Raw genomic sequence first — 65191 nt, 5'->3', positions numbered from 1 at the left:
ATTGTTGTAATTAGCTCTTTATTTATGGGTATTAATGTGCGATTAAGAGTCTGTAAATTTGTTAGAGTCAATAGAGTTGTAATTAGGCTGTAATTGAAGAAAGAAGCAAGAGATGTCAGCTACATAAATTAAAAAATGAAGCTACTATCAGGTAGCGCTGCCTATCTCAGCCCAAAAAGAAAGCGCACGACCTGGTCGGTGGTTTAAGTGAAACCGGTTCAGTCGGTTCGGGTCAAAAAGGTTCGATTCAGCTCCATTTTGGTCGGTTCAACCTATTTTGGAGCTTTGGAGATCCAGTTCGAGTGGTCAAATACGGTTTGGGGTGGTTCGTGAATTCCAAAAGCTGTTTGAACTTTGTTTTGTTTATTATTATAATAATTTAGGCTAATTGCTTGCTTGAAATGCCAAAAGTGGTCCATATCATTTGGTGTTTAACTATTTATGCATTGTGAATGTATGTTGTAATTAAATAAATCTTATATGTGCATATAGTATGCCATGTAGATTTAAATCCCACCATAAGAAGCATGTAGCATGTATTGAAAGTATGTTATAAAGGTTATAATATATAGTGTACATGTTTAGGGTTTCAAGTTTTTAATATAAAGTGTTATATTAAATTTTGAAATGCTTAATGTATGTTATTGATGAAAAAACATGTCTAAAGTTTTATAAGTTATTATAAAATAGATTAGACACTTAAAATCCATAACAAAGATAAGATGCATGCTCACCTAAGGTTAACAAATAACAACTTGTTTTAATAGAATAGGTTGTTATCTTGTAAAAAATTGGTTACAAACTCAACTGGTCTATAATTCTTTCTAATGCTAGAGGCATTTAAGTTGATGGTTTACGGAACACCTTCTATTTGGGAATTATAACCGAATAATTGAGTGTTGTTAACTCGATTTTATGAACATGCATGAGCAATTTGAGGTTTTAAAACTAGTTTATCACTTAGACGTCGTAGGTTAAATCCAAATATAAACGTTATACTTGCATAATCACCTAGACTTAGGTTGTTTTATTAGTTGAAATAAACCTACCTAAGTAAAAATTTACCCAAAATAAATAGAACACCTCATTGAGAGATCAATAACATATATGATATATTGCTTTTATCTCTCACATCTCGAAGAGTTCATACCGTGAGATTCATGCTCGGCTTCATGTCACCCTGGAAGTGACGTCCATTTCGAAAGTGTTTGCATGTGTCAATAACAAGGTGAATATGAGAAGTAGTAAATAGTAAATGGGTGAAGGATGTGTGTTAACATGTCCTGCGGTCTTTTCCATTAGTTTGGACCGTGAGATTCCTATGTTGTGTTTGCTTGTCGTTTTTATGCGACCTATGCTCGTTTTATGGCGGCTATCCCCTCGGAGGGTTGTAACATGGGATTAAGAACAACTCAAACTCTAGAAATGGATAGGATTTCTTAAGTTGATTCCCAACCTTGACTCTCCAATTGATAGCATCATTGGGGCCAACTTTTGAGGTCTGAAAATAGAGGGTTACACTTACGAGAATTACTGAGTGTTAGTAAATTCTTGATCGAAAACAGTAACTAAATGACTATAGGAATATGAGTTATTCTGAAATTAGTATTTAGTCAAGAATGTCTTGCTTTGGTGAAAGAGTATTTGATTGCCACTCGGTAGCATCTATTCTGACTCACTAAAGTATCGTTGCAAATAAAATAATGAAATTTGGGTACATTATTACTTTGCTAAAACTTGATTGGATTTAAAAGTAATTCATTAATAGAATTTGTTTATACTTTCAGAGATGACAAGCTCAATAATACAGTTACTGGCTTCTGAGAAACTTAATGGGGACAATTAAGCTAAGTGGAAATCAAACCTGAATACAATACTTGTAATAGATGATCTAAGGTTCGTTTTAATTGAGGAATATTCTCATAACCCTAACTCAAAATGCAAATAGAACTGTCCCGGAAGCATATGACTAGTGGACAAGGACAAATGAAAAAGGCTAAGCCTATATTCTTGCTAGCATATCTGATGTTTTGGCAAAGAAACATGATTGCATGTATACCACAAAAGAGATTATGGAATCTCTGTCGGAGATGTTTGGACAATCGTCCTTCTCCCTTAGACATGATACCATCAAGTACGTTTATAAATTTCGTATGCAAGAAGGGGTCTCTATTAGAGAACATGTCATGAACATGATGGTCCATTTAAATGTGGAAGAAGTAAATGGAGCTACCATAAACGAGAAAAGTCAGGTCTGTTTTATTTTAGAGTCGCTTTTGAAGAGCTTCTTATAGTTTTGCACAAATGCGAACAAGATAGAATAAAACTTGACCATTCTTCTCAATGAGCTATAGATTGATCAGTCTCTATTGAAAACTAAGAGTCAAGAAGCAGAGGTAAATGTTGCCACTGCAGATAAAAGAGGTTCATCTTCTGAGATAAAGTCTGACTCTTCTTCTTCTACCAATAACAAAAATTGTGTTGATGAAAAAGAGTAAGGGGAAAATGAGGGCTTCTACTGACCGTAAAGGCAAGGCTAAAGTTTCAGACAAAGGAAAGTGTTTCTACTACACTGAAGATGAGCATTAGAAGAAAAACTGTTCAAACTACCTTGCAGAAAAGAAAGCAGAAAAAGCAAAATCAGGAAATTAGTTTATGAAGAATGCTTGTAGAAGAAGATATAACTCTCAGGGTTGTGTACAAAGGAGGCTATCTCAGAAAAATCAGTGGGGGTTCCTAAAGTTGTTATCAAAAGATAGATCTATTATATTAGATAATGTATATCTTGTTTATGTAATGAAAATTCTTATAACTATCTTTTGTAAGAACAATTGCATAAAAGTTTCATTTTGACATAAGTGAAGTGTTCATTAGCAAAAGAAGTATTGTTCTACTATAAAACAACTTCTATGTTAAAACTGACAGAAGCACAAGCCATTCAAATATTCAGATATTTAAAATGGCTGAAAAACAAAAGGCAAAGGCTTATTCAAATACTTATCTTTGGCACTTAAGATTTGGTCATATACGTCTTAATAGGATTAAGATAATGGTTAAAAGTGGTTATCTAAATCACTTAGAGGACAACCTTTTTACCATTATGTGAATCTTGCCTTAAAAATAAGATAACCAAAAGATCTTTTAGGTCTTAAGAGCCAAAGAACCTTTACAGCTTGCACATTCAGACTTCTATGGTCGGATGAATGTCAAGATATGAGGTGGGTATCAATATTTCATCAGCTTTATTGATGATTATTCAAAGTGCGGTTATATTTACCTAACTTGATCATGAGTATAAAAAACTTGTAAAGTTCAAGGTGTATGAAAACTTATTAGGCAAAAAAAATTAAGACATTTCAATCAGATCGAAGTGAAGCGTATATAAAATATGAGATTTCCAGGACTATTTGATAGAACATGGAATCCAGTCACAACTCTCTACACCTGGCGCCTCAGCAGAAAGGTATATGGGAAAAAAAAATTGAACCTTGTTAGACATGGTTCGGTTAAAAGATGAGCTATGCTCAAATTCCATAAATTATTTTGGGGATACTCAGTAGTGACTGTTATATAATCTTTTGAACATCATTCCATTAAAAGTGTTTCTGAAACTCTATATAAGATGTGGAGAGGTCATAAAAGCTGTTTATGACAGGTAAAGGATGTTTACATATTTTAGAATTTGGGAAAGACCTACACATGCGTTGGCATCAAACCCTAAGGAATTGGAATATCGTTCAAAATAGTATGCCTATCAATAGGATACCCAAAGCAGTATACTTCTTCAACCCAGAAGAAAATCAAGTATTTTTATCGATTAATGTTACTTTACTTGAAGAAGTATACATGAGAGATCATAAATTGTTGTATCAAGTTTCCATAGTAGTTATAGAAAACCAACAAAAGTTATTAATTAAGATGATCATGAAACAAAAGTTGTTAAGACTGGTCAAATGTATCTTTCTCAAAGAGTTAAGAGTGCTTCGACGTAGTGGGAGGGTTGCGTGATAGCCTAGCCATAACACGGGTATAGTAGAAACTCCAGTCACCAATACTTGGTGATGGCGTCAAGAATCAAAAAGTTGATGGTATAAGATGCATTCCCTATTTGTTAATTAATTCTAAGTATACTATATACTGATGTGTTTACAGGCGTCCTCTCGATTAAAGTGTATGAAGGTCACATAGTGAGTTTAGGACTGCGAGTTATATAATTTAGGACTAGTGGGAGAAAAGTCCATAGATATATGATATCTAGTAAAGACAAACTATGAGTATATGATGCCCTAGTTTATTGTATTTCTCTCTAAAAACTAAAAAACTCAACATTATTTGTACAAATGTGTGAAACCATTAGAGTTTTATTCCAAGTGGGAGTTTATTTGATTTTATGTCCTAAAACTCGCGATTTATAAACAATAAACTTATTCTGTTAATCAATATAGATGTTATTAAAGTTTGATTCATTAAAGTTGTTATTAAATGTTTGAATTGCTCATTTCGTTTTAAAAATAACCTAAATCCAATCAACTAAGATCCATGATTATTACATAAGTACTTTAACTTTTTGTGGAGACATAAGAAGGGACCAAGTTCAAGTAAATAACCAAAATGGTCGCATAAAAATAAGGTTTGGTACCTTATCCTGGGGACACTATCCGATGTGACTCACTTTGTGGATGTTACAATTATTGTAAAGTGCTACAAAGGAAGTGATCCTGGTTCGTTCATATGGGAGACATGCGAATGGGGGCGTCCTATGCAAAGAGTTTGTATAAGATCGGACCAAGAAATAAGTCACTCTTACATTGTAACGCCGTTTACTATTAAGACTTACTATTTCAAAGCGATGACCTAAGTAACTTGACCTTAATCTTGAGCTAACTATGAACTTCTGTTTATTCAGGATTATCCTTAGATTTGCATGGGTGAAGGTTGGCTTGACAGCACCGGCTTAATAAGCCTCCAATTTCAGAGGTAAGACTGGGTACATAGCAGGGGGACATAGGGTGCAAGATGGAATTTTCTCTTACTCGTTTTTAGGGGATAATAGAAAGGTTGTTCCTTTAAGTGTTGACTCTAGGTCTTGAACAAGAGGCCCCACCATCTCATTGGCCTGAGAGGGACTCGATTTAGTAATTGGATCACAAACTAATTGTTCATTAAAGGATCAGTGGGACTTAAGAAAACTTAAGGAACAACATGTAATATCAGGGGTAAAAAAACTTTTGACCCAACCGTTATTACGAACAACCTGTGAAGGATTAACTTACTGATTATGGTTATATCAAATGGACACAATTATATCTACAGTGAGAAGAGTGCAACTACTGGGTTTTAATGGAGTGATCTAGTAGTTAACGAATGTTGGTTAATTCAAGTTAAAGAGTTTAGCTGGTTAATCTCGGATCATTGTGCCCATGATCTATAGGTCCATTAGGTCTCCCTACTAGCTCACAAATAAATTAAACCTTCGAATAACGTGATGAAGGAATATGAAACATTCAAATTCAAACTGACGGAATTATTAATTATATATGATATAATTAAACGTTTAATGATCAAATTAAATGAAATTGGAGAATTGGATAATATTTAAATTTGATTTAAATATTACATGAATATGGATTCATGTTTGTGGAATTGGTATTTTAATAGTTCAATATTGGATATTAAATTATTTTAATTAATTAAATCAATTTACTTTATTTAAAAATTGAGATTAATTTTATTTAAAAATTGAGATTTTGAATTTTATGAAAATTCAAATTTAGAAAATCAATTTTTTTAATTTAGTTTTTTGGAAAATTAAATTAAAATTTAATTGTAATTGATTTTAAGTCAATTTTAAAATAAAATTTATTTTCTTTTTGAAATTGAAAAAAAGGGAAGCGGGTTTTTCCAACCCTTTCCGCTCATAATTCCACTTCCAATTTCAAGTAGGTGGTGTCAACTTCTTGTGATGTGTGATGGCATGCTGAAGGAGAATGAAAATTAACTCTTTGAGCTGAGATTTATGAGTCATGCATCTGAAATTTCAGAGCCGAAGTTTTGGAAGAAGATGTTCTTCACCTTCTAGCCGAAAACCATTAAAACATCTTCTCAAAATTTCCTAAATTCTAGCTCATTATGGATCCCACAATCCAATTTAAGGTTCAAGAGAATAGTAGGAAAGATCAAATGGTGGTCTACAAGTGATTGCTAAGAAAATGGAAGCTGAATTTCATGGATTGAAGGTCTTCAAAGGTAATTTCTCAAAACCCTATTTTCTATTACGAACATGCTTTCTTAATTGCTAAAATTAATGAATTAGAGTATTTAATGATTTTGTTTGCTTCTGCTAAATGCATGCTAACTCCAACACATAAGAAATTAATTCGTAACATGATTAGGTTGGAAATTATACCTAAGTTATCCATTAATCATTTTGATAAATACAAGTATTGTAGTCAGACTAAAATAACTAAAACTCCATATAAATATGTAATTAGGGTATCCGAGCCTCTAGATTTAATTCATTCCGACTTATATGAATTTGATGACATTTTGACTAAGAACAATAAGAAATATTTTATTACTTTTATTGATGATTGCTCTAATTTCACTTTTGTATATTTGCTGAAAAACAAAAGTGATGCCTGTGATGCTTTCAAATTATTTGTAACTGAAGTAGAAAACTAGTTTACATAAAGATTAAAAGACTTTGTAGTCATTAGGGAACTGAGTACGACTCAGACAGCTTTAATGGGTTCCTTAACTCATATGGAATGGTACAAGAAAAGATTGCACCTTATGAAGGAAATCGAATTCGAAATTTCCATGAGCAGCGGAACAAGACAATTCCAAATTACAATCATGAATTAACAAATCATTTACAGTCGAGTTCAAACAAACGGTTATACAAATAATTCCAGAAATTACAGCATGAACAATAAATGCATAAAGAGAACTCTACGCACATATGCAGAGACGTCTCCACGTTTCGATGCGCGACACTGATCGAACAACTGCAACCACGAGCGCTCAATCTACACGACCACAACACCGCACGAACACAACATGAACACTTCGCGCTCGTCCTCAACGATCTCCTTGGTCACGATCTCCTCCGCAACACGAATGAACATCGTGCTCGTCCTCAGGGACACGAACGGCCTCCAAAGTACCACGAACGACCTCTAGAAAATCTCGATGATGTCGAGTTGAGTCTGACACCACCAACAAGGTGACCTTGGTATTCTCGATGTGAGAATCCAGAGGGTAGGCTCTGTTTGGACTTGGTGTGATGCAGACGAACGGAGGAAATAACGATCGCGTACACGATTGGGCAAGTAGGAGAAGTTGGGGACCTATCATATAGGTCGATGCCCAATTGTTTAGATAAAGTTATGTGATCGTCTAGTAAAAGCTATGCGATCGTTTAGCAGAGTCTATCGCGTACAGACTCTACACGATCGTTTAACTTGGGCTTGCGATCGTCTAGTAAAGCTATGCAATCGTTTAGCTCACCCAGTTATCGTTTAATAAATCTGTATTTACTTGACGACTTCCGTGGTTTTCTTTTCGTCGGAAAGAAAACTCAAATTCCTTTCCAAACTTTTGTTAAAAAAACTTCTTTTCAAAATAGGAAACCAATTTCCTTTTAAACTCACGGTTACCATGATCCAATAACCACCCACTATTTTGGTTATTTAAAAGAAAAATTATTAATTATCTAATAATTAATATTATTATAAATATAAATGATAATCAACTTATTATACTATATTTATAACCTATAGTTTTAATATTTCATCTTATGAAACATATAAACTATAGTTCTTTTTCTATTCCATGGTACTTAATGTAAATCTCATTTACATCAATCCTCCACTAGATGTATCTTATAATCATATCGATTATATCATATATAATCAAAATACCTCTTGTCAATTTGAACATTTCAAAACAACACCAAGAACTGATCCTCAACAGAATCCAAGCTACTAAGGGGACTTCATGGACCTGTAGATCCGAAGCTCCAACGGTACGTGAATAACTGACTAAACTCTTTAGTCACGGGATCCACCATCCGTTAATTGCCAGGTACTTCACTAAAGATCGATAACTGAACTCTTCTCACTAAAGATATATTATGTGTCCATCTTAATCAATGAACAGTGCGACAACCCTTCACAGATTGTTCATAAGTACAGCTGGGCCAAGAACAGTTATGCCCCTGTAATTACATCTGTCTCCTTAAGTACCATTGATCCCTCTAATGAACATAAGTCATAGTCCTACTATGATTGAGTCTTATCTTCCCAAGAGAAGTTGTGGCCACTATGTTCAAGCCCCACAATCAGTCCTTAAGGGAGCAATCTCTCTACTTATCTCTACTTAGGGAAGGGAGTGAATTCCATCTTGTGGATTGAGTTCCTAGCTCGCAGATCAGACAAGTCCCCAAAAAATTTGGAATGTTGAGTTGGCAATCTAGCCACTCCCACCCATACTAATCAAAGGACTGCCCTTAAAGACAGAAGTTCACAGAACACTCAGGATTGAGGTCGTGTCACCTATGGTCGTTTATTTGAGATGCAAGTCTCTAGTATCAACGATGTTATATACAGAGTCTAGTCATCTCGTGGTCCAGGTCTTATACAAACTCTTTGTATAGGACACCCCCTCTCCACGTCTTCACACGAATGGTCATGATCTACCATCTGTAGTAGTTTACAATACCTGCAAACCTTTACAAAGTGGACCGTATCCGTAGTGTCATCAAGATCAGGTATCCCACCTTAATCCTTATACTACAGACCGATTTAGGTTATCACTTAAGGCATGATCCACTTGTATATCACATATACATGCTTAAGTTCACGTAAGATAACCAAGGAGCTTTGTTTATTGGATATGAGTAAATGCCAGAATTAAATAACACTTATTTTATTTATTGAACAGTGTGCATTTTTACAAAACAACGAGACTCCGAGAGAATTAGGACACCAATCCTAACAATCTCCCACTTATCCTAATGACTCGGGAGACTAATGTATAATACAATATAAAAATGTACAATATACAATAAACTAGGGCATATCCCAGTATCATCTTCCACTTGCTATAGACAAGATATCGCATGTCCCGTAGACCCAGACTCTCCAGGTGACCCTCGAACATTTTAGCCGTAAGGGCCTTTGTAAAGGGATCAGCAACGTTGTGCTCTGATACGATCTATTCGACTATCACATCACCGCGACGCACAATCTCCCTGATCAAGTGATATTTCCATTCTATGTGCTTACCTCGACAATGACTCCGAGGCTCCTTCGAATTTGCCACAGCCCCACAATAAAGAGTGATAGGCAAATCCATATTTGGAACAACTTCCAAATCTATAAGGAACTTTCTCAGCCAAACAACCTCTTTAGCTACTTCCCAAGCCGTTACGTATTCGGCTTCCCTAGTGGAGTCCGCAATGCATCCTTGCTTGATGCTTCACCAAACTACAGTTCCTCTATTCAGAGTGAACATCGTCTAGCAAAGCATAGGGAATCCATCTCATTTCCTCAACCTCTTGAGGTGTCTTAGTACATTAATCCTTAGACAGAACGATTCCATGCCTAAAAGGTAACAAACCTCTTTGGTAATCCTCCATACTGTACCTGAACAACATTTGATCAATGTACAATGCCTGAGACAGAGCTAACCATTTGTTCTTGTGATCCCGAATGATCTGGATCCCGAGAACATACTGTGTCTCACCCAAATCTTTCATTTAGAACTGAGCAGCTAACCAACTCTTAATGTTAGTCAGATATGCTACATCATTCCCAATGAGTAGGATATCATCCACATACAGTACCAGGAAAGCTACTGAGCTGTTGATGAACTTCTTGTAAGCACAAGGCTCTTCAACGTTCTGGTCAAAGCCAAATGACTTGACAACAATGTCAAATGACTTGACAACGTTCGAGATGTTTAATTCAGCCCATAAATGGACCTATTAAGCTTGCAAACTCTTTACTCTTGACTTGGAACTACAAACCCCTCTGGTTGAGTCATATAGATGGTCTTCTCAAGATTACCATTCAGAAAGGCAGTCTTGACATCCATTTATCATATCTCATAATCATAAAATGTGGCTATTGACAGGAGAATTCTGATAGGCATAAGCATGACAACAGGTGAGAAAGTTTCCTCATAGTCAACTCCCTCAACCTAGGTATAACCTTTTGCCACGAGCCTAGCCTTAAAGGTTTGCACCTTTCTATCTACACCTCTCTTTCGCTTATAGATCCACTTACACCCAATAGGTCTTACCCCATCAGATGGATCAAAAAGCCCCAGACGTTGTTGAAATACATAGACTACATTTCCTGGTTCATGTCCTTAACTTATTCATCTCTGTCAACATCCTCCATTGCTTCTTAAAAGATAATGGATCCTCGATCCCATCATTCATAATGACGTTTTGGGCTTCAGTCAAACCATGTAGCAATCCGGTGGGTTCATAACCCTCCCACTACGTCGAGGCAGTCTCAACTCTTGAGGTGGTTGACTAGATGTCCCGACCTCAACAACTCTTGTTGATCTGTCGGCCTGTTCAACAACTCTTGTTGAATCCTCAGCAGTCTCAGTCTCACTAGAGATCTCACATAAAACGAGTTTACTTCGTGGCTTATGATCCTTCATATGATCTTTTTCCGAGAAGATAGCATTAATGGATACAAACACTTTTTCTCACTTGGATCATAAAAGTATCCACCTCTCGTTTCCTTGGGATGACCCACAAAGAGGCAAACCTGCGAACGCGGTTCCAACTTCTTTGGGTTAGTCGCTAGCACATGTGCCAGACAACCTCAAATCTTTAAGTGGCGTAAACTACCTTTACGTCATCTCCATAACTCAAAAAGTGTTTCAGAAACACTTTTTGAACAAACGGTATTCAGGATATAACATGCAATCTGCACTGCATAACCCTAAAACGAGTCTAGAAGATGAGCATAACTCATCATAGACCAAACCATGTCCAACAAGGTCCTGTTTCTCCTTTCAGATACACCATTCTGCTGAGGTATACTTGGGGCCGAGAGTTGGGATGCAATCCCATGTTCTATCATATAGTTCTGGAATTGGAGGTTCATATACTCTCCCCCACGATCAAATCGTAGTGTATTCTTACCGAACAAGTTTTCAGTTTCAGCTTCATACTCTTTGAACTTGTTAAGGGCTTTAGACTTACATTGCATTAGGAAGAGATACCCAAACCTTGAATAATAATATATGAAAGAGATGAAATATTCATACCCACCTCGAGCTTTAACATTGATCAGACCACAGAGGTCTGAATGTACAAGCTCTAAGGTTTCCTTGGCTCTGTAACCTTTTCAAGTAAAAGGTCATTTGGTCATCTTGCCTTCGAGGCATGATTCACATACTGGCAAGGAGTTTTCTTCTAAACTCTTTAGAAGTCAACTTTTCACCAACTTCTCAATCCTATTGAGGTTGATGTGACCTAACCTTAGATGCCAAAGAGGGGTATTTTTCTTTGGAGAAACCTTTGATCTTTTAGCTGTTGTTGTCATACTGAACATTTCAATGTTAAAACAGACTTTTATGACTAACGACCTTAGTACATATAAGTCATTTTCCATTGAACCAGAACCAATCTCCATTCCATTCTTGAAAATAAACACTTTATTCTAAAAAAAGGAGATGGTATAGCATTGTTCAATGAGACAAGAAATAGAGATTAAGTTTCTTTTAATATAAGGAACTACAAAAACATTATCCAGTAACAGATAACGTTTCTTGTCAACAAAAAACTTCAATCTGTCTACAACAACAGCTGAAACAACCTCACCATTTTCGACTCGAAGAGTTATCTCTCCATGTGGTAACGTTTGACAGGAACTAAATCCTTGGTAAGAGGAATTGACATGATTGGTAGAACCTGAATTAAGGATCCAAACAGAATCATCATTCTCTACCAAAAATATCTCCAAGACCAATAAATCATATTTACTATCTTATCTCCTCTTTGGAAGAGTAGTAGGATGGAGGTCGTTTGCCACGAAATTCGTTTTACACGATTCTTTCCACTGATAAATCAATCATTTTTAAAAGATTTAAACGGAAATACTAACGAGTTGCTGAAAAGAAAAACACATTGACCTACGTTAGGTTTTAAGCAAATACCCGTTGTAAAACAAAACAACATCCAATAAGGTTTTAGCAAAATTAACATGAACGCCGTGTGATATCTAGTTTCGCAATGACGCTTCAAAGGTTAAAGACAAAAGCCACCAAAGGGAGGTTAGTTATCCCTCCTCTGAATTGAGAAGATCTCAACCAGGCATTAACACCAGAATAATTCTTGTTCCTATAACGACAAGTCATCATTGATTTTGCCAACAGATCATTAACTTACTTAACAATCTCCTGTATGTGTGGCCCGCCATTTTAAGCTCTAGAGGTCCGTCCCAAAAGGCCAATCTGAAGGGGGAAAATCCAATTGGGGCAAAACCTAAAGCGACCCTATCCATTTCTGGAGTTCACCTTGATATTGACTAACTGCACAAAACCCATATGAAGGGGGCTACAACGAAGGCGACACGAGGGCATACAGAATGATCTCACGGTGTGAACCAATGACAGAGACCATAGGACGTATTGGTATACATCTTTCACCCACTTACTATAAATACTCTTTCTGTCCACCTTGATATTGACTCATACAAACACCATCTGAATGGGGATTCATCCTGGGGCATCTTAAGGCCAAGCATGAATCTCATGATGTGAACATACATGGAGAAACATGAGTGGAATCATAGACATATCTGATATGTCTCCTCCTCTCACTGAGTATTTTATAACATAGCGTTTAGTTTATTTAGAAAAAACACGGCTAAGGATTTTAACTAAATGACTTTTAGGTTTTCCCAAGAGTAAAATTTTCCTTGGATAGTTGAACAACTTTTGATCATCATCTATTAAACTCTTTAACGGAGTCTTTGACCAAAACGTCGCATGCTTGTTGAAAATCTATCTAATTCACCTTTCCATGTAGGTTCCCAGGTAGATGTGTTACGTTTCCGTCAACTTAAGAACCCCAGCCTAGCCAGAACTCGCCTTAGATAAAAGGTCCCTTATAGATAAGTTTACAAAAAAATTAATCTTTTATTCCAACCATTTTAATCCTATTAAACCGATTTTAAAAGATTAATTTAGGTTACTAAACTCTTTAGAACCATTTGAACTTAGGTTTATCTTAATCCAATTTTTAAAACCCTTTTAAAAAACTTGAGTTCACCCTAAGTCTGCATGCAACTCTGAATTATTGATTTTAGTTCTAATTCCTTTATAACACTTATAAACGGAAACAACCACAACGCGAAGCTAACACATACAAGGCATTCATAACGCTTATAAACGGCCTAAGTGTCGTGCTCAATGCATTGTCCATTCATTGCTACTTCTTTTATATAACATTTATACAAAATCCGTAATGAAATAGGCAAAACATGCTTCCATTCACCCTTAGACTATAATAATTATAATAAAAGGATGATACATGATAATGCTCAATGCATGCAAAATATAACTCTTATATTTCATGATGCATGCGCATGCTTTCAAGTAATTTCTTCATGCTCGATTATAACACTTATAATACATGATGCATGAATAATTGCACAACCTAAGGTAGGTTTTTAACTACATGACAAACACTTTGATATATAAGCACCATACATCACATGTATAAGCAATCAAAGTTGATGAACCGAATAAAATTTCCTTAAAACATAAAAGAAAAGCTAACTATTACCAAGATATGGAGTCTTCCGTTCAAATAGGCGAATCGGGTCTTGAATCGCTCGGCAAAGCACCGGTTCTCCAACCATCGTGTAACAAGCACCCCACTATCGTCTACACGATAAAACAAACTCTTTGCTCTATTGCTTACCAGCGCTCTCAGAGTTAAATGATCGTTTAGCATCTACTATACAATCGTCTAGAAAAATCCAAACGGTCGTTTAGATATCACAATACGATCGTGTACCATAACTAAGTGAGATAACCTGAAGTACACGATCGCTTAGCGTGCTCCACACGACGCCCACCTTCCGCGATCGTCTAAGCGACTACGATGTCGCAAAGCACCATCGCGTATGCAATCGCTTAGCTAGTGTCTCCGTATCGCATACGCACGATCGCATAGGTAATAACTAAGCGATGAAGCTTGTTAACTACACGATCATCTAGCGTGCACCTTCTACTAAACAACGAGCATCGCATACTCCCACTACGATCGCCTACCTTCAGCGCCTACGCGATCGCGTAACTAATGCTACGCGATATGGTAAGCGATTTATCCCATCGCTTAGCATTAGCTAAACGATCGATTAGAAAATACTACACGATCGTTTCAAAAAAAAATCTAGACGATCGCTTAGTAAAATCCCTACGATCGTTTACCTGCGGCTACACGATCCGATCAATGCTTGATCTTCTTCTTCTTTGAGAATTGCATGTCATGCGCAGAAGCTTCATCATGAACGACTCGACGAACTCAAACTTTTCGAATTACATACTCGATTGCAAAGTTAATTTCGCCCAAAAACGCAAGGGCCTTTACAATTAACACTTTGTAATAGAAAAAGCTTTAACAAAAAGGTAATTTAAACCCAAAAAATTCATCAAAATCATCCACAAATGTAGAAAACGGTTAACCACAAATGCAGAAACCAACTGCGACTGTAAAAAGTGTTCGATTCAGATCAATAATTTTGAATATCAAAGAACCTGGATCTGATACCGATTGAAGGAAATCGAACTCGAAATTTCCATGAACAGTAGTACAAGAAAATTCCAAATTACAATAATGAATCAACAAATCATTTACAGTCGACTTCAAACAAACGGTTGTACAAATAATTCCAGAAATTACAACATGAACAAAAAATGCATAAAGAGAACTCTACGCACATATGCAGAAACACCTCCACACTCCGATGCGCGACTCTGATTGAACAACTGCAACCACGAGCACTCGATCTACACGACCGCAACACCACACGAACATAACACGAACACTTCGCGCTCGTCCTCAATGATCTCTTTAGTCACGATCTCCTTCGCAACATGAACGAACACCATGCTCGTTCTCAGGGACACGAACGGCCTCCAGAAAACCTCACATGTCGAGTTGAGTCTAACGCCACCAACAAGGCGACCTTGGTATTCTCGGTGTGAGAATCCAGAGAGTGGGCTCTGTTCAAACTTGGTGTGAGGCAGACAAACGAAGGAAACAACGATCGTGTACACGACTGGGCAAGTGGGAGAAGTCGGGGACCTATCGTATAGGTCGATGCCCAATCGTTTAGATAAAGCTATGTGATCGTCTAACGAAAGCTATGCGATCGTTTAGTTCTATCATTTAGCTGGGTCTGTCGCGTACAAACTCTACACGATCGTTTACCTTGGGCCTGCAATCGTCTAGCAAAGCAATGCGATCGTTTAGTAAACACTGCACGATCGTTTAGTTCGTACTTACATGATCGTTTAGCTCGCCCAGCCGTCGTTTAGTAAATCTGTACTTACTTGACGACTTTCGTGAGTTTCTTTTCGCCAGAGAGAAAACTCAAATTCCTTTTCAAACTTTTGTTAAAAGACTTTTTTTCAAAATAGGAAACCAATTTCCTTTTAAACTCACGGTTACCATGATCCAATAACCACCCACTACTTTGGTTATTTAAAAGAAAAAGTATTAATTATCTAATAATTAATATTATTATAAATGATAACAACTTATCATAATATATTTATAACCTATAGTTTTAATATTTCATCTTTTGAAACATATAAACTATAGTTCTTTTTCTATTCCATGGTACTTAATGTAAGTCTCATTTACATCAATCCTCCACTAGATGTATCTTATAATCATACCGATTATATCATATATAATCAAAATACCTCTTGTCAATTTGAACATTTCAAATCAACATCAAAAACTAATCCTCGACTGAATCCAAGCTACCAAGGGAACCTCATGGATCTGTAGGTTCGAAGCTCCAACGGTACGTGAATAACTGACTAAACTTTTTAGTCACGGGATCCACCATCTGTTAACTGCCAGACACTCCACTAAAAATTGACAGCTGAACTCTCCTCACTTCATATATATTATGTGTCCATCTTAACCAATGAGCAGTATGACAACCCTTCACATATCGCTCATAAGTACAGCTAGGCCAATAATCGTTATGCCCCTGTAGTTACATCTGTCTCCTTAAGTACCATTGATCCCTCTAATGAACATAAGTCATAGTCTTACTATGACCGAGTCTTCTCTTCTAAAGAGAAGTTGTGGCCACTATGTTCAAGCCCTGGAATCAACCCTTAAGGGAGCAATCTCTCTACTTATCCCTGCTTCGGGAAAGGAGTGAATTCCATCTTTTGGATTGAGTTCCCAGCTCCCAGATCAGATAAGTCCCCAAAAAGGTAGGCATGTTGAGTTGGCAATTTGGCCACTCTCACCCATACTAATCAAAGGATCGCCCTCAAAGATAGGAGTTCACAAAACACTCAGGATTAAGGTCGTGTCACCTATGGTCGTTTAGGTGAGATGCAAGTCTCTAATATCAATGGCGTTATATACAGAGTCTAGTCATCTCGTGGTCCAGGTCTTATACAAACTCTTTGTATAGGACACCCCCGCTCCACGTCTCCACACGAATGGTCAGGATCTAACATTTGTAGTAGTTTACAACACTTGCAAACCTCTACAAAGAAGGCCGTATCTGTAGTGTCACTAGGATAAGGTATCTCACCTTAATCCTTATACTACAGACTGATTTAGGTTATCACTTAAGGCATGATCCACTTGTATATCACATATACATGTTTAAGTTCACATAAGATAACTAAGGAGATTTGTTTATTGGATATGAGTAAATGCCAGAATTAAATAACACTTATTTTATTCATTGAACAATGTGCATCTTTATAAAACAACGAGACTCCGGGAGAATTAGGACATCAATCCCAATACCTTACTATCTTGAAATTAACGAAAAAGTTGAAAGGAAAAATGAAACTTTACTGACCTAGTAGTTGCTATTTTACTTAGTTTAGGAGCCGCGTCTTATTGGTGGGGTGAAATCATCCTTACCATGTGTCATGTCTTAAATAAAATACTAAAGTCTAAAAATCCAACTTCACCTTACGAAGTCTTTAAGAATAAGAAACCAAACTTTTCATACTTTAGAACCCCGAGATGTCTGGCTTTTGTAAGAATTCCAAATCCTAAAAGAAGAAAGCTTGCTAGCAAAGCCTATGAGTGTGTATTTATAGGTTATGCCATAAATAGTAAAGCCTATAGGTTCTATGACCTAGTAAACCAAATGATCATTGAGTCAAATGATGTTGATTCTTTGAGGATACATTTCCTTTTAAATCGAGAAATAGTGGGTGCTCGGGATCTAGTAGTCTAACCCTAGTTAGAAATCCTACCTCTACAAAGGAAGTCGACCCATAACCTAGATAAAGCAAAATAATTAGAACTGCCAAGGATTTTGGGGATGACTTCCAGACCTATAATGTAGAAGAAGATTTGAAAGACCTAAAAGCTGCCCTGTCCTCTATAGATACCAACTTATGGCATGAAGCTATAAATGATGAGATGGACTCTCTTGAGTCAAATAGAACTTGACATTTAGTAGACCTTCCCCCAGGTTGCAAGGTAATAGGGTGCAAATAGATCATAAGGAATAAGCTTAGACTTGATGAAACAGTTGACATGTTTAAAGCTAGGTTAATGCAAAGGGCTTTAGACAAAGAAAAAACATAAACTTCTCTGACACCTTCTCCCCTGTTATTAGAATTACCTCAATCTATGTTTTGTTTTATCTCACTGCCCTTTATAACCTAATAGTACATCAGATGGATGTAAAGACTGCCTTTCTAAACGGTGAATTTGCTTGAGAGCTTTATAGTCCATGGTCAAGAAAATAAAGTTTTTAAGCTAGATAAATCTCTTTATGGTCTGAAACAAGCTCTTAACTAGTGATATGAAAAGTTTGATAACATAATCCTATCTAAAGGGTTCAAGGTCAATAAAAGAGACAAGTGCATCGACTACAAGGCTGAAAATAATCTTTACATTATCCTATGTCTGTACGTAGATAATTTGTTGATCTTTGAGTCGAACTTGCACGTCATAAGTGATGTGAAATCTACATTGAGCGTAAACTTTGACATGAAAGACTTAGGAGAAGCGAGTGTAATCTTAGGCATAAAAGTGACTAGGTCTGAAAAGGGTATTCTTTGGGTCAATCTCACTATGCATAAAAGATTCCAAAGAAATATAATTACTTTGAATGTAAACCAGCATGTACTCCTTCTAACCCTAGTGTTAAGTTGTTCAAGAACATTGGTGATAGTGTTAATAAATCTGAGTGTGTGGGCATCATAGGCAGTCTTTGCTGACTAGTGACTGCACCAGGCTTGGTATAACTTATGTTATAGGATTACTTTGTAGATTTATAAGAAAACTTAGTAAAGAGCATTGGAATGATATAGAAAGGTTATGAGGTATTTGAAGAAAACCTAGAACCTAGGGTTACATTATCAGAAGTTTCCCGTTGTCCTGAAANAACCTAGGGTTACATTATCAGAAGTTTCCCGTTGTCCTGAAAGGGTTCAACGATGCTGACTCGAACTGCCTCTCGGATGATTCAAAGGCTACAAATGGTTGTATCTTTAATATTGCAGGTAGAGCTGTCTCTTGAAAATCCAAGAAACATACTATTTTAGCCCAATCTACGATGGAGTCAGAAATGATATCACTAGCGATAGCTAGTGAAGAAGCATATTGACTTAGAAGTCTACTATCACAGATTCCTTTATGGAAAAAGCCGATACCAGCCATATTGATCCATTGCGATAGTACTGCAGCAATTGTAAAAGTTCAGGCCAATTATTACAACAAAAATAAATGACAAATACATCGTAAGCACAGTGAAATTATAGAGTTTCTCACTACTGGTGCAATTAAAGTAGATCACATGCAGACTGACGAAAACTTGGTAGGTCCTTTGATGAAAGGACTGACCAGAGAGAATGTTTTCAAAACCTCAGAAAGGATGGGACTCATGCCTATAGAGAGTTGAATCACTCTGAGCAAAACTCAGCCTGTAGATTGGAGATCCCAAAAAATAGGTTCAACGGGTAATAACTGATCACAAGTGACATAAAGTGAATCATGCTAAAGCCAACATAGAGTCTCCTTCCAATGACCTAGAGCCTGACCATGATATCCTGAAGCATAAGAAAGGTAAAACGTAGTTCTTAATGAGATTTATATTGATGTCAATTAGGGTACCTAGCTATAGGAGTACTATTGATAGACTCACCTGTGTGAATGTGGAAGTAGGGGCCGCTTCCTATGGAGTTCTTAACAAACTCTCTTGACCGTTCACTAAATCGGGATACACATGATAGGCCTTAAAGCACGGGCTTTCGAATTACACTATAATGATGCTGTATGTTAGAGATAGAGTTCAAAACCATGAGTTACTCTAGTTTAGTCTGAATCATCTACACTACATAAAAGTTCATTTCGTAAGACACCTTTGATTATGCACAGTGTTGTATAGACTTATATTGCTTGACAAAAAATGATTTTTATTATGTTTTTAAATTTTCAAGTGGGAGATTGTTGGTGAAATTTTGAATTTTTAAAAAGAAAAGAAAAAAAGAGGAAAGAAAAAAACTTGTTGAGAATCCCACATTGTTTAGGTTTGAAAGAGGAGTCTTCTTCAATACTCCTACTTCAAGTTATGGATTTGGGCCCCAAGGGTACCCATGTTTTAGAGGAAGTGAAAAGATAGGCTAATGTGGGTATAGTGGACACCCACACGCGCGCACACCGTCCTTGTTCGGTTGGGCGAGGCAAGGGTGTGGGATTATTTTTTTAACAAAATATTTCCACTATTTTATTATTTTCTCATTATTTTTATTAAAAATATTTTTCCTTATTTCCTTATTTTCTTATTATTTTTAATTTTTTCATTCAACTCCTCCAACACGTGTCACGAGCCGGTCAGTCTTCTGCCCTTGTCACCCGTTCCAGTCTTCCCACTGCAATTTTCCTTTGAGGCCTATAAAAGGCGCAAGCCTTCAACAATTTCAACATTTCTCTCGAGTTTTCTAGTCGCGTACTGTGCAGCTCTGATCGAGATAATTTTTATATTTTGGGTTGTTTTATCTCGTGGACGACGTGAGAATTTCGTAGAACTGTTAGCACATTTGGGCAGAGTTGCGAAACGTCATAAAAAGAGCAAGATCCACGACTTAGCCTGTAACGAGTTTATGTTTTGCAGGTTCCATTCTTCTGACGATTATTGTTTGTGGTTTGTGACTGTTCGCTGCTGTCAAATCTTGACCGCATCCAACAAAATTTAATAAATAAAACCAAGTAAATAATATTAACAGGAATATCATTCCCATTTCAATTGATTACATTTGAGTTCGACTAAAAAGAATGATTATATAACGAGTCATCATGATTATAATTTTAGGCTTATTCCCATGGTTGATTTTCTCTTGGTGGGTAAACATAGTATTTAGTTCTTATATTTTTAATAAATCTTAAAACTAGTCATAACTATTATATATTGTAAACTTTCCAAAAAAAAAAAAAAAAAAAAAAAACCTTGCATCTTGTCTATAAATTTTAAAAAACTATTCAATTTATATTTTCTTACCTAAAATTATTATAATTATTATTTAACCAGTTTTGGATGAAAATTAACTTTAAACTAAAAATGGTAATAAACTTTTAGGCGTGCTTTGAATTTTGTTTGTCACTAGGGGTTTGTTCAATATGTATTTAGTTATCACCTATGAAGCATAGACACAGATACGACTACACGATATGGATATGATCGGATACGACGATTCACCAATTTATAAAATTCTAAGATACGGATACATCTAAGGATGCGTCATTTTATATATATATATATTTAAAAAAACGAGGATATTGATACGTTGAAGTTACATTTTTTTTTTCTTTAAAAAAATCCAGGATATAGATAAATGTAGCATACAAGTTAATAACAATAGCACAAAATAGAATACAAACACTTATATACAATACAAAAAAAGCAACATCTAAGATGTTGAAGTACAATAATTAATAAAATGCAATAGAAAAGTAACTCATATTGCAAAAAAGAAAGAAGAAGAAGATTAGATAGAGAAGTATGAAGATAAACGAATAACTTATTGTTAAAGATATTCAAATAGTTTATATTTTGGTGGACTTCGTGTGGACTCAAATGTGAAGATGGAGAATAGATTATTCTAGTCTAGGGTTTGGTCTGTTATTTTTTTTATTTTTTTTATTTTAGTTTCGGACTCGAGTAGTGGACTTTTTAATTAGGTTGCCTAATTTTAGATTGGAAAAGATTAGATGAGTTACTTGTCTTTTTTCTTTAAAAAAAAAGTACGTATAGAAATAGATACGTCAAATAGCGTGTCAGATACATATCTAGAAAGTATCGGTATCCGATATATATTTGATACTGATTCTTTGCCTCACATGAAGTATTTGTGCTTCATAAGTTATCACCTGTTTGATAACTGGCTATTTGGTTTTTAAAATTCAGGTTTATTTCCTCCCCATTCTTGAATTAATGGTTAATTTCAAAAAACAAATATTAATTTTTATAATTCTTAAAACTTTATATATATATATCTTGAAAACATCCATAAAAAAATTAAATTAAAAAAATAGATTAAAAATAACTTTTAGTCCCTAAACTTTATAAAAGTAACAATTTAGTCCATAAACTGTAGTTTCGATTTAGTCTATGTACTTTTCTAATTTTGTACCAATTTAATCCTTAAACTTTAGTATGCAACAATTTAGTTATTGTACTTTAAAATTTGTAATGATTTGATCCCTATCATAAAAATTAGTGTAGAGATTTTATGATTTTTATTGGCATAAATAAGTCGATAAACAAATCAGAGACTTAATATTTTTATATAATATAAAGTCTACATCATAAAATAATAAAGTTGACATCTACTTTTGATGTTTTTTTTTTTTTTTTTTTTTTTACGTTAGGGACTAAATTGTTATAAATTCAAAAGTACAATGACCAAATTATTACATATTAAAGAGACTAAATTGTTACAATATTAAATGTATAGGAAGATACTGACCAAGGTTCAAATACTAAATTTTTACCTTCATACAAGTTTAAAGAGTTGAGTCGATTAGGCTCGATGATCGGGAAAAGCAAAAAAAATTCGAATTTGGCCGAAAAAGAAGCAACGCTATGGATACCATGACCAATCACCATAGATAAAGAATAATCTTTCTAAATCAAATCATCCATAAACTCTTATTTGCTAGCTTGACACACGGGCCACATATATATATATATATTAAAAAAAAAAAAAAAAGTTCAAAGTAGAGGTAAAAGTTAATAATCTTAATTTTCAAAAAAATAAAAATAGTATCTAGCGGTACCTTAATTACAAAAAAAATGAAAACAACTTTATTGTTACAAACTATTAAAAAAAATAGTATAGGCCTTGCTAGACCCCATAAACCAGAATTGTGTTTTACGCTTCAACTACATTATGAAATTTCAAACAGCAATCAAGACAGATTGGGATCTTTTTTCGTTTGGCATAAAATAATGAATGAAAAAAACAAATTTTTTCACAAAACAATAATAATTCTACAATATATATATAGAAATAAAAAAGTCTACAAAAATATTCAATGTGGGTATAGTATTAGTATAGGCTATAAAGTGACCAGGGGCGGCCGCTTCCTTTCTTCACAAACTTTTCTTTTTTCTTTTATTTATTTTTCGTTATTTTAAAATTAAAATTTTTTTTTGAAATAATACATTTTTTGTCTCTATATTTTAGCTCTAGTTTCTATCTCGTCCCTAGATTTTAAAATATTACACATTTAGTCATTAAGTTTTGAGTTTTGTTTCAATTTAGTCCATACATTTCAAAATGTTATAAGTTATAACTTTACCGAACTTTGTTTCAATTTGATACATGAATTTTAAGGTTTTACATTTTTGACCTCGATTTTTCATAAATACTTACTTTCAATCATTGACATCAATTTTTATTAATTAATTAAAAATAATTAGAAGTGGAATTTTAAATTTAATTTTAAAAGCGAAAAAAACAATGAAATTTAATCAATCATAATTTTTTTAGCGATTTTTAATTTAGTAACATAAATTAACTCCAAAAGATGTAAAGTGAGTATTTAGTGAAATTTGATACTAAAAGTGTAAACTTTGAGACATAAGGATCAAATCAAAGCAAAATTCAAATATAAAAAATAAAATTGTAGCATTTTGTAATTTAATGACTAAATTAAAATCAAACTTAAAACTAAAACTTAAGAACTAGATGTGTAATATTTTAAAATTTATAGACTAAACAGAAATTAAACTAAAAACCTATAAACGAAGAAGGTATATTTTTCCTAATTTTTTAAAGGAACTAAAAGAAAAGGAAAGGAAAGTAACCAACAAAGTCCACTGCTATGATTCCCGGTGGCGGTCGTAGCCCCTGGCCTTATTTTTTCACCATTATGCCAAACTTCTCATTAATTTATAATATCTAAATTTTATTTTACTTTTCAACTTTAATCAAGAAAAGCCTTAACAATTAATTAATTACAAATTATTTAGTAAAAAATAAACAAAAAACACTATAGTAGATCATGTATCGACATAGATGAATTTAGTATGGACTCATGGACTCGAACTCCCTCTCAATTTTATGCCTTATATATAAAAAAATTAGGATAGTATCAAAACAACTAAATTATATAAAGTCCCTTTCAACTAAAGTATTAGTGATAAATCGGCCTTTTAATCCTCTTTAAACTTAAGTTCAAGCTTCATTATTTTCATTTATTTTTATTAAATCATATAATTAAGAGCTTAGTATGTTGGAAATGGTTTCATTTTTTTGTTGTTTATGCTTATTTATGCACAAATTTCTCATTATAATTTTTAGAATTCTAAAACCTTTTGAATTTATAGTCAAATTATAAAAACAAAAACAAATCCTTCTTATTATTTTGAGTTTTCAAAATTTGATTGGAATTTAAGTTTAAAAAATAAATAACAAAACAAAGAAATTTGTAGGATTTTTAAAATACAGATTTTCTCGTTGGATATGATGTTAAATTACTACTTTAACTCAAAAACAAACTCAAATTAATAGGATTAAAATAAATTTAACTATATCAATATACTTTTAACAATATATGTTGGTTATGATTAAACTATACTCCAATGAAATAAAAGGAATAAAATTAAAGTTTTCAATTTAGATGCCAAAACAAAGCAATTTATTCACTCCTCTCACTTCCTTTTTGAATTGTTTAGTTTTATATCCAATCTTCCTTTTTGGTAACTACTCGTATTGAGTGTACCCCACTTGGCAGATGCGTCTACAATTTGCTCACTATCAATCTCATCTTATATAATATGAATCCCATATTATTTCACTCCATTTTTTTTTTCAGAAAAACCCATATTATTTTTAGTCATCAATCAAAATATATCCACACGTCGATGAATTGATACTTTTATATATTCATAAATTTGATATTAACATAAGAAATAAATAGACATTTTCGTTATACCAAAATAGTTAAATATTTTTTAAAAAATAATAACAAAATATAACTTAATATGAATATAATATAATATTATAACAAGTATTCAACTCACGTAAAAACTGTAAAAATTTTATTTATTAATTTAAATAAAATAAATTTAAAAAAATCTAAATATTGATGTTTCATCACACATCGACACTTTATCTATATTTTCATCAATATTTCTATAAAATTGAGATATTGACATTAAAAAAACACTTTAATTCAGTTATCCACTATCCTTTAATACGAAGTTGGTTAATAAATTCCCCCAAAATAAAAACTAATTTTCATTGGTTAATAAATTTCCCAAATTTTTTTTTAAAAAAAAAAAAAATCCCAATTTGTTCATGAGGAACGTCGACGTGGAAACCCAATCGTGAAAGCGAAAAAAATCATCACAAGTACGCAACTTTTTCCCTATAAAACCCAATACGACTACCCTCTTCACTTACGCTATTAAGCCCACTCACTCACTCCAAACGGAAATAATAATATTATCATTATTATCATAATATTTTTTTCCAATTATTGTTATGGCTCGTGATTTCGGAAATGGGTGTTTAACGTCGGCAGCGGCGGTGTGGGTGGTGGTGGTGGTGGTGGCGGCGGTGGCACACCGAGGGCGGAGGGGGCGGCGGCGTTTGCATGTGACAGGCGGAATGTGGGGACAAGAAATATGGGGTTCTGTAAGACATCGTTGGGAATAGAAGAGAGAGTTAGGGATTTAATTGGGAGATTAACGTTGGGGAAAAAATATAGGCTTTATGTTAACAATGCAATTGCGGTGCCGCGGCTGGGGATTAGAGGATATGAGTGGTGGTCCGAAGCGCTTCATGGAGTTTTCCAATGTGGGCCCCGGTATACTAAGTTCGGTGGGCCCTTCCCTGGCGCCACTAGCTTTCCTCAAGTCATCACAACCGCTGCTTCTTTCAATCAATCGCTCTGGCAAGAAATCGGACGGGTCATATTTCTCTCTTTATCTCTCTCTCTCTTTATTCGTATTGTTTTTTTTCTAATAGAAAATTTATCATATTATATCTTTTATATTTTTTCCCATTATTTTATATTCATACAAAATTACTTCCACGTATTTGACTACCAACACATACACTGTATGTCAAGGTCCATTCAGTTATGTTGCTAAAAAACTAATTAGTAATCATATTAGCTACGTTGTGACGACTTATTTGAATAATTTTTTTAAAATAATATTTGATCTCTATACTTTGGGATTTATTACATTTTAGTTTGTAAATTCAAATATATCATTTTAGGGTTTTTTGGATTGAATTGAGAAATAAATATTTTTCAAAAAACTCAAGGTTATTTAAACACTTTTGACAAGAAGTAATTAAAATACACTTGGAAATCTATTTTGAGTGGTTTGACTTATTTTTTTTAATTAGACACTTGAAAATGTATGCAAAGTACACACGAGCTGTTTGAGGCAAAAAGATGGTTATTATAGTCTTAGATTATTATAGTTGAGTTATAATAATTTGTGTTTTTTGTATAGATTATTTTAGTTTTGGTTATAATAATATGTGTTTGAGGTGTAAATCATTTTAGTTTGTAAAGAAAATAGTAAATATTGTAATAAATAATAAAAAAATGATGAATATAAAATAGTAAAAACTGTAGCAAATAGTAAATATTTGAGTAAATTAGGGTTTGAAATAGTGTTGACTTAAACTAATTGGAGACTACATAATAATGTCGTTGATATTATAATTTTAGAATAATCATTACCCCAGACGTCCTCTTAGTCATTGTACTTTTAATAGATCTTAAATATAGTTTCTAAAAGTAAACTTTTTGTAGAAATTGGTTATATAATAACAATAAATATATGTTTCCAAAATTTATATTAAAATATTTATGGATAATTTTTTTTTTGAAAAAATAATAATAAACTAGTAATAAAGATTAAATTCAAGATTTATTGAAAATATAAAATTAATATTAAATGTGACTAAAATTAAATAAGTTTTAAGGTATATGAATTAAAATGATATATTTATTGTGAATTTTTTAATTGGATAGTGAAGAGTGAGATTTTAAACATCGATAGTTTGATTTTTGTACGCGAACTAAAAAGATTTAATAATTGAAATATGTTCAGATTAATTTTGGGCATGATTTGTTTTATTTACTTATTTGAGGATGTGAAAGTACCGTTTTGGGAATGATTTTTGAAAGCTTTTCATGTCTTTTTACATATTTATTAAAGCTATGTGGAAAGATTTTTTCCCCTCCCATTTAGATAGTACATACAACATGTTATTTTCTAAAAATTAAATTAACGATGTTTCAAAAGGAAAATTGCAGGTTTAAATTATATTTTGATAATTGAACTTCGAATTTTGTTCTATTATGCTCCCTAAATTTTAAAAAATGATCATTTTAATCCTTGAACTTTTAAAAAGCGTTTATTTTGGTTCATACAATTAAGATTTTGTTAACTTTTTGATGAAATTGCATTTAGCTTATGTACAACCAATGCACAAAAATACTAAACGACCAAAAATTTGAAGGTATAATGATTTTTGAGTTCTATAGAAAGTCACTTTACCATTTAATTTAAAATTGAAATCCTAAATTTGTTTAACATGACTAACTTATACATCGACCTAGTTATCTTATCATTTTATTTAAGAGTTGATAGAATTTTAATAGTAGAGACCAAAATAAGCGTTTTTTTAAAAGTTTAAGAATTAGAATAAATGATTTAAAAGTGTGGAGATTAAAATATAATAATCTTCAAAATTTATGGACTAAAATAGGATTTAAATCAAAATTAAATTAATGATTGCATTGGGTAACCGTAAAAGGTATGTTTGTGAAATTCCATTTTAAAACGACCCTTAAACAAAAAGTTTGATAGGGTGAAAAGTGAAACATTTTTGTCAAACATTGCTCCACGGCTAAATTACTATTTTAGCCCTGAGATGATAGGAATAATAAGATGTGAAAAATAAATATCACGGGTCAATATTTTACAATTTAATAATTTATTCTTCACGGATCCTCGCTAAATCCAAATTTGAGAAGTTTAATTAACAAACTATTTTTTTTTCTTGTAAAACATTTTTGCATTAAATTATACGATTATAAAAAAATAATAAAATTTCGATTCTTTATGAGGGGAAAGACAAACGCCAGGCCCAGAAAACTCTAAATACATTTTAAAAATAAAATAAAAAAAGTCACAAAAATATTAAAAGGTACCATTTGATGCTCATGGAAGTGTAAGTTTGGGGTCGATTCAGTGGTCCTCCTGACTGTGGGAAGCAGAACAACTTGTTCATCTAACCTGGATATATATATTTTTCCATTCTAATATTTTTTTTAATAGAAAATACATTTTTAATTAAAATGAAATATATTATTCAAATTTTCAAAAAGACATTGACTTCTGTCTTGCTGTCAAATTCAGAATTGACAGAGCATGCGCCTGCCATGTGGGGAAAATTACCTCGGTAAAAGTTAAAGGAAAGTGTTTCCCGTGATAATTAGAATAGTAATTTCAGAACAAGAGATTTAAGCATGATTTCGTAAAATTGATTTTTAACTAAACTTTTTAAAGTGTTTTTTAAATATTTAAAAGTGATTTTAAATTATCATGTTTAGTTTAAAAGAGAATTTAGAGTTATTTAATTATTCAAAATTATATTTTTTAATTGAGAAATTATTATTTAATTAAATAATTAGGATAAATATCTATTTCTCTTTATTTTATTGTTAATTTCTTATATTTATGATTGATATTTTGAATAAGGTGAATGTTTATAATAGATATGGAAAGAAAATTTAAAATATATATAATTGTTTGTTTTATTAAACTTTTAATAACTGAGAATGTTTGTCATCTTTTGCTTCAATATTTAGAATTAAAAAAAAAAAGATTTTACAGATAACTAACCAACAATATTTTAACAAAAACTAAATTAGATAGTCATTTTGGGACTATTTTTCGGTCAATTACAAAACAAAAATCACCTATTAACTAATTTTTCCAAAATTAATTTGAAATGATTTTAGATTTTTCTAAAATCAATTTTAGCTTATGCCAAACACCATCATTTTAAGGAGTATTGATTTTGATAATCTCTAAATCACAATTAAATCTATCCTAAATTTACTTCATTACCTTTCGCCTAATTAGTTTTTATTTTTATTTTTTATTTTAAATATCTAAATCTATATTTTTATTTATTAACTTTTATAACTTAACTAAAAAAGCTCTATTATCTAAGTATCTCAACCACGAAATTGATTAAGATATAAGATCTTCAAGTTGTTGAGTTGAAAAAAATATATTTTAAACATAACAGAATAAAGTTAATATTAGATAAAGTAAACATGAAGTAAAACAAATTTACAAAGATAGTCAAATAAATAATAAATATTCTTTCAGAAAAAAAATGTCTAATTACAATTTAGAAATTTAGTTGATATAGTTTGAAGAGTGGTTAATGTTCTTGAACTTTTGATTTTGTTTCTAATAAATTTGACATATTTGAAATTTCAAATTACATTTTTAATATAATGTCTATTACATTCGTCATATTTCTTAAAAATATTCAGCTTTTTATATATATATATACTACCCACGTCACTTGTCTTGTAAATGATAAAATGAATAGTCCAATATTCGATTGACACATTTTCGTCCCTTAATCCAAAATGGCGTAGCATTAGGTAATCAATAGACATTTCAACCATTCCCAATTAACCTTCAATACCATTGACAACTGGAGAAATAATTTAGAAACTTTTTTTTTAAAAATGAAAATAAATAAATAAATTTACCATATTATTATTGTTTTAGTTCACCGCATGTGGTATTAAAATTTAAACTTATAATCTCTTAATTGATATGAGTTAATCGTGTTGAAGTTGATATATTATAATTCTTAATAATGACATCGATTGCAACGTTTACAAATGTAGGTGGTCTCAGACGAGGCAAGAGCTATGTACAATGGAGGCACAGCAGGTCTAACCTACTGGAGTCCAAACGTAAACATTTTTCGAGATCCACGATGGGGTCGAGGTCAAGAAACTCCCGGTGAGGATCCGATCTTGGCCGGAAAATACGCCGCCAACTACGTCCGAGGGCTGCAGGGGAATGCTGGAGGGAAAAGGCTCAAGGTGGCTGCTTGTTGCAAGCATTACACTGCGTATGATCTTGACAATTGGAATGGTGTAGACCGTTACCATTTCAATGCCAAGGTATTTATTTATTGAACTTTTGAAATTGAAGGCCCATGTCACAAAAGAAGGCTTTAATGGGCCGAAGCCCATTTTTCATACAAATCTTAATTGGTTTTTTTTGGGCAGGTGAGCAAACAAGATTTAGATGACACTTATAATGTGCCATTCAAAGCTTGTGTGGTGGAGGGAAAAGTGGCGAGTGTAATGTGTTCTTATAATCAGGTCAATGGAAAGCCAACTTGTGCTGACCCCGATTTGCTTAAGAACACCATTCGGGGTTCTTGGGGACTAGATGGGTGAGTCAGCATAGAATTACTATGGATGTTGCTCGTTTTCTTAGTTCAACTATTACAAAGAGAGATATTGATCTATCGAATTTTAAAAAAATAATTTAGAAAGTTGGATTATTGATCAGTGGTAAACTGAAACAGGTATATTGTATCTGATTGTGATTCAGTTGGAGTTTTGTACGATAGTCAACATTTCACTCGCACGCCGGAAGAAGCCGCTGCTTCAACAATTAAAGCTGGTAAGTACTTTTATTTTTTATTTTTGTATATTTATTATGAGTTCAATCAAGGTTGAAAATGTCGAAATTTCAATTTTATGGAAAGTCGACTTAAGTTTTTGAAAAACAATTATGGAAATAAAAATTTAGAGGAAAATATTTATATTAATAAATAACCTTTTATATTTTATAAACAAGTTAAAATGGTTATTGTATGTGTTATATTGGTATTAGACAGATCTAGAAGTTTAGAGACTAAACTTGTTTTTTAAAAAAAAACAATTTTGTGTTATTAGAGTAACATTCTATTAACATATTCAAATACCATGTCACTTGAAAGAACAAATCTTGTTATGTGTTAAGTAATGTGCTAAGAAACTCAAAACATGGAGGACAAAATTAAGAAATACATGAAGTGGAAATAAACAAAGTTCTAATTGTAGCAATGATTTGCAGGTTTGGACTTGGACTGTGGACCATTTTTGGCAGTGCACACAGCAACAGCAGTGGGCAAAGGACTCCTAAATGAAGCTGATCTCAACAATGCCTTGGCCAATTTACTCTCAGGTGATTGCAATAGTAATAATTAAGTGGATAGAATATTTTTAAAGAATTACAAATATAGTAAAACCTATTAGTGATAGATTATATTATTGATAGACTTCTATAAATCATATAGTCATGATGGGTTCTAAGATTCAGATCTGATTTTTTCTAAAACTGCAAATTATTTTTGCATTATGCTATATTTGCTAATACTTTGAGTCGATCGGTATATTTACCATTATCCCATTTAATCTCAGTTCAAATGAGGCTCGGAATGTTCGACGGCGAGCCTGCGGCCCAACCCTACGGCAACTTGGGCCCAAAAGACGTATGCACTCCGGCCCACAAACAGCTAGCCCTCGAAGCCGCAAGACAAGGCATAGTCCTTCTCCAAAACAGAAACGCCGCTCTACCACTCTCCCCCACGCGCCACCGCACAGTGGCAGTAATCGGCCCGAACTCGGACGCTACCGTCACGATGATTGGAAATTATGCGGGAGTGGCGTGCGGATACACTTCGCCGCTTCAAGGGATATCGAAGTACGTTAAGACCATCCATGAGAAAGGCTGTGCCGACGTCGGGTGTAGTGGGGATCAGCTGATTGCGGCGGCGGAAGCAGCGGCGCATGTGGCAGACGCGGCGGTGGTACTGGTGGGGTTGGACCAATCGATTGAAGCGGAGTTTAGAGATAGAAATGGTCTGCTTTTGCCTGGGCATCAACAAGAATTGGTGAGAAGAGTTGGGTGGGCTTGTAAAGGGCCGACGGTGGTGGTTTTAATGTCGGGCGGGCCAATTGATGTTTCGTTTGCGAAAAATGATGCTAAAATTAGTGGCATTCTTTGGGTTGGGTATCCTGGTCAAGCCGGTGGTGCGGCCATTGCTGATGTTCTGTTTGGGGCTACTAATCCTGGTAATCAATTCATTTCCTTCCTCTTTAAATTTTGAGTTAATTATAGAATTAACATTAATAGGTATATGAATTTTAAGAACTTTCGAAATTTTAAAAAATAAACTTGAATATTAATATCTCGTTTGGTAATCATTTATTTTTTATTTTTGTTTTTGAAAATTAAACCTATTTCATCCACATTTTTTACAACAATTTACATTTTTCTCGAGTACAATAATTAAATTCTTAGCTAAGTTCTATAAACAAAAACAACTTTTTGAAAGTTACTATTTTTAGTTCTCAAAATTTGACTTGGTTTTTTAAACCATTTGTGAAAAATAGATAACAAAGTAAGAAATTTGGAGATGTAAGTAAAGTCTATAGGCTTAATTTTCAAAAACAAAAACAAAAAATAAAATGGTTACCAAATGAGGCCTAAAATTTAGATTTGTAATTGTATTTAGTGACTTTGTAAAATTAAAAAAAATATTGAATCAATGAATAACTTATTAGACACAAAATTAAAAATTTAGGGATATATTTGACATATACATTTATAGTTCAACTATATAAATTTGAACGTTTAGGATTTTTTTTATAGATAATAAAACAAATTTAAAATTTCATGAAGTAAACTTGGAATTAACATTGATTGTGATATATAATATGAGACCAAAGTGGATAAAAGCTAAGAATGGTTTGTGGTTTGAGAACATTTAATTTTGGGTTTTCTAAAAGGTTTTTTTTCCTAGTTTTATTATTATTATTTAAATTTAAGGACATTTGTTCTGTTTTCACTGTTAAGGACGTTATAAAAAATACAAACCAATTTGCAAAAACTAAAACAAGTAAGTCATTTTTAATAACTAAATATTTGATTTGAAAATTTGGTTTGTTTTCTCATAATTTCTTTATTATAATTTTTATTTTTCTTAAGAAAGCATTTTAATTATTAAAAGAAAATCTAAGAATAAAACATGCTCTTAAAAAGTACTTTTTTATTTTAAAAAATCGGTATTAATTTTGAAAATATGACCATAAAGTAACTAAAATACATAAAAGTAATTAATAAGTAAACGCAATGTTTATGAGTTTAATTTTCAAATCTTAAAATCAAAGTTATTGCATCTTGTTCAAATGATACAAAAAAGTGTTATATTTTTGCAAACAATTTTGTCATGTCCCTAACTTTTGTTAATAATTTTCATAATAGACCCATTTTGCATTTTATCCTTTTCTAAACCTTTTTTTTTTAATTTAATTATGAAGTCATGTATTTTGACGATCTTTTTTTTTGGTAATTATTTTAAATAAAAAAATTTTTAGAAATACTTTTAAATATAGCAAATGTCACGGTTTATCAATGACCGATACTGACACAGAAATAAATATTTATCGGTGTCTATCACGTATAGAGAGTGATATTTTATTATATTTGTAAAAAAAGAATAAAAATTATCAAAAGGGTTTTATATTTAACGATCTTTTGGAATTATACAGGAGGAAAATTGCCAATGACTTGGTACCCACAAAGCTACTTAGCGAAGGTCCCAATGACAAACATGGGCCTAAGACCCGACCCATCAACCGGCTATCCCGGTCGAACATATCGGTTCTACAAGGGCCCGGTCGTTTTCCCATTTGGGTTTGGTTTAAGCTACTCAAAATTCTCCCATTCCATAGCTGAAGCCCCAACAAAAGTCTCAGTTCCTCTCTCAAATCTCTTCCCCAATTCCTCCGCCGCTTTCACCGCAATCAAAGTCTCTCACATTGATTGCGCCTCCATCTCTGATCTCCCCCTTCACATCGACGTCAAGAACACCGGAACCGTCGATGGATCTCACACCATTCTTGTCTTCGCAACCGCTCCGAACCAGACTTGGTCGCCGGAAAAGCACTTAATCGGATTCGAAAAGGTTCATCTGATGGCCGGATCTCAAAAGCGAGTTCGAATCGGAATCCATGTTTGCGATCATCTTAGCCGAGTTGATCAATTTGGAACTCGAAGAATTCCGACTGGTGAGCATAAACTCCATATTGGAGATCTTACTCATTCGATTTCACTTCACATTGATTTAAAGGATATTAACTTCTGATTGAATGTGAAACACTGTCCTAATGTTGATAGTGTTTTGCCCTAATTATGTAAAATTTTAGAGAAGTAAAGATGAATAGAAGAATTGAATGTAAATAAAAATCAAATAGGTATGAGGAAAAGGATTGATAGTAATTATGATTATAAGATGTTTGGTATTAAATTATGATAATGCCTCAAATGCAGCAAATATGCAAAGGGCAATTTAAGTAGTTTTTGTAATTGTAAATTTATGATTGAGGGACAAATTCCGTCTCTGGATAATGAAGTATGGATGATGATTTTTATGTTATACTTTAGAAATTTCCTTATTTCATCCTTAGACAAGTAACGCAAACCACAAAGTAAAAGAGACAAATCACACTTAACCAAAGTTTGACGTAATCAAAATAACTAAATAAAATCAATGCCTTACTTGCTAGAGAATGCACAAACAACCTAAGAAAAAAAAAGAAACTTTAAATGGATCCACTGAAACAACATTAAAAAATGGATCACTTTCAAATAGTCAGTTTCGATTCAAATATTACACACATTATTAGAGCTAATATTGTCTAGACCTTCACGTAGACATAGCCTAAAGAACCACCACTTTATTGTACCTTTGGATGAACCTGAGGCTAGCCAAGTAGACACGACTTAATGGTTCCGAAGCATCCAACCAAACTCCGCAGACTTACTAACTGGTGTAATATTTCTTTCTTCTTTTTCTTCTTTTAAATTTTTACCTTACTTCTTTTTTTTGACACACACATATATGTTTTTTTTTTTTTTCCTCTCTCTCTTTAATAGTATTTGATGCAAGTTTTTCTCAAGGATGACAAGTTGTTTTTACGGACTAAAAGGAAAGGAAAGTATTATATATATATATATATTACAAAAATAGATGCCCAATCCCTAGTGTCCTAAAAGCCATTTGTCACTCTTCCATCTCTCAATGTGTCATTCTTCATGCTGTCTATATACCTTGTAATTATTCATGTTTGGTGTTCATCTATGACCACATCCTAGTTACCATTTAGTGGAATTTAAAATGTATCATTCTTCATGTTATTCAGGCTTGCCTAAACCTACAAATAGTGACATTTAGTGGAATTTAAAATACATCACATTGATGAGAAATTTTCATAATTTTCATATTTTTCTTTCTTTAATTATTTATTTTAATATTATTATTCAAGGAGAAATTTTGGATCAATCACATATTGTCACATCATTTATCAAATTAATGACAAATTTACAAATCATCTAATTTAGGACTAATTAAATGTTGACGACATGTGTCCTAAGTTGAAATTGAAGTCATAAATTGGCAAATCTCGAGGATCCCATGTATTTTCTTCTCGACTATTGGATCAAATTAATTATTTTGGTCTAATTAAATATTAAAGTTTGGGCTAAAGTTAAATTGGACCCAAGAATATGCCTAATTTGACCCAAATGTCAAAGAAAGCCTAAACCTAATTAATTGGACCCAAAGGTCAGGTTCATGGACTAACCAAGCCCAAGCCCACAAAACTCACCTGAGAACTCTATAAATAGAGAAGTTCTCTTCATTTTTGGGTAACAATTCTACACTCCAAAGAGTCTAGAGGGAATTCTCTACAATCAGAAGACTCATTGACTTCTAAAGTTAACCACATTTGAAGACTGAAATCCTTTGGAGATACAAGCATTCTTCCAAGACTCCAACTTCAAAAACATCCATACGCTCCGCTTCCATACGTTAAGTACTAGAGATTGAACCACATCTGCATCAAATCTACATCAACACAAGTTCAACTCCACGAAATACATTTCTCCAGAAGCCTCGTGTGAATATCGATCCTCCAAGAAGATCATAAAGCCCAAAGGTCGAATATCCAAAAAGGTCACCAAACCCAAAAGTCGATCATCCAAGAAGATCAACAAGCCAAAAAGTCGATCATCCCAGAAGATCATCAAGTCCAAAGACCGATCATTTAAGAAGATTAACAAACCCAAAAGTCGATCATCTAAGAAGATCAACAAGCCCAAAGGCCCAACATCCAAGGAGGTCAACCAGCTTACAGATTAAAATTTATTTTGAAGCATCAAATGGTTATGTATTAAAGATTGTACTCCTTATCCTGAAATTAATACAAATACAAAAGTTCAAATCCACGAAACAAGTTTTTCTGGAAACCTTGTATGAACAAATTGGCACACCTGGTGTGAAATCTGCATCCAAAGCAACTACTATAAGCGACATCTATGTGAGACCGGTCACTCAAGGTGGATCCTATATGAGCAAAAACAAGATTCCGTCATCTGAGAGTAGTTGATGGAATTTCCTAAAGGCGAGATCATCATCAGAGAAAAACCCTTGTTCGAAAACTCTACTACTATTGATTGATTAGAGAAAGAATCACACTTTGATGTAGTGTCTATCATGATGGCTGATGTAACGGCTGAGTCGGCCATGTCAGAGATGGAAAGAAAGATAAATCTCTTAATGAAAGCTGTTGAGGAGAGAGACCATGAAATCTCTGGCTTAAGAGATCAAATACATGCCCAAGAAACTGTTGAAACGAGTCAAACTCCAATTTCCAAAGCCAATGACAAAGGAAATATTGTTTTGCAGGAAAGTCAGCCGCAACAATCTATCTCTGTCGCCTCTCTATCAGTTCAATAGCTATAGGATACAATTACAAACTCCATAAGGGCTCAATACAGAGGACCATCACAATCTTCTTTTATGTAATCCAAGAGAATTGACAACCTGAGAAAGTTAGCTAGGTACCAACCTCCAAAGTTCCAACAGTTTGATGGAAAGAGCAATCCAAAAAAATATGTTGCTCACTTCATTAAAACCTGTAAAAATGTAGGCACTAGAGAAGACCAACTAGTTAAATAGTTCATCTGTACCTTGAAAGGGACTGCTTTTGATTGGTATACTGATCTAGAGCCAAAGGTGATTGACAGTTGAAAACAGTTGGAAAGAGAGTTCTTCAACCTCTTTTATAGCACTAGAAGTATTGATGCGTTTTTACTATGCGATGAAATGAATGCTAAATGTTGATTTAAACACACTGTTTTACCTGGTCGAACCCAAGTGTAAGTTCAGCTAGAGTCTTGGTGAGTCTAGGGTCGAACTCAGAGATTTCTTTGTAAGTATGCGTAGAAAATTACTATTTCGATCTTGACGCGTCTAAATTACTAATTGAGTGATGAGTTGGTTTTATGCTATTCTAATGCTAAGGTTGGTTAAATGACAAATGCAATGGAAAATACAATCTATGTGAGACAGTCTGTGCGATGAGTGTTAAATTCGAATGGATAAAAGTAGGGTTAAGAAGAATATTCACTAACATTCCTAAGTAAATGCATAAATCATGCGTCCAAGCAGACCACTCAAAATTAAAACCTACACCTTTTGGTGCACAGAGCCACAATATCCTATCTCTAGGATGTTTGTGATGAGTATTTATTATAAGATATATTTCTTTATTTCTAAAGGAGCTTTCTTCTTGTTTTATGAAATCTAAACCCTTAGTTCTTTCAAACCTAGGTTAAATATGCTTGGAATAATCTTTCGATTTGTTCAAATATTCAATAAGCATGCATAAAAAAAGTTGAACGCATAACTTTATGTTTTTATTTAGTTCATGTTAGCTAAATGCTTCTTAACCCATAAGTGATTTAATTGTTCATGATGACAATAACAAAGATGGATAAATGATGAGCTAAATATGCATTCATATTGGTAAAAGATGTTTCTTAACGTTACATAATACAAATACAACTAAGATAAATGAAAAATAGAGAAAGAAGGTCAAGCCATGGTATGAAATCTCTTACTTTCTTTGACTTTTCAATGACTGCTTCGCTTAGATCGTGTTGAAGATAATGCTCCTTTTCTGCTTCCAAGGAAAACCTAAGCTCTCACTTAAGGTTCATGAATGGTTCGAAAAAGAAGGATTTTGATAGAATTTCTTCCAATTTCTTGGTTCTCTCCCTCTCTTTTTGTTTTTTCTCCTATATCTCTATTTTTTTGCATGCCATTTTTGTGGAGTACTTAAAGGCGTCTAGGGGAAACTTCTTTTCTCTCACTAATGATTATGCTGATAAGGCGCATTAAATGCCATACCCTGATACGTCACTTGCTGCGCGTTAAAAGTCCATTGGTTCTACCATGAAGCTTTCTTATCAAGTACCAACTTGTTTTTATCTACTGTGACTTCCACCGGTCGTGACGCATCACTTTCCATTGCAAGAATACACTGAATTGGTTAACTGTGTGATCTCCATTTTGGCGTTAAGACTTTCCACGCGATCACATAAACAAACTTTTTGCACTAGACAAAGCATAATTTATAACTCTTTGTAACCAAATAGGCTTTATGTGTATGTGATCACATAATGTTATTATCTCTATGAATTTTTCATTAAGCTGTCGCATTTTCAGCGCTTTTTCCTAATTGTTTTAAATAAAAGAGACAGAATAACTTGTATTTCTACAAGTTATCATACCCCCAAATTTAAAACAATGCTTGTCCTCAAGCATATATTTAGAGTCTTAATGAATCCTGATTGTTTTGACACATCACCTAGACATCTCAAAGTGTTTTCAACTTAAAATTTTGTTGGACCAGAGCTTTCTTTAGCTTTATTCCTCTACCTATGAAAATATTTTCAGCCTTTAGATGCGACAAATTTATTCTTCAAAAATCCTTTACTCATTTCCAAAACTATCCTATATTTCATTTTCAGGAATGGACTTTTGGTTCAAGAGATTCAAAAGATTCAAATATTTCCAGCCTTTAGATACGGTAAGTTCTCCTTGGTGTATTTGAAGGAACTCTAAATAGAGAACCAGTGAACGGAAGCGGATCGTTCCAAATTTCATTAAGAAAGAACACAAACAATTACAGTAAAAGAACCGATTATACATAATCAATAAATTACAAGCATGGTTCTTTAATTAAACAAGGGATAAAGTATGCAAACCTTTGAAGAACTCTTTCTTCAAGTATCCATTGATCGTTCAGTAACTCGTTCAACAGCAAGAACTCGAACGCAACGATTAGAACAACGAAGAGCACGAACTGAAGAATCCTCAATCACTATTGAGTGTAACTCGATCCTCGAATTTTGAACGGAACAAGAACACCACCACAAGAGTTATCTTGGTATTCTCGGTGTGAGAATCCAGGAGTTGTAGGCTCTGTATGACTTTGGATAGAGGAATGAAGGAGGTAAACGATCGAGTAGACGATTGAGTATGAGATAGAGGAAGGAAGTCTACCGTATAGACTTGATACTTGATCATGTAGGAGAAGAAGCCTATCGTATAGACTTGCTACTCAATCGTGTATGCTTTCTATGCTATCATTTAGTAAAACACTTTTACTCGATAGTCCTTCTGTGAGATCAATCCGAATGAAAAACACACTATGATTTAGAAAACTATTTTCCTTTTTATCTCATAGTTACCACAAACTGCCAATAACCTCCCACTGAAGTCGGTTATTGTGAAAAAGAACAATTAATTATCATATAATTAATATAATATAAATAAATATAATAACCAACTTATTATATTATATTTATAATCTATAGTCTTAATATTTCATCATATGAAACATATAAATCATAGTTCTTTTTCTATTTTATGGTATTTAATATAAATCATATTTATATTAATTCCTCCAATTAATAATGTATCAAATACATCATATCAATTATATCACATATAATTGAATCAATTGAATTATATCATATATAATCAAATTTTCTCTTGTTAATTTGAACACTTTAAACTAACCTAAAATCTGATTCTCAACTTGAGCCTATTGAGCTACCAAGAAGACATTATGGAACTGTAGCTTGAAGCTCCAACAGTACGTGAAAAACTGACTAAACTCTTTAATCATGAGATCCACCATCCGTTAACTATTGGTCACTCCACTAAAGACCGACAGCTGCACTCTTCACATTATAGATATATTTCTGTGTCCATACAACCAATCAACAGTGCGATGACCCTTTATAAATTGCTTGTAAGTACAGTTGAGCCAATTTATTGTTTTGCCTCTGTAGTTACATCTAACTCCTTAAGTACCACTGATTCCTCTAATGAACAATGAATAATAAGTCATACTCCTACTATGACTGAGTCCTCTCTTCCCAAGAGAGGGTATTGTTGGGATTGATGTCCTAATTCTCTCGAAGTCTCGTTGTAATGATACACATTGTTTGATGAATAAAATAAATGTTATTTCATTCTGGCATTTACTCATATCTAATAAACAAAGCTCATTGGTTATCTTATGTAAACTTAAGCATGTATATGTGATATACAAATGGATCATGCCTTAAGTAATAACATCACCTAAATAGGTATGTAGTATAAAGATTAAGGTGGAATACCTGATCCTGGTGACACTATGAGATACATCTAGTGGAGGATTAATGTAAATAAGATTTACATTAAGTATCATGGAATAGAGCTATGGTTTATATGTTTCATGAGATGAAATATTAAAACTATAGGCTATAAATATAGTATGATAAGTTGGTTAAAATTTATATTTATAATAATATTAATTATTAGATAATTAAATTTTTTTCTCTAATAACCAATTGAGTGGGTGGTTATTGGTGGTTTCATGGTAATTGTGAGATAAAAGGAAAATTATTTTCCTAATTTTAGTAATGTTAAAAAAAATTATGTTTTGAGATTTTCTCTCTCGGAAAATAATCTCACGGAAGTTGTCAAGTAAATAGGATTTACTAAGCGACAACTTGGACCAAGGTAAACGATCGTGTAGTATTTGTAGGCGACATACACGCAGCTAAGCGATGAGCTAAACAATCGCTTAACTTTTGCTAGACGATCAATTAGCTTTTGCTAAATGATTGGACATCGACCTATACGATAGGTTCAGCCTTCTCCCACTTGCTCAATCGTTTACACGATTGTTGTTTCATTCGTCTTTTGCCTCAAATCAAGTCCAAATAGAGCCCATCCTCTGGATTCTCACACTGAGAATACCAAAGTAGCCTTCTTGGTGGTGTCATACTCAACTCGACACCGTTAAGGTTTTGTGGAGGCCGTTCGTGCTGTTGGGGTGTTTGTGACTGAGGCGATCGTTGAGTTCGAGTGCGTGGTGTTCGTTCAATGTAGTGGTCGTGTTGGACGAGCGTTTAAGGTTGCTGTGTTCGAGCGTTCGTGATTAAGGAGCTTGGCGATGAGTCTACAAATGTTTGTAGCATTTCTCCTTGTTTATTTGTATTTTCATGCTGTAATTTCTGGAATGAATGCATAACCGAATGTTTCTGTTTATGACTGTAATTGTAAAGGTCATATATGATTGTTATCTGGAATGATCTTTCCGCTCGCATGTCTCCATATGAATGGTTAGGATCAGACCATTTGTATCATTTTACAACACTTATAACCTCTACAAAGCGGGTTGTATCCGTAGTGTCACCAGGATAAGGTACTCCTCCTTTATCCTTATACTACAGAACATTTAGATTATTACTTAAGACATGATCCACTTGTATTTCTCCACATACATGCTTAAGTTACATAAAATAACCATGGATCTTAGTTTATTGGATTGAGTAAAAGCTTATAAAATAACACTTATTTCATTAATAACAATAAATTACAAAGTGTTTACAAACTACGAGACTATTAGGAGAATTTGGACATCAATCCTAATAATCTCCCACTTGTCCTAAAGTCTCGGGAGACTAATGTACAATACAAAACAGTATAAAATACAATAAACTAGGGCATACTCTATACCTAGTAACATCTCTCACTTGCCCTAGACAAGGTGCCGCATATCCTGTAGACCTAGACTCTCCAAATGACCCTCGAACACTTTAGTCGAAGAGCCTTTGTAAATGGATCAGCAACGTTGTGCTCCGACGCGATCTTCGTGACATTCATATCACCGTGATGCACAATCTCTTGGATCAAATGATACTTCCATTCTATGTGCTTGCCTCTTTGGTGACTCCGAGGTTTTTTATAATTTACCACAGCCCCATTGTTATCACAATAAAGTGTGATCGACAAAGATATTTTTGGAACAACTTCCAAATCAGGGAGGAACTTCCTAAGCCAAACAACCTCTTTAGAAGCTTCACAAGCAGCTATGTATTCAACTTCTGTAGTGGAGTCCGCAATGCATCCCTGCTTGATGCTTTGCCAAACTACAACCCCTCCATTCAGAGTGAACACTAACCCTGATGTTGATTTCCAAGAATCTCTATCAGTTTGAAAGCCAAAGTCTATGTATCATGTAAGGATTAAATCCTTGTCTCTATACACGAGCATATAGTCTCTCGTTCTCCGAAGATACTTAAGGATCGTTTTGACCGCCGTCCAGTGATCTAATCCTGGATTGGACTGATGTCGCCTGACAATTTCTACTGCATAGCAAATGTCAGGTCTAGTACATAACATTGCATACATAAGGCTACCATGCATAGGGAATCCGTCTCATTTCCTCAACCTCTTGAGGTATCTTAGGACACTGTTCCTTAGACAAAACAATTTCATAACTGAGAGGTAATAAACCCCTATTGGAATTCTGCATCGAGTACTTGATCAACATCTTGTCAATGTAGTATGCCTGAGACAAGGCCAACCATTTTTTTCTTACGATCCCTTATGATTTGGATCCCTAGAGCAAATTGCACCTCTCCTAAATCTTTCATTTGGAATTGGGCGGCTAACCATTTCTCAATGTCAATAAAAAAACCTACATCATTCCCAATGAGTAGGATATCATCCACATACAGTACCAAGAAAGCTACTGAGCTGTTGATAAGTTTCTTGTAAACATAAGGCTCATCAAAATTTTGGTCAAAGCCAAATGATTTGATCGCACTATCAAGTCTAATGTTCAATATCTAGATGCTTGTTTCAGTTCACAAATGGACCTATTAAACTTGCAAACTTCTTGCTCTTGATCTGGATCAATGAACCCTTCTGGTTGAACCATGTAGATGGTCTCCTCAAGATTACCATTCAAAAAAGGCAGTCTTGACGTCCATTTTCCATTTGTCATAATCATAAAATGTGGCTATAGACAGGAGAATCCTGATAGATTTCAACTTGACAGCAGGTGAGAGTTTCTTCATAGTCTACTCTCTCGACCTAGGTATAACCCTTTGCTATAAGTCTAGCCTTAAAGGTCTGTACCTTTCCATCTACACCTTTTTTCCTCTTGTAGATCCACTTACAACCTATAGGTTTTACCCCATCAAGTTGATCCACAAGTTCCCAGACAGAATTGAAGTACATATACTTCATTTCATGACTCATGGCTTTAATCCATTCATTTTTGTCAACATCCTCCATTGCTTGTTTATAAGACAACGGATCCTTAACCCCATCATCAGATATGATGTTTTGAGCTTCTGTTAAACTAATATAGCATTCAGGTGGGTTCACAAACCTCCCACTACGCCGAAGCAGTCTAAACTCTTGAGATGGTTGACTAGATGAATTGACATCAACAACTCTTGTTAATCTATCAGCCTGTTCAACAACTCTCGTTGAAGTCTCAGCAATCCCATTAGAAATCTCATTTAAAACAAGCTTACTTTGTGGCTTATGATCCCTTATGTGGTCTTCTTCCAAGAAGATAGCATTTATCAATACAAACACCTTGTTCTCACTTAGATCATAGAAGTATCCACCCCTCGTTTCTTTGGGATAACCTACAAATAGGCAATCTTTTGAACGAGGTTCCAATTTTTTAGGGCTAGTCACTAACACGTGAGTTGGACATCCTCAAATCCTAAAGTGGTATAAACTACCTTTTCGGCCTTTCCATAACTCAAAAGGCGTTTCAGAAACACTATTGGAGAGAACATTGTTCAAAATGTAAACTACAGCCTCTACTGCGTATCCCCAAACAAGTCTGAAAGATGAGCATAACTCATCATAGACCGAACCATGTCTAACAGGGTTTTGTTTCTTCTTTATGATACACCATTTTGTTGAGGTGTACCTGGGGCTGAGAGTTGGGATGTGATTCCATATTTTATCATGTATTTTTGGAATTCTAAGTCCATATACCCTCCACCATGATCAGATCGTAGTGTTTTTATCTTTTTACCTAACAAGTTTTCAACTAAAGTCTTATACTCCTTAAACTTTTCAAGAGTGTCAGACTTATGTTGCATTAGGTATAGATACCCATATCTTGAATAATTATCAATGAAAGAGATGAAATATTCATACCATCCTCGTGCTCTTACACTCATCGGCCCACAAAGGTCTGAATGTATAAGCTCCAAGGTCTCCTTGGCTCTATAACCTTTTCAAGTAAAAGATCATTTGTTCATTTTTTCTTCAAGGCAAGATTCACATACAGACAAAAAGTTTTCTTCTAAACCATTTAGAAGTCCACATTCTATCAAATTCTCAATTCTATTGAGATTGATGTGACCTAACCTTAGATGCCAAAGATGGGCATTTTCCTTAGGAGAAACCCTTAGTATTTTTGCAGTTGTTGCTGTTTTGAATATTTCAGTATTTTGCAAGGCTTTTATGACTAACGACCTTGTACATATAAGTTTTTTTTTCCATTGAACCAAAACCATTCTCCATACCATTCTTAAAAATAAACACTTTATTCTTAGAAAGGGAGATGAAATAACTTTGTTTAATCATACAAGAAACTGAAATTAAGTTCCTCTTGATATGAGGAACTACATAAACATTATTCAGTAACAGATAACGTTTCTTGTCCAAAAATAACTTAAGTCTGCCTACAACAACAACTGAAATGGCCTCACCAATTCTGACTCTAAGAGTCAACTCTCTAGCTTTCAACTATTTCCAGGAACTAAATCCTTGATAGAAAGAACTTACGTGGTTAGTAGCACTTGTATCAAGTATCCAAACATAATCATCATTCTCTACTAAACACGTTTCCAAGACAAATAAATCATATTTATCGTCTTTATATTTCTTTCTCTTATGGAGAATAGTGGGATCAGTATCAGAACCTATATAAGCTCCAAGTTCCATTTCAGATAACAGTTCTTGTCAATGAACTTCATCTGAGTCAACAACAATTGCTTTCTCTTTTAGTCCCTTGACATTCAAGGAGGACTGGAGATTATCTCGGGAACTGATACTACTTGTCATTAATCCATTTTTTCTCAAAAAGTGAGAACATACGTTCAAACAATTCTTGCAACGAATTCACAATCTCACGTGTAGTGACCATGTTTTCTACCTTTTTGGCCAATGCATCAGGTATGCTAACTAAAATATGCATTACGAACATTTCGCAGTGCATCAGGGTTTAGGACTTGAGGACACTCCTCAAACATGACAAAATCGAGGTTGTTTACCATGAAATATGTTTTAATAGACTATTTTCAACATATGAAATCGGTCAAATTAGAAAAGGCAACTAACGAAAAATCAAACATCGACATGTTGCTGAATAACAAACACATTGATCTATGTTAGATTTTAGCACTTACTCTTTAAAAACAAATCAAATCTTGTTTAGCAAAATCTAAATGAACCCTGTAACACATTTAGTTTTGCAATGACGATTCAGTATTTTAGGACAAAAGCCACCAAATGGGTAGTCAATTTATCCCTCATTTGAATTGAGACACTTTCAACTAATCATCACACTAGAACAACTAGCCATCATTGATTTGGTCAAGAAATCATTAACCTACTTAACAATTTCCTGTAAGTGTGACCCTTCATTTTAGATCCTAGAGTTTCACCCTAAAGCAAATTCGAAGGGAAAAAACCAATTGGAACAAAAACTAAAACGACTCTATCCATCTCTGGAGTTCGCCTTGATATTGACCAACCGTGTAAACCATCCGAAGGGGGACGCTCCTAAGGCGCCAAGAGGCCATGCAAGAAGATCTCACGGTGCAAACCAATGAAGGAGACCGCAGGACATATTGACATACATCCTTCTCCCACTTTCTATAAATACTCTCTCCGTTCACCTTGATACTGACCCATGCACACGCCATTCGAAGGAGGACGCTCCCAAGGTGTCACGAGGCCAAACATGAATCTCATGTTGTGAACATGAAGGGAGAAACGCGAGTGGAATTAACATATCATATATATCTTTTCCTCCCACTGAGTATTTTAAAACCTAGGGTTTAGTTTACTTAGATAAAACACGACTAATTATTTTTTTACTAAGTGACACCCACTGTTTAGGTTTGCCCAAAAGTAACTCTTACTTTGGAAAGTTGAACAACTTTTGATTATCATTCATTAAACACTTTAACGAACTTTAATCAATTGTTGTATGCTTGTAGCAAATCTATCTAATTCACCTTTTAAAGTAGGTTCCTAGGTAGGGAGGGGTGTTCCATTTCTATTAGCTTAAATACCCAGTCTAGCCAGAATCTGCCTTAGACAAAAGGTCCATTATAGATAGATCTGTTACAAATTTAATCTTTTATTCAAATCAATTTAATCCCATTAAATCAATTTAAAAGATCAAACTTAGGTTTGTAATCTCATTAGAACCATGAATTTAGGCTTATCTCAATCAAATTTTAAAACCCTTTTAAAACATGATTTTACCTAAGTTTACATGCAACTCTTGGTTATTGATTTGAATTCTAATTTCATTAATCATAACTCTTATAAAAAATGAAACAATTAAAATCAACCACAATGCAAAGCAACACATCCAGAAGGCATTTATAACTTTTATAAATAAACCTAAGTATCATGTTTCATACAATGTTCATTCATTACTACTTTATATAACTCTTATATAACAAAGTAATGAACCAAGCATACATGCTTTCATACACCCTTATATTATAACACTTATAATATAAAGATGATGCATGAATATGCTTAATGCATGCATAAATCTAATTCTTATATTATATGATTCATGAGCATGCTTTAATGTAATTTAATTATGCAATCTACTATATTATAACACTTATAATATAAAGATGATGCATGAATAAATGCATAACCTAAGGTGGGTTTTGAATCTATATGTCATACATTATGGTACATAAACTAACATACATCTCATGTACATTAAGAAAAAATTGATGGACCTGGATAATACGCCTCCAAACAGAAAAATAAAGCTAACTATTATATAGATCACCCAGTAAACCGGTTCAAATAGGTGAACCGGGTCTTGAATCGCCCGGCGAAGCCTCTTCAGGTCATCATGTAGCAACTCCTTGTGATCGTCGAGTAACGTTGATCGAGTAACCACGATCGTGTAGCATGGATCGAGTGCCTTTGACTACGCGATGAAGCATGAAGGCCACTCAATCATGTAGCTCATCGAGTATAATGCATGCCTAAAGATTGAATAGACGACAACTATGTGATGAAGCATGATCGTCTAAGTGATCGAGGAGCAAGAGTCGAGTATCACATATTGAGTAATCGAGTAGCTAATGACTATGCAATGAGCATGTTGGCCTACTTGATCGTTTAGTGCACGCACCTACCATGCAACGAGTATTATATACTCAACGATCATTTACCCCCATCGTTTACACGATCGAGTGGCCAACACAAACTGATCGAGTAAACTCTTTATTCGATCGTTTAGCATTATTCATGCGATCATTTAGTAAATACTACACGATCAAGTCGAGCTTTTATACTCGATCGTTTAGTCAAATCTAACAATCGTTTAGCCTAGGCTACACAATACGACCAACACTTAGTCTTCTTCTTCGAAGTGAACAACATCTCCATGCGTTGAAACTTCATCATGAACGACTCAAAACACACAAAACACTTTGAGTACAGACTCTATAACAAGATAATTATGTCAAAAAATACAGGGGCTCTTACAAATTAACACTTGAAGAGTAAAGAAAGCTTTAAAACAGAGGCAATCATCCCGAAACATCCATTAAACCATCCACAAACACATTTAACTTTTAAACGCATTGTAGAACACTTAAAACCCATCATGATTGTACAAGAAGTTCAATACAACAATGAAATTTGGAATATTAGAACAACCTGGCTCTGATACCAATTGAAGGAACTCTAAATAGAGAACCAGTGAGCAGAAGCGGATCGTTCCAAATTTCATTGAGAAAGAACACAAACAATTTCAGTCTAAAAGAATAGATTATGCATAAACAATAAATTACAAGCATGTTACTTTAATTAAACAAGGGATAGAGTATGTAAACATTTGAAAAACTCTTTCTTCAAGTATCCCTCGACCGTTCAGCAACTCGTTCAACAACACGAACTCGAACGCAATGATCAACACAACCAAGAGCACAAACTGAAGAATCCTCGATCTCTATCGAGTGTAACTCGATCCTCGACTTTCAAACGGAACAAGAACACCACCACAAGAGTTACCTTGGTATTCTTGCGGTGAGAATCCAAGAGTTGTGAGCTCTGTATGACTTAGATAGAGGAATGGAGGAGGTAAACGATTGAGTAGACGATCGAGTATGAGACAAAGAAAGGGAGTCTATCGTATAGACTTGATACTCAATCGTGTAGAAGAAGAAGCCTATCGTATAGACTTGCTACTCGATCGTGTATGCTCTCTATGTTATCGTTTAATAAAACACTTTTACTCGATAGTCTTTCTGTGAGATCAATCCGAATGAAAAACACACCATGATTTGGAAAACTATTTTCTTTTTTATCTCACAGTTACCACAAACTGCCAGTAACCTCCCACTGAAGTCGGTTATTGTGAACAAGAATGATTAATTATCATATAATTAATATATTATAAATAAATATAATAACCAACTTATCATATTATATTTATAACCTATAGTTTTAATATTTCATCATATGAAACATATAAACCATAGTTCTTTTNATAATAACCAACTTATCATATTATATTTATAACCTATAGTTTTAATATTTCATCATATGAAACATATAAACCATAGTTCTTTTCTATTTTATGGTATTTAATATAAACTATATTTATATTAATTTCTCTAATTAATAATGTATCAAATACATCGTATCAATTATATCACATATAATTGAATCAATTTGATTCTATCATATATAATCAAATTTCCTCTTGTTAATTTGAACCCTTCAAACCAACTTAAAATCTGATCCTCAACTTGTAGCTTGAAGCTCCAACGGTACGTGAAAAATTGACTAAACTATTTCATCACGAGATCTACAATCCATGAAATGTTGGTCACTCCATTAAAGATCGATAGCTGCACTATTCGCACTACATATATATTTCTATGTTCATACAACAAATCAACAATGTGAAGATGTCCCTTCACAAATTGCTCGTAAGTACAACTGGGCCAATTTACCATTTTATCCCTGTAGTTACATCTAAATCCTTAAGTACCACTGATTCCTCTAATGAATAATAAGTCATATTCTTACTATGACTGAATCCTCTCTTCCCAAAAGAGGGTGTGACCACTATGTTCAAGACTTGGAATCAGCCCTTAAGAGAGCAATTTATCTACTTACCCCTACTTCGAGGAATGAGTGAATTCCATCTTGTGTAGCTGAGTTTCTAGCTCCTCAATCAGATGAATCCCCAAAATGATAGGCTTGTTGAGTTGGCGATATAACCACTATCACACATGCAGATCAAAGAATCGCCATCATAGGCAAGAGTTCACAACTCACTCAGGATTAAAATCATATTACTTATGGTCATCCTAGTGAAATGAAAGTCTCTGTCATGAACGACTTTATATAACGAGACTAAACATTTCGTGGTCCGGTCATATACAAACTCCTTTGCATAGAGTATCCCCGCTCCCATGTCTAATACATGAATGGTCAGGATCAGGCCATTTGTAGCACTTTACAACACTTATAACACCTATAAAGCGAGTCTGACTCATAGCGTCACCAGGTTAAGGTTTTTCTCCTTTATCCATATACTACAGACCATTTAGGTTATCACTTAAAGCACGATCCACTTGTATGTCTTCACATATATGCTTAAGTTATAAAGATAACCAGGGATCTTAGTTTATTTGTTTGTGGTTAATGCAACTAAAATATCTCATATTTCATAGACAATAGTGACATATTATTACATCACAAATGTTTGTTCATATATGTGTTTACAAATTATAGGACCCTACGAGATAATTACAAGTACAAAATAATAAACTAGGGCAGAAAGACCCAGTACATGAATACTCCCACTTGCCCGAGTCCAGTCGTGGATAGTCCCGTAGACTCATGCTCTGTAGGTGACCTTCAAATACTGTAGCCATGAGAGCCTTCGTAAATGGATCAACAATGTTATGCTATGAAGCTATCTTCGTGACAATCACATCCCCTCGATGCATAATCTCTCTGATGAGATGGTATTTTCGCTTTATATGCTTGCCGCCTTTGTGACTCCGAGGCTCTCTGTAATTCGCTATAGCACCACCATTATCACAATAAAGGGTGATGGGCCTAGACATGTCTGGAACAACTTTCAGATCAGTCAGGAACTTTCCGAGCCAAACCTTAGCAGCTTCACAAACCATTACATATTCAGCCTCCATGGTGGAGTCAGCGATGCACCCCTGCTTAGTGCTTTGCCATACTACAACTCCTCCATTAAGAGTGAAAACTGATCCTACAGTGGATTTTCGAGAATCCTTATCAGTCTGAAAATCAGAGTCAGTGTACTCGGTAAGGATCAAATCCTTAGAACCATACACAAGCATGTAGTCCCACGTTCTCCAAAGATACTTGAGAATGTTCTTGATGGCAGTCTAGTGACCCTGTCCTGGATTAGACTGATATCTACTGACTATCTCTACAGCATAGCAGATGTCAGGTCTAGTACATAACATCCCGTACATTAAACTGCCAACAACATATGCATAGGGGACCTGTCTTATTTCCTTAACCTCTTGAGGTGTCTTAGGAAACTGCTCCTTAGACAATGTAACTCCATGCTGAAAAGGCAAAAGGCCCGTTAGGAGAAACTTGAAGTTGTTTATTTTGAGTTATGACAGTTTTAAACATCTCTATGTTATGGAGGAAATTTGTTGCTAACGACCTTAGCACATATAAATTATTTTCCAGTAAATCTGAATATATCTCAACACCATTTTTTAGAGTAAGCGCTTTATTAATTGAAAAATTAAGAGTGTATTTACATTTAAGCAAAAACTTTACAGAAATCAAGTTTCTTTTTAACTTGGGAACTACATATACATCATTCATAATGATAAACCTATTTTGTAAAGTCAACCGAAGGCCTTCCATTGCCACAGCTGAAATGACGTGCCCGATGCTAACTCGCATCGTCATCTCACCAGCCTCAAGCTGCCGTCAGGATCTAATCCCCTGAAAAGAAGAACAAACATGGTTAGTGGCCCAGAGTCTATAATCCAAGCAAAATCATCATCTCTACTAAATAAGTCTCCAAAACTAGTAAATCACATTTACCTCGATTGACCTTAGCCTTCTTCTTCTCCTTCAACCAACGAGGGCAGTTTCACTTCCAGTGCCCATTCTTAGTTGCATTGGAAACATTTTTCCTTTTCAATCGGTGTTAGTTGCCTACTCCGAGAGAATGGCAAGTTGTGGGTTTGCAAGCGCTTTCCCCTTCTCCTTAATACCTTTATTCTTCTTCCACTTGTTAGTTGTTGGAAGAGGAAAGTGCAGACTTAGTTCCTGAGGTCGAACCGATTGAACTTCTATATAATTGAAGCAATATTTTCCCTAACAACCTTCTTCTCCTTACTTTACAGCAAGAATTGGAATGTCTGCAACTCGTTGAGGAGAGTGTTAAGGGTGTAATCAACCCTGTTCAGAACAGCGTTGCTTGTGAAGTGCAGGAAGGTTTCCAGCAAACATCTCCAGAATAATGCTAACTTAGCTGCCCTCATCGATGCGAGCTCGTTCCATTTCCACCACATTAAGGTGGACCATCATGTTCAGAACATGTTCTCGAATAGATGTACCCTCCTTTATTTTGGAGTTGAAGATGAACTTCACAGTTTCATGCTTGAGCTGCCTGGACGGTTGTCCGAACATTTCTTTCAGGGACTCATGATCTCATGAGCAGAGATCATGGGCTCATGCTTCTTGGCCAAGATGTCATTCAGGCTGGCCAAGATGTAAGCTCGGGCCTTCTCGTTCGCCCGTGTCCATTTCTCATATGCCTCTCGAACATTTTGAGCTACGGTTTGAGTTGGAATAGGAGGACACTCCTTCGTAAGGACGGACCGGAGGTCATCGATGATAAGTATTGTGTTTATTGTATTTTTCCAACTAGCGTAGTTATTGCCAGTCAACTTATCAGCAACTAAAAGAGTTAAAGGAGCGGTTGCCATTTTAAAAGTTGCTGAAAACAAGAACAAACTTAATAAGTCTATTTACATTACCTTTTTTTAACACCAATTTTAGGTTTTAGCAAAATAGTTCTAAAGTACCCTAAGTGAAAGACATCTACTTTGCAATGATGCCCTAGCGAGGCAGGGCAAAAGTCACTATTGGGGTGATCAAGTACCCCTTCATTGGGATGAGACATTTTCAACCATTAGACAGAAACAACTCTTGTAACTAACCCTAACAATCACCATTTTTTGGTCCACAATTTATTAACAACCTTAACAATTCCGCTTAAGTATAACCCCTCATTTTAGGCCTTAGAGTCTCGCCTCAATGCACCCACCGTAGGAAAAATGCAGATTAGAACAAGAGACTAAAGCAACCTTATCCTTTCCAAGAGACCAAACAAAGAGTTGTGCAATTACTGCCATCCTTTAGGGGGACACTCCTAGGGTGCCTCAACGCGATGTGTAAAACGTTATCCAACCTAATGAGAGAGACCGTGGGATATGTTGTCACACGTCTCGTTCCCACTTACTATGAACATTCTCTCCATTCACCTTGGTATTGACCTACCCAAACACCAACTTTTAGGGGGACACTTCTAGGGTGCCACGAGGCCGATGATAGATCTCACAGTGTGAACTTTTAGGGAGAAACGTGTAGAAGTTTAAGTGAAGTATCATATACCCCAAGTATCTCCCACTGAATGTTCTACCTAGGGTTTCATTAACTTAGAAAATCTATCTACTGATTTTATCTAAGTGCGAATTCAATTTGCTAAAAAACAACTCTTGCTTTTGATAATTAAATGAGTTGAAGCAAGTCTTATTAAACACTTTAATAGATTATCATCAAATTTGCATGCATACAACAAATCTATCTAATTCACCTTTCCAGGTAGGTTTCCAAGTAGGGGTGTTCCGTTTTCGTCAGCTTAAATTCCCTAGCCTAGAAAGAACCCGTCTAAGACAAAAGGTCCCTCATAGATAGACTTGGTATATATTTAATCTTTTATTAGTCAATTTAACCCTACTAAACCGGTTAAAAGGGTAAATTTAGGTTTCTAATCTCATTAGAACCACGATCTTTTAAAACATGATTAAAACTTAAGTGTGCATGCATGTCTTTCTTATTGATTTTAGTTCTAATTTCATTAATTATAACAATTATAAAAAGAAACAACTAAAACCAACAACGTTGCTAAACTAGACTAGATATTTATAACTTTTATAAATTAACCTAAGTGTCATGCTTCATGCAATGTTCATTCATTACTATATATAACTCTTATATAATTTGTAATGAACCAAGCATACTTGCTTTCATACATCCTTATACTTTAACACTTATAATATAAAGATGATGCATGAATATGCTTAATGCATGCATATATTATAACTCTTATATTATATGATGCATGAGCATGCTTTAAGGTAATTTAATCATCCAAACTACTATATTATAACTCTGATAATATAAAGATGATACATGAATAAATGCATAACCTATGGTGGGTTTTAAAACTATATGACATATAATTAAACATACATCACATATACATTTTAAAAAAATTAATGGACTGAGATGATTAGCCTAAAAAACTGGAATTAAAACTAACTATTACATAAGCCATTGAGTCAACTGGTTCAAACAGGCGATCCAAGTCTTGAACCGCTCAGGTGAAACCTCGCTCCTTGGTTATATAGCAGCTTCTAGTGATCGTCGAGTAATGCTGAACGAGTATAAACGATTGTGTAGCATGGATCGAGTGCCTTTGACTATGTGATGAAGCATGAAGGTCATGCGATCGAGCAATGCTCATCATGTAACGCATGTCTAAATGATTGAGTAGAAGACAACTATGCGATGAAGCATGATCGTCGAGCAAGTGTCAAGTATCGCATACCGAGGATCGAGTAGCCAGTGACTATGCAATGAACATGCTGGCCTACTCGATCGTTTAGTGCACACGTCTACCATGCATCGAGTATCATATACCCAACGATCGTTCACCTTGGCATGTAGGCGATCGAGTAACCAACACTACACAACCGAGTAAACTCTTTACTCAATCGCTTAACATCAGCCATGCGATCATTTAGTAAATAGTACACGATTAAGGAGAACTTTTCTACATGATCGAGTAGCCAAATCTAAACGATCGTTTAGCTTGGACTACACGATGCGACCAACCCTTGGGCTTCTTCCTCGATGAGAACGACATCTCCATGCGTTGAAGCTTCATCACGAACAACTCTTGTAGACTCAAACACTTGGAATACAGACTCGATAGCAAAGTAATTATGCCCAAAAACACAGGAGCCTTTACAAATTAGCTTGAAATGTAAAGAAAGCTTTAACAAATTAAGGCAATCATCCCGAAACATCTATCAATTCATATCCACAATTACATCTAACACTTAAATGCTTTGTAGAAACAGAAAACCCACCAAGACTGCAAATGTAATTCAATACATCAATAGAATTTGAAATATCAGAATGACCTAGCGCTGATACCAATTGAAGGATCTCTTAAACAAGAGAACCGTTGAGCGGAAGCAGATCGTTCCAAACCCATTATGAAACAACAACACATTTACAGTAAAACAAAAACAGTTATGCATCATCAAGTAAATTACAACATGTTATTAAGTTAAATACAAAGGAAATTGAGTAACAATATCTTTTGAAGAACTATTCTTCGAGTATTCCCTCGATCCAACAGTCAAGCATCTAAACAAACTCGATCACATGCACGAACACAACGAACAACCAGTGAATAACATGAACTGTCAGATCCTCAAACACAATCGAGTAAAACTTGATCCTCGACCCTCGAACAGCAAACTCGACACCACCAAGAGGCTACCTTGGTATTCTCGGTGTGAGAATCCAGGAGGTGTGGGCTCTGTATGGATTTAATAAAGGGAAGAAGGAACTATACAATCGAGTAAGTAGGAGAATGAGAAAGTCTATCGTATAGACTTGGATACTCGATCGTTGAGTAACAAGGAGTTATCGTCTAGCAAACTCGACGTTTGATCGTTCACTCTCTCAAAGGCTATCGTGTAGCTATTTTCTTTTACCTGGTCGAATGTGTTGCATTTTTGAAAATTTGAAACGATTTTTTCTTTTATCCATCAGTTATTAAAACTGATTAAAACCTCCCACTCAATCAGTTAATAGAGAAAAATAACCAATCACAATTATCTTATAATTGTTTTTGTTATAAATGAATATAATAACTAATTTATCATGTTATATTTATAACCTATTGTTTTAATATCACATCATATATAATATTTAAACCATAGTTCCTTTTCTCCTTTATGACATTTAATATAAATCATATTTATATTAATTCCTCCAATCAAATAATGTATCAAATACATCAAATCAATTATATCATATATAATTGAACTAGTATAATTATATCATATATAATCAAATTCCCTCTTGTTAATTTAAACATTTCAAACTAACCCAAAAACTGATTCTCAACATGAATCCATTAAGCTACCAAGGGGACCTTATGGACCTGTAGCTTGAAGCTCCAACGGTATGTGAATAACTGATTAAACTCTTTAATCACGATATCCACCATCTGTTAATTGTCGGACACTTTACTAAAGACCGACAGCTGCACTATTTGCACTACAGATGTATTTTTGTGTCTTTTAGATATAACCAATCAACAGTACGATGACCCTTCACAAATCGCTTATAAGTATAGTTGGGCCAATTTACCGTTTTTCCCCTGTAGTTACATCTAACTCCTTAAGTACCACTGATTCCTCTAATGAACAATACATCATAGTCCCACTATGAGTGAACTCTTCTCGGGCCATGAGAAGGTGTGATACCACATTGTTCAAACCTCGGAATCAGCCCTTAAGGGAGCAATTTATCTACTTACCCCTGCTTCAAGGAAGGAGTGAATTTCATCTTGTGTAGTTGAGTTCTCAACTCCTCAATCAAACGAATCCTCAAAGTGGTAGGTTTGAGTCGGTGATCTGGCCACTCGCACTCATGCAAATCAAAAGACCGCCCTCATAGGTAGGATTTCTCAACTCACTCAGGATTAAGGTCATGTTACCTATGGTCATCCTAGTGAAATGAAAGTCTCTGTCATGAACGATGTTATATAACGAGATTAAACATTTTGTGGTTCGGTCTTATACAAACTCCTTTGTATAGAGTATCTCTACTAGCATGTCTAATATATGAAAATGGTCAGGATCAGACTATTTGTAGTACTTTACAATACTTGTAACACCTACAAAGTGGGCCATACTCGTAGCGTCACTAGGATAAGATTTCTCTTCTTTATCCATATACTACTGACCATTTAGGTTATCACTTAAAGCAAGATCCACTTATATGTTTCTACATACATGTTTAAGTTACAAAGATAACCATGGATCTTAGTTTATTGGTTTGTGGTTAATGCAACTAAAATATCTCATATTTCATAGACAGTAGTGAATAAAATATCTCATATTATTACATAAAAAATGTTTGTTCATACTTGTGTTTACAAACTACAGAACCCTATGAGATTTAGGGCATCAACCCCGACAAGAGATGACTGGGAGAAAGAGATGTGTGTGTGAGTTGTGTGTTGCAATATCCTATTTCTTTTTTTTTTTTTTTTTTTTTTTTGCTTCTTTGACTCATGAGAAAATAAGTAAGAACGATAAGGTTACCTAGTTAGCAATGACATCGAAGTCCATGGAGTTGAGTCCCTTGAATGATAGATGATCTCAGACTTTGAAAAAGCTCGAATGGAAAAATAAAGAAGAACAATGACAGGAGAAAAATTTACTTAAAACATTACAAACGGGAAAGAAATGAGAGATGAAGGAGAATAAGGGAAGATGAGGGAGAAGGTCGAGGGAGAGATAAAGGGTGACAGTGGATTGAAAAAGAAGATTTTTATTGGGTCTATTGATAAACTTGTGACCGCGCGCCCAAAAAAATTTCAATTCCTACCTTTTCTTTTCTTTTTTTAATAGCATTTTAAGTGTAAAGCTATGCTTAGATGTTATTAAAAGGCCCCATTTTTTGTAGTGACGACATGCATTATGGACATACAAGATTTAAATTAATTATAACATACATCAAATACATAAATAATTAAACATACACTGATATGGACCTGCTTTGGCATCGTAATCAAACAAACAAGCTAATTATTAGAAGAATAATAAAAAAAGTCTTGAACCGACGCTGGACTTCCAGAACTGACCCGAACCAGCTCCAAACCACTCAAATCGGACCCCCAATGCACCAAATGAGGCTGAGCCGGACCTAAATAAGTCAAACCGGTCGAACCAAAACCACCCAAACCGGAATCAACTCGCGCACATGCATTTTGGGCTCGATGAAGAACAACGTGCATCGGTCTATTAGCAATGTTGTGACTCTGCGAGGACAGAAGCCAAAAACTGGTTTTCTACTACTGAGCTTGCTTCAAATCGTCTTCAATTACAATCTAATTGCAACTCTATTGACTCTAATAAATTTACAAACTCTTAATCACACATTAAGACCCATAAACAAAGAGTCAATTACAATAATTACAACATAATTAAATAGAAATCTAATGCCAAAACTGTACTATGTCCATATCAGTACCCATTTCATACAACTTATGAAAAACACTCACCAAGCTAAAATTAATGTAAATTAAGTGCTTAAATCATGTTTTGATACCAACTGATGGAGCTGACTATCAACAAGCGGAAGCAATTAAGATTTTAAATACTCTAACTACATGAATTTTAGATAATAAGCATGCATGTTCATAAGAAAAATAATAGGGTTTCAGAAAACTATACCTTTGAATAACCTCCAATTAGCTCCAAATCCATTTGAATTATCATCTCCAAATCTAGCGGAATTGGATAGGTGTTAAATGGGAATTGTGGGATAATCCCACTATCCCACTTTATTCTTAAAATTTGATTTAAAAAATCAAATTTAAAAGAATTTAATTTCAAATAATTAAATTTATTTAAAAAATCTAAAAATCAATTTCGTATAATTAAATAATTTAATTAATTAATTAGTTTAATTTCAAATATTAAATTAAAATAACACCTTATTCCAAACACAAATCTCTATTCATGTAATTAATATCTAAATTATATTTAAATATTTTTCAACTTTCTAATTTTGTTTAATTCGATAATTGAATGTTTATTTATATCACATATAATTAACAATTCCCAATTCGAATTTGAACGTTTCAAATTCTCTCATCACATTATTCTAAGGTTTAGTCTGTTTATGAGCTAATAGGGGGACCTAATGGACCTACAGATCACGAGCTCCAACAATTCGATATTAATTGGCTAAACTCTTTTAATTGAATTAATCAACATTTGTGAACTACCGAGTCACCCCACTAAAGCCCAATAGCTACACTCTTCTCACTTAGATATATTTCTGTCCATTTGATTAACCATGATCGGTAAGTCAATCCTTCACATGTTGTTCATGTTTACAGCTGGGTTAAAAATATCGTTTTACCACTGTAATACATCTTGCTCCTTAAGTCTCCACTGATCCACTAATGAACAATTGGTTTATGGTCCTACCAATAAACCGAGTCTCTCTCAGTCATAGAGAAGACGAGCCCTTTGTTCAGGACTAGGAGTCAGTACTTAAGGGAACAACTTATCTACTAACCATGAAACGGGTAGAAGTGAATTCCATCTTACAGGACTATGTCATAAGCTATTTACCTGGTCTTATCCCTAAAATGGGAGGCTTATTGCGCGACGATGTTGAACTAGTCTCACCATGGAAAATTAAATAATAATCTTGAATAAATAGAAGTTCATGGTTAGCTTAGGATTGAGATCAAGTTACCTTAGGTCATTGAGTTGAAATAGTCAGTTTTAACATTAAAAGGTGTTATAAAGAAAAATGACTATTTTGTGGTTCAGTCTTATGCAAACATCTTTTTCATCAGATGCCCCCACTCACATGTCTCTACATGAATGATTTTGGGATCACATCGTTTGTATCAAATACAAAGGAGACCGCATCCATAATGTCCCCAGGATAAGGTACCCAACCCTATCCTTATATTTATAGATTTTTTGGCTATATACTCAAACTTGATCCTCTTTTATGTCTCCACATAAAGTTTAAGTATTCATGCTATAGTCAGGGGTTCTTAGTTTATTGGATTTAGGCTTTTCAAATACAATTTACATGTTCAATAATTACTTTATTGAATAAAGCTTAAAAACAACTTTATAGCAAATAGAATATGTTTAAAGATTACAAACTGCGAGTTTTAGGACATATAACCCAACGTTCACTATAAAACAAATTTGTTTGAAGGATAACCTGACCGACTTATATATAAAGGCATTACCTATCGCAACTTTTGAAAAATTAGTACACAAAATTGGAATGTGGTGTTTCAGAGGTTTCAAGCAATGTATCCATGAGAGGGAAAAAAATATATTGTATTCTTTTAAGATTATTAAATTATATGAAATATATGCTATTTTTCCTTCAATAGGATTTTCTTTCCCATTGGGTTTTGTTCCTAGTACGTTCTTAGCGAGACATATTTTATATATAATGGTCATCTAAGGAGGAGTATTATAAATATATTACAAAAATAGATGCCCAATGCTTAGAGTTCTAAAAGTCATTTATCATTCCTCATGTGTCACTCTTCATGTTGTCTAAGTGTCTTAAAATTATTCATGCTTAGTGTCCATGTAAGACTACATACTAGTTACCAAATGGTCTATAAATAGTGACATTTAGTGGAATTTAAAGTACACACTGTTGAATGAGAAATTTCGTCAAATCATGAGTTGCCATGTAACATCCCATACCTTTTTATTTATTTATTAATAATGCAAAACTTTTCCCTTTTCAGTAATTGTCCTTAGTTGAAGGGCATGTTTGAAATTTTGAATTTAAAGTATAAATGCGAGGATTAAGTGTTGTCGTGGAAATTATTAAAAAATTATTCAATTTTCAAATTCAATTTGGAAAGTTATGGCAGGAATTAATTATTTTTTTGAAAAAGGAAAGGAATTAAATAGTATAAAGTGGGTTAAGGAAATGATCTAATTAGAGTTATACTATTTTCCTTTTATATTTTTTATTATTGTCATTTTATTATTATCATCATCATCATGATTAGTATTTTTTAAAAATAAAAAGGACCCCCCCCCCCCCCCCCCACCTTCTCCCTCACTCACGCGAGCCCCCCCACCCTCCGTTTCTGCTTCTCGCCGCCGTTCGGTGGTTCCGGCTAGCCAGATCCTGCCGGTCAGACACGCTCTCAGTCCGCCCAGATTCGACCGCCGCTCTCAGTCCGCCCAAATGGACGCTGAACGTCACTGCCAGCCACGAATCCCAGCCGCTTGCATCTCTTTCTCTCTCGGCAACCCTCGCCCTTCGCTCCCGTCTCGCCAACCGGTCAAGCCATGCCACCTCCGATCGACATCTCAGACTTAGCTGCGCGCGTGCCGCCCGTTCTCGTGCACCGCTGCGTCTTCCAAAGTCGTCCGTGTCGGATCTAGGGATTTGACCGCACTGCTTCCCTCGCCCTTCGCTCACGACGGTTCTTGGCAACAAGTCAAGTCATGCCACCTCCGATCGACGTCTCGGATCCAACTCCCCCGCATCCGCCACCCTAGCCGCTTCGTTACCGGCTATCGTCGCCTTGCCACGTCGGGTCCGTTTTGGTCTTCGTCAGATCTATTGGGGTAAGGCTGTGTCGGTTCGTTTCGTTATCTTGGCCATTAATATTGTGTTTCAGTGTTATGACTCGTCTTTATTGAATTTTGTTTCAAGCTTAAGTTGTCAGGGAGTTTGGAAGTCAAAGGAGGCACCGTCGTGGAAGGTGGAAGTGTTTTTCTTTCTTTGAATAAGTTCTTGATAGTTTGGACTTGGACCTGAAGTCTTACAATTATGGCTTCAACTGAAATTTGAGAGTTGTTTTGTTGTTAGGACCGCTACTTTGGATTGCCGTCATAGTTTGGTGGTCTAGAATTTTTTATCTGTAGAGTATCGACTCGAAGTAAGTAATCTTATCACTGGAACTGCCCACGGGCCAGGCTCTAGTTGTATGCTAGCATGATAAGTGTATGTTATGGTAAATGTTAGCATGTTGATTGACAGTATGACTTGAATCAAAGTATGTTCTGGCACAAATTCTGATTTATTTACATACACATCTAAGTGCTTGATCGTTAATATGTGATAGTATGTGTTTTCATATGTCGATGTCTGATCTACTGGCGTTGAGGCATACTTGTATATTGTGGATTTATGCTATAAGTTATACATGGATGATGTATAATATGTTGTTAAGAATTATGGGTATGTGATGCAGCCATGGTATTAAGGATTTTTATATATGCTTTATAACCGTACAATGTTGAATCTTAGCACGTTAAGACTGTGTGATTATCCTCATTGATTAGTTAGATGCTCACCAGTTTATGTTTTCTTCGGGATTCACCAGTTTGTGTTTCCTTCGGGATTCACCAGTTTTGTGTTCCCTTCAGGATTCACAAGTTTTGTGTTCCCTTCGGGATTCACCAGTTTTGTGGGCATACTTAACTACAATAGGATAGGACTTAGTCTCTTATATGTTACATGTATTTATGTGCCATTTGTAGATATCTAGAGGACATAGATGCCTAGCCTAACCCCAGTGGTGGGGTTACTTACTGAGTATTTTATACTCATTCTTTCTTATGTCGATGTTTCAGGTAAGGGTAGGGATGCACCGGCGATGGCGCAGTAGAATTCATGATCGAGCCATTGGGACTAGTTTTTTTTTACGCTTCCGCATCATGAGATTTAGAGTTCTTTTCATGTTTCCCTTAATGTTTAGTTTTGATGTTTGAAACTTATTATTAAGAATTGTTTTTCATATGTACTTATTAACCTTTATGATTTATGGGTACCCTATTATTGTTTTTAACAATAGCATTTAATAAACGTGTTTTGAACTTCTCTTGTTTTTAATTAGCATTTACTTCAAATGACTGAGCGTCGTTTTAAATTCTTTGCATGCATTTATTTTAGTAACGGCCTTACCTAGGTCCTAGGGGGTCGGGTCGTTACATACCACATCATCAATGATAGTCCGAGCCTATTGAAAAAATTATAAGTTGGATTGGCCGAGTAATTAAAGTCGCTCGGGCTTAACCCAATTCAAACCCATGGTGAAATTTTGGGTTAAATTAAACATTAAACTCAAGCCTAGAATTTCGGCCCAACAACAAATGGGCCCAAGCCCAACTTTAGCCCAAACCCATTTTGGACCCAATAAAGTAGTTAAACCCAACCCATGTAAGCCCCATGAGAAACCTCTATAAATAGAAGCCTTGTCTCTTCATTTGGGTGGGGGGAGGTTGGAAGAATTAAAGGCCAAAACTCTCTGAAGTTCTGAAGCTCTGAGGATCTGAAGAACACAACTTCTTAAAAGCTTTAAAGATCAGAAGACATACTGAGCTCTGAAGATCAGAAGATATATCAAAATTGTGAAGATCAGAAGACATACTAAAGGTCTGAAGATCAGAAGGCATATTAAAGCTCTGAAGATTTAAGCTCCCAAGATCCAAGTACTGAAGCTCCTAATTCTTGAAAACCAATGCTCTCAAGTGCTGAAGACTGAAGCTTTTCAAAGTTTCAAAGACTAAAACACTCAAATTCTAAAGAACTGAAGATCTAAACTATTTGAAGGTTTGAAGATTAGAAGACTTCAACAAAATGACGGTATCTTCAGAACCTACAAGCTAAAGATTCAATCTCCTCAAACTCAAGGAAAAGCTCACAGGTTGATCTAAAATGATCAACAAGCCCAAAGACTACTCCAAGCGGGTCAGAAATTCTACATTTTAGAGGGCCTAGAGAGAATTCTTCCAACAACTAGAAGACTCTCTGACTCGTGAAAATGACCACACCTAAAGATTGAAGTCATTTGGAGATACAATCATTCTTCCAAAACTTCAACTCTAAGATCATCACGCGCTTCGCTTCCTCAAACCAAGCGTACACATTCGACAAAGAGAGAATTAGAGGATCAAGTACTAAAGATCGAACCACATCGCATCAAATCAACATCAACATCAACACCAACTCAAGTTCAACTTCACGAAACAAGTTTCTCCGAAATCCTCGTGCGAACACTAATCCTCCAAGAAGATCAACAAGCCCAAAAACTGATCATCCAAGAAGATCAGCAAGCTCAAAGGCCGATCATCCAAGAAGATCAACAAGTCCAAAGGCCGATCTTCCAAAAAGATCAACAAGCCCAAAGGTTGATCATCTAAGAAGATCAACCAGCTTAAAGATTATAGTTTATTTTGAAAGCATCAAAATATTATGTATTAGAGATTGTACTCACTTTCCACAAAATTAATACAAATACAAAATTCAAGTTCCACGAAATAAATTTCTTTGGAAACCTTGTGCGAACACACACATTAATGAGAAATTTCCATAAATTTCATATTTTTCTTTTATAATTTTTATAATTATTTATTTTAATATTATATTTTCTCCATATCCATATATTCATTGTGCATTGTTTTGCTCTTCATTTTCACCACATTTTTTTTTAGTATTATATATTTTAATTTTTTTTATTAAAATACTAAGAGACTATATATATCTTTTTGAGAGACAATAATATCAATACACTTCGTTGGCTGAATTAAACGATATTAGTATTATTTTTGTAGACATTAATATTATTTTTGTAGACATCGTTTCTTCAAGAGACGACATGCAAGTCCTTGTTGTGTGGAATAAAAAGTGTGATATTTCAATCATGGGTTTCAAAATCATTAAAACATACGCCCTGAACCAAGATGTTAGGCATCGGTATACTCCAACCTAATATTGTACTCTAAAAAATCTATTATGGGCATATTTTACTCAAGGAATAAGAGTTAGATAGTGGACTTCCTCTTACTAAGAAATCATGCGCTCCACGACTAGAAATATTAAGTCCATAGTTTATTAACCTCTCTTGAATTGTGGATTTTTTAGCTAAATAATTAGGAGTCGTTTGGCCCACAAACTTGTTAAGTTGTTATAAACAATCCAACTTCAATAGTGTACTTGCACATTTATGAGTAATTCAATCTTCTCATTTTTTTTTTTAAATATTTTCCACATTTACCATAGAACTTCATATTCCTTTTATCTCTACTTTTTACATTTACTAAGTAATTCCATCTTATTTTCTCAATGTGCTTTTCACAATCATCAAGAAACTAGTACAACTCTACATTCCAACACTAACTTACTAACTCCAATATATTAACTCCAAATTTATTAATTCCACTTAGTGGGCCAAATGTCCCCTAGAGTTCTTTTTTTTTTTTTTTTTTTTTTTTTTTAATATTGCAAATTTTAAAATTTATTATAAGTATAAATATTTCTCAATAGGTTTTGAAACTTATATATTTATAAGTTTTAAAACTTGTAATATTAAAGAAAAATCCCTAAACAACTCCTCTTCTTGTTTCTTGTGTCAAATATACCAATTTTTGCTTTATTAATATTTGGGTGTATTGTTGTGAAATTGAGGAACACAACGGGAATACGAATATGGAGAAAATATAATATAATAATATTAAATATATAAAATATAATATAAAATAAAATAACTAAAAATTATAAAATTGGATAATATGTAAATAGTGAAATTTTGAAGTGGAATTCTTACCAATGTATGTGTAATTTTAAGATCCACCAAATGCCACAATTTATAGGAAAAGTGGCAAGTAGGATGTGGACTAACATGGACACCAAGCACGAATAATTACAAGGCACATGGACAACATGAATGGTGATACATGGCTTTGGGATACTAAGCAATGAGCATCTATTTATTATTAAAATATTCATAATA

The 65191-nt window shown here is 34.3% G+C and overlaps 1 protein-coding gene across 1 annotated transcript; it reads left to right on the top strand.

Moving 5' to 3' along the window:
- Nucleotides 1-25236: 25236 nt before the first annotated feature.
- On the top strand, nt 25237-34268 carry LOC120067280 (putative beta-D-xylosidase). Its single transcript, XM_039018814.1, is given in 8 exon segments — nt 25237-25330; nt 25333-25679; nt 29672-29953; nt 30062-30231; nt 30367-30464; nt 30900-31010; nt 31247-31900; nt 33380-34268. Coding segments are annotated over 8 exon segments (2337 nt in total). The 5' UTR covers nt 25237-25251; the 3' UTR covers nt 33976-34268.
- The last annotated feature ends 30923 nt before the right edge of the window (nt 34269-65191 follow it).

This window comes from Benincasa hispida, chromosome 12 (assembly GCF_009727055.1).
Source record: "Benincasa hispida cultivar B227 chromosome 12, ASM972705v1, whole genome shotgun sequence".
Lineage (NCBI taxonomy): Eukaryota > Viridiplantae > Streptophyta > Magnoliopsida > Cucurbitales > Cucurbitaceae > Benincasa > Benincasa hispida.
Note: the sequence above shows the minus strand (reverse complement) of the source record. Positions and strands in the feature narration are given on the sequence as shown.